The sequence below is a fragment of the Dasypus novemcinctus genome, chromosome 2 (assembly GCF_030445035.2).
Source record: "Dasypus novemcinctus isolate mDasNov1 chromosome 2, mDasNov1.1.hap2, whole genome shotgun sequence".
Classification (NCBI taxonomy): domain Eukaryota; kingdom Metazoa; phylum Chordata; class Mammalia; order Cingulata; family Dasypodidae; genus Dasypus; species Dasypus novemcinctus.
The window spans coordinates 54831222-54903310 of NC_080674.1; the positions used below are offsets into that span (position 1 = coordinate 54831222).

At 39.7% G+C, this 72089-nt stretch overlaps 1 long non-coding RNA gene and 1 other non-coding gene across 2 annotated transcripts; one reads left to right on the forward strand and one right to left on the reverse strand.

Moving 5' to 3' along the window:
* The first annotated feature begins 13433 nt into the window (after positions 1-13433).
* Positions 13434-45317, forward strand: LOC131280674 (uncharacterized). The gene is made up of 4 exons (XR_009188404.2): positions 13434-13667; positions 21810-22017; positions 38815-38958; positions 44418-45317. It is a non-coding gene; the product is annotated as an uncharacterized lncRNA (long non-coding RNA).
* On the reverse strand, positions 22689-22792 carry LOC111761929 (small nucleolar RNA U13). Its single transcript, XR_002795159.1, has one exon. It is a non-coding gene; the product is annotated as a small nucleolar RNA U13 (small nucleolar RNA).
* Positions 45318-72089: the final 26772 nt, after the last annotated feature.

Genomic DNA, 72089 nt, shown 5'->3' on the forward strand with positions numbered 1-72089 from the left:
GCACGTCAATCTGGAGAGACTGTGACAGAACTGGTGCTGGCTCAAGGTAAAACTGTGGATTTCTAATACTGAAGTTGGAAGTTGTGGGAAGGCAAAACCCTTCCCCCAGGGTGGAGGGTTACAGTGTTCCCTGAAAAATGCCAGTCGTGTGGCAGCATTCCCAAACCCCAAGTTCCCTAACATGTGATCCCTAAGTCTGTGTTCCCTGAACCCCTATAACCCACATACCATAGACCCATGTACCCCAAGTCAGCAATATCCCATGCTTCCATTTCCAAATCCAGCACTCCAAGAAATCTGGGATTGCTCTAGCCCTTCTGTCTTGTACTAACTCCGGGAATGAGAGGGTTTTGGTGGGAGTTGCAGAGGGACCTGAGGAGTGCAGGTTCAATTTTATGGTGCCTCTTTTTCTTCTTCTTCTTCTTTTTTTTTTTTTTTTAGCTTGGAGGAGCATACCATTTGACTTGGGGAGAGTGTAAGAAGAAAGGAGAAGCAAATCTGCCAAGAAAGCCCAATTTACCTAAATGCCTTGGGATAGGAAATTTGGTCTGGGAGAAGGTGGAGTCAGAAAATTAACTAGTTTTCCTATAACACACCTAAGAGAGAGGGACAATAGGATGTGCTTTGCAGGCTTCCAATAGCATATTTAGGGTTACTGGCAAGGTGTGGGTGCTCTCTCTCAAGAAACTAAGAGTCATTATTTTCTGTGGTGAGTTGGTTCACCAGGGAAAAATTTTAATCTCCTGTTGCCCTGGGAAAGAGGGAAGTGACAAAGGGAGAAAGGGGGAAGGTCAGACTCCTAAGCAGTTTATTTAACTGCAAAGAGGATTCCTTGCTTGAAGCCTTGTCTGGTCTTTTTTGTTGGTTTGTTTTTCCTTTCTCTTTTGTCTTTCTTTTTTTTTTTTTCTTTTTCTTGCTTGCTTTTTTTTTCTTTCCCCCTCTTTTCTTTCTCTTCTTTTTTTCTTTTTTTAATATTAGGTGCTGCAGGCAGCATTTATTATTTGCTGGGTTTCCTCATCCTCGATTCCTTCTTTTCTGTGTGTACTGATTTTGACTACCAATGCTATCCCTTTTCCTTTACATCTTTCTATCCTCCATCATTTATTATTTCTCTTATTTTCCTCCTCTCTTTGTTTAGCCCCCAAATTTTCTGACTTTTTATTTCTAATACTTCTGTTTTCTATCTTTTATTCACTCTTTATATTATTGTCCTTTCTTTTCTCTTCCCTCTCTCTTGACCACACTGGCCTTTTAATTCATACTATATTCCTCCCCATATTCAGTTTACTATCTCATTATAGGTACTCCAATTTTCTTACTGTTATAATTCTACACAGCTTATGTGAGTTTAATATCCATTCTCCTAAATCTCACATGGTTCTTCTGCTAACATTTACTACCAATACTACTATTGTACTTTTTCTTTTCTTACCCTTTTTGCTTTTTCTGGCCCTAATATTTTCCTTCAAGGGAACTTAGCCAACAACACGGAAATAGAATAAGAAGAACAATGTGACAAAAAGAAGACTTAACACACACACAAAAACAACTAATTAAACCCTGAGACTAGGCAAAGAAGTTAATCAACTGAATAAACCTATCAAGGTAAAAGGATGACCAGACAGCAACAAGAAACTACAAACCAAACCAATAATCAGGAAAACATTGCCCAATCCAATGAACAAACTAAAAACCAGGTAGTTAAGCTGAACATCGAACAAATAATCATAGCTCTCAAAACATATATCATGGGCCAATTTAATTAAGTGAAGGAAGAGATTAAGGATATTAAGAAAACACTTGGAGAGCATACTGAAGAAACTGTAAACATACATGAAAAATAACAGATATGAAGGTGATGAACAGCACAATTCAAGAAATCAAAAATACACTTTCAACAAATAACAGCAGATTTGAAGAGGCTGAGGAAAGAATTAATGATGTGGAAGACAGTACATCTGAAATCAAACAGATAGTAGAATTGATTGATAAAAAGATAGAAAAAATCCAGCAAGGACTTAGGGACCTGAATGACAATGCAAAATGCACAGACATATGCATTATAGGCACCCCAGAAGGAGAAGAGAAGGGAAAGGGGACAGGAAAGGAGACAGAAGGGGTGTTGGAGAAAATAATGGCTAAAAACTTCCCAAACCTTTTGAGGGAGATGGATGTACATATCCAAGAAGGACAACACACCCCAAAAGCATAAATCCCAAGAGGCCTACCCCAAGACATAACTTGTCAAATTATCCAATGCTCAAGACAAAGAGAAAATACTAAAAGCAGCAAGAGAAAAGAAAACCATCATATAAAAAGGAGGTTCCATAAGATTAAGTGCTGATTTCTCATCTGAAAACATGGAGACAAGAAGGCAGTGCTTATGACATAGTCAAGGTACTAAAAAAAAAAAATTCCCAACCAAGAGTATTCTATCCAGCAAAGCTACAATTCATAAATGATGGAGAGTTCAAAATATTCACAGATAAACAGAAACTAAGAGAGTATGCCAACAAGAAACCTACCCTTCAAGAAATACTATAGGAAGTTCTACAGGAGGAAAGAAAAAAACAGGAGAGACAAAGTTGGAAGAGAGTGTAAGAACAATTAAAAAGACAAAAAAGAGAGAAAAAAAAAACAAAATATGACAAACACAAATCCAAAAAAATATGGCTAATATAAGCAATTCATTGAAAGTAGTAACACTGAATGTCAGTGGATTAAACTCACCTGTTAAGAAATACAGGCTGGAAGACTGGATAAGGAAATATGACCCATCTATATGCTGTCTACAAGAAACACATCTTAGACCCAGGGATTCAAGGAGATTGAAAGTGAATGGCTGGAAAACAATCTTACAGGCAAACAATAACTAAAAAAGGGCAAGAATAGCTATATTAATATCAGACAAAATAGACTTTAAATGCAAAACAATTGTGAAAGACAAAGAAGGACACATATATTAGTGAAAGGGATAATCTTTCAAGAAGAAAGAACAATTATAAGCATTTATGCTCCTAAAAAGGACACCTCCAAATATGTGAGGCAAACACTGGAAAAAAGGGAAGAATAGATGCCTCTACAACTATAGTGGGGGACTTTAACATGCCACTATCACCTTTGGACAGAACATTTCAAAAAAGAATCAATAAAGAAACAAAGACTCTGAATAATATATTAGAGAATTTGGACCTAATAGACATATACAGAACATTATACCCCAAAACAGCAGGATATACATTCTTCTCAAGTGCTCATGGATCTTTCTCCAAGCTAGACCACATGCTAGGCCACAAACAAAGTCTCAGTGAATTCAGAAAGATTGAAATCATGCAAAATACTTTCTCTGACCACAGTGGAATGAAGATGGAAATCTACAAGGGCCAGAGACACAGATTTGGCACCAAGATATGGAAGTTAAACAACACACTCTTAGAAAAATAGTGGGTCAAGAAGGAAATCTCAAAAGAAATCAGTAACTACCTTGAAACTATTGAAAATGATAACACAACATATCAAAACTTATGGGATGCAGCTAAAGCTGCACTGAGAGGGAAATTTATAGCCATTAATTCATAAATCAAAAAAGAAGAAAGAGCTAAAATTGAAGAACTAACTACATGCTTGGAGGAACTAGTAAAAAAACAACAAACTAAGCCCAACAGAAGAAGAAAGAAAGAACAAAGGTAAGAGCAGAACTAAATGAAATAAAAATAAGAAAGCACTCAAAAAAAATTAACAAACCCAAGGGCTGGTTCTTTGAGAATATCAATAAAATTGACAAACCCTTAGCTAGACTAACTAAGAAAAAAAGAGAGAAGATACAAATACACAAAATAAGAAATGAGAAAGGAGATATCACCACTGACCCCCCAGAAATAAAGAGTATCATAAGAGGATAGCCAAAACCACACAGAAACGAGGAAATTGATGAAGACCAAGAACAGCAAACAAGAAACAAGCCAGCAGCACCTAATTGAAAAAAAATGTTGGGGGGATAAAGAGGAGAGAAAGACAAGAAAACAAAAAGAAACAGACAAGGCCTCAAGCAAGGAATCAACCAAACATTAAGAAAAACCTAACATCCCTCTTAAGCCCACATAGAGCTTGTCAGACTGCTGGTGTTTATCAATCAATTACCCTGTATCATTCTTGCTGCAGATTTTGAAGTGGGTTTTAGTGAGTAAAATAAGTTAAATTATTTAACGAAAGTAATCTTTTTTTTTTTAGGAAAAATAAGAGACCCAAGGGAAGCTAGTACAAGGATAAAGTCTGTGTTTTCCCTGTCCCAAATAATCAGCTATATGTTTACTATCCCAGTGGACGTTACTCTAAGAGGTTCTGGGAAGTGAACCAGAAACCTTGCACATTCAAGGCTGAAACTCCTCCACTAAGCCAAAGCCTCCTTCTGGATTGATCTATTCCTCAAAAAGAGTCTCCTTCTTGGGGCAGGATTGGCTCTTTGCAATTGAATAAACTCATTACGAAACTTTCCTTCCCCCTTTCTCCCTGTTCCTCACTTCCCTCTCTCCCAGGGCAGCAGGAAACCTGTGAAATCTCCCTTCTGAAATTCAAATGGGACCCTGGTGAACCAACTCATCACAGAAAATAATGACTCAATCTCTTTGAGAGAGCGCTCACACACCTTGCCGGGAACCCTAAACATGCTCTTGGAAGCCTACCAAGCACTTCCCACGGTCCCCCTCCTTTAGGTATGTTGCAAAGGACTAGTTAATTGCTTGACTCCACCTTCTCCCAGACCAATTTTCCCTATCCCAGGAGGTTAGGTAAATCAGGCTGCCTCAGCAGATTCACCTCTTCCCTCTTCCTGGTTTCTCCTCAAGCCAGCTGGTATGTTCCTCAAAACTCAAAAAGGGGGGTCCAGACAATCGAACCCACACTCGTGGGACCCCTCCCTACCCTTCACCAGAACCCTCCCACTCTCGGAGTTTGTCTCCTCCAGCTGTGTGTCCAACTAGGTTGAGGGAACAATGCAGCTTCCTGCCCTGAGGGAGGGGCTTAGCTGTCCCACAGCTCCAGCCTCAAGAACCAGTTACTCACGGTTTTAACTTGAGCTATCACTCTTTTTGTCATGCTCTCTCCAGATTGATGTCCTGAAGCCTCCTGCTTTCTGGGTTCCCAAAATAGCTCACACAGGCAGGATTTTGTCCCCACTCAGCCATTTTTTTTGTAGGAGAGATGATGTGGGTACACTTACTCAGACACCATCTTGCTCCACCTCCTCTGATGATTTCGTATGATTAATCATATTTGATCATGTGCTCATCATTGAATTTGAAAAATAACTTAGGAATGTTCGATGTCTGAAACAATGGAAGCTTTCTCAGGAGAATTCTTTTTTGTTGTTGTTCCTGGAGCCTTTACCAATAAAGGACCTGCTAGTCCAAGTCTCAGGCTTGAGATTCCTTGGACTATCCAGGTGATGGAAAACCTGGACTGCAAATCCATGCAAGGACTGGTTTATTTTTGATTTACTATTTCCTGTGAGGGTACAGACCTTTGGGATCCAATTTAGCCTACATGGAGAGGAAATGGGACTCCCCACTTGGGGTGGGCCCTAGATTTTGACCTCTTCCTATTTGCTTTGTGAGACCACCAAAGCAGCACCTCAGTTTTGCATGATTCTTCAGGTTAAGCAAATGCCTGTGGGGCAAACGTAGCTTCATGTACCCTCTTACCTCCCTGAATTTTTGCCTTCTAGGTTTTTGCAGATTAAAGCCTCACTATCATATTAGTGCTTAGATATTTTAAGGGGAAAAATATTTCACCCAACTTTTCTTCAGTTGTCCCCAGTGGAAGGGAAGAAACGTCTAAGTACTTCTTTTCTGTGGCCAAACCCTGCAGAATTTTTATGGGAATTAAAAGGAGGTCTGCAAGCAGGAGAATTCTGTCCATCAGACATGTGGGATCTAAGCTGCCTCTCAATTTAGAGGAGGAGTGGACATCAGCATCCCAGGGTCTTCAGGATGGAGGAATAAAATATGGATTAGAGTGGACTTACTGATATTCTACTATAGAATAATTGTGACTCTAGCAATGGAAGAAATTACATCATTGATGTGGAGACAGTGGCCACAGGCGTTGCTGAAGGCAGAGAAGGAAAAGGAGGTGTGATATGGGGGCATTTTCGGGACTTGGAGTTGTCCTGAATGATATTGCTGGGACAGATGCTGGACATTATGTATCCTGCCATAATCCACAGAATGAACTGGAAGAGAGTGTAAACTACAATGGAAACTATAATCCGTGCCATATAGCAGTGTTCCAAAATGTACCCATCAAATACAATGAATGTCCTACACTAATGAAAGAAGTTGTTGATGTGGAAGGAGTCGGGGGTGTGGGGAGTGGGGCATATGGGAAACTTTCATATTTTTTAATGCAACATTTTGTGTGATCTATGAATCTTTAAAAAAATATTACTTCTTCTATGAAAAAGAAAAACAAAAAGGAAGTCTGGAGGTATATTTATTCAACGTCTCAAACTTGCAAGCTTATTTTGTTGATTTGACTTGAGGTCAAATAGAGTCATATATTAACTCTGCATGGCTCAAAGAACTTAAAATTTAAAACCCTCACTAAGCATGGGTCTGATTTTCCATCTAGGATATAACCACATAAAGATAAGATTTGAACCAAATTACATAACTTCTCTAATACTATCAGGAAATGATATCTAAATTAAAAAAAAAATAAAGTTACAGAAATACCTGCATCATCAATGACATTTTAATTTTAACTTTCATAATTTCCCTGGGAAGAAATTAGCTTTTTACACCTTCTTTGCAGAAGAGAAAATAAAAAAGGAGAAGCCAAGAATTTTTTTTCAGATGGGAGAGGCAATCATTTTCAGTTATGGGAGAAAAGGCAGGTACTCCTTATAATTATGGAGCCAGCACATAGTAATTACGCGAGAAAAGCCTCTCAAAGATAACAATGCAATCTAAACCACCCAGTTTAGGGTAATTTTTCTTTTTAAGAAGTGCCAAACACAATTTATGTTGAATACCTTTCAAAAGAATAATGAATTTTCATCTCTCCTATTCAAAATTTTTCCAGCCTGCAAGGACACGTTCTCTATTTCAGGAACTAGTTACCCACAAATGGACTACTCATGATATAAATGAAAATGGAATCTCTTAAAGTGTCAGATTTATTTTCATGAGGTCAGTGTAAACTAAAGAAGACTTTATTCTCTCAAATTTTTCTGTCTCCCTTGCAATGCTATGGTGTCTAATGGTGTTTTTTTTTACAAATCAATTTTATTGATACATATTAATTAAATATCAATCCATCCAAAGTGTACAACCAGTGGTATCTGGTGTAATCACATGTTTGTGCATTCAACATTCACTCATTTTTAGAGGACTTTCATTGTTCCAATAAAATAATAAACAAAAAACAAACAAACAAAACTCATCACCGCTCAATCTCTCTAAGCTTCCGCTGCCATACATAGCTGCTCTTCTTTTTCCTTCTTTCTAGTATATTTGTATTTATATTTTGTAAAAACAGACATATATATATGCAATATCACCCATGTCTCTGTTTTACATAAAGTTTTACTATCATAAGCAGTCCTATGTTACACTTTTTATCTTTCCGTCTAGTAATATACATGACCTTAGACTTTCCCTTTCAACCACTGTCATACCTATATAAGAGCTCTGCTAGTTACAAACAATATGATATGCTTTCAACATTTATATTCATTCCCACAGATTTACAAACAACCTTTTTACCAATTTTGCACAGATAAACCCTCACCTGTCACTCGGCATTGTGCAGTACTGTTCATCCTTTTATGTGCATGGCTACCAGGATGGGTGGGATAAGGAAAGGAATACGTGTGGTGGGCTGTGCAGGCACCATAACCAGCTGGTTTAGTGAAGGCTTGGAGCTACTCACTCCCTATCCACAGGGGGCCCCTCTGCCAGGCTGGGCAGTGGGAGTGAAGAAAACTTTCCACCAAGTTTTCATACGAGTTCATATGGCCAAAGGGATTTTACTGACTCAAAAAGCAGGATCCTTAGGTTGCCGACAGAGTCATAACTTTGCTGTAAGCAGCCTCCTGTGGTGACTTAAAATCATCAGCAGGATTTCTATAATCCTCAGAGGAATTTATGGAAGCCCAGAGAGCTCTGAGCAGCACATGAAAACCGAAGGGAAACAAAGACAAGCCTTTCTGAGAAAACTGCAGTTACCTGAATAGTGTTGGTGGCAGAGCATTTTGAGGAGATAAACATGGCCCCTTCCTCACATGTCTTCAAATGTTTTATTTGCAGTTCTCTCTATTTATGTCCTTTCTTTGGCTTCTTTAGCATAGCCCAACATCTCTCCTGCCTCTTGGGTTTATTTTGGAAAAGCTTTGTGGTTTAGATCATACTGATACCCACTCCTCTGGAATTTGCTGTCTTAGCAAATAGAACACTTCAGTAACTACATATGAACTCATGTCCATTTCCCCGTTTTGCATGCTACAAATGCATTATTCACTCGATTTACTTGAGCACCTGTTCCGTGCCAGGCACTGGGCTAGATGCTGGGGATACAGCAGTCTCAAACACACTTCTTGCCCTTCTAGAATGGAAAAGAGTGTTCAAAAATTTAGCTTCATTAAAATAGGCTCCCTTTGTATTCTGCTGCATGACAAATCCCGTGGGTAAAGCCCTGCTTCATAATGTATCAATTTTGTTTTAAATTATTTCTTATGTTTCTTATTTTTCTTTTCTTTTTCCTGTTTTTCTTTGTAATTTTTTTAGGTATAATTGCTGTATAATAAATAGCACATATTTAAAATGTAAAATTCAATGATTTTGACATATGTATACACCTGTGAAACTATTACCACAATCAAGATAGTAAACCTATCCCCAGGAATTTCCTACTGTTCAATTGACCAACTTTTACAGTTGTTTTACATTTTAGATACGTAGTATCCTTGACATCCAAACGTTAAAGACGATGTAATCTTTTTTGATTCCTGAAAAGGATGTGATCTTGTTTTCCCAACAGAAATAAAAACTCTAGATCTCCCTATCTGTCACCATGAGATGCCTCATCCAAGTGAATGCCACCCCCCCCCCCAAGCAAGGCCTCAAGATCATGGTCCTTGCTCCATCTCCTGGTGAATATTTTCTGCCAGATAATCTCTGATCCATCAAGGGGACACCCACAGGCAAAGCTGAGGGAGATATGGTGAATAATTCAATTAAAATGCAGGTAACCTTTTTAAAATCACAGGTTTATAAGCCTTATCCAATAACTTTGGGGAACAAATGTATTTTGGAATTCAGCCTAACAAATTTTCTAGAGGAAAAGGAATAAATATTCAACCAAATTGGGATGAAAGAAACAAAAAGAAAAGAAAAGAAAAGAAAAAAGAAAAGAAAAGGCTATTGTTTTAGTTTCCTTGACTGCTCAAGCAAGTGCCATGCACTGGTTTGGCTTAAATGACGGGGATTTATTGGCTCATGGCTTTGAGGCTCAAAGCCCAACAGCAAGGCATCATCAAGGCCATGCTTTCTCCCAGAAGACTAGTCTTCTGAGGCTGGCTGTCAGTGGTCCTTGGCCATTGGCTCTTCTTTGACATGGCAATGTGCATGGCGACCTCACCTGGCTTCTCCTTTCTCTTCTGGGTTTTATTGACTTTCACTTTCTGGCTGCTCCATCTGTGGCTTTTTCTCTTTCTGTGGCCTTCCTTATACGGCCTTCAGTAACAGGATTAAGACCTATCCTGGGCCACACCTTATCTGCAGTAACATCATCAAAGGTCCTATTTTCAAGGGTGCATACCCACAGGAATAGATTAATTTTAAGAACATATTTTTCTGGGGTGCATATCTCCAAACCACCGCAGCTATGAAGGAATACACACCTAAGTCAGGTTTTGATGCCAAATGAATTTGTCACAAATTTATGGAAATAAATTCGTTCTTAGAGTTTGGGGATTTTTGAATTGTGAGAAAGGGATTTGGAACCCGTATTTTATCAGTTTAATGTCTACTGGGGGGTGACATAGCATCAAATATTCCCATGGAACTTCTGTCACCCACTGGCATCTGCTTAGTCTATCCCTGATGTTTATAGAGATATCTTCTCCTGTTTTCTTCTTTTCTAGTTATACAACCTGAGGGAAATGATGTGATCGTGAGGGCACAAGCTGTTATGTCAGAGAAAACCCTCAGATCACCTGGGTCTTGCTCCTGGCTGCCTCCTCCTGGTTCTCAGCAGTTCAGGGAGGCTGGCTCATACCAGCACCCCTGCCACTCTCTAGCCTCACACTGCCACCTGGCAAGTAAGTGCCACTCTTTGCACTTTCAGAGCAGGAGTAAGAAGTAGATATAAAGCTGGTAGTATTCAACAGCTATTCTTCTTCATGAGCAATCATATAATTTAACAATGTCCTGCTCCATCCTCCCTAGAAATGAAAAATGCCTTGACTCAGAGAAAATGATAAGCATTTTTGGAACCTTGGAGTACCATATTCATTATCCTGAAATTCTGTGTTGATCATTTCCCTGCTCTAAAGCTTTCAGAAGCCCTCCATTGCATGCTGAATAAAGTAGCCCAGATTCAAGATGTTTTTAATCTTCCTCTGGCCTCCTCTCTGATCTCCTGGTGCTGTTCAATATTGTGGCCCTGCCTCTATTTCTCAGACTCCATCTCTCTCTTCTTCCATTCCTTCCACAAATATTGAGCATCTTTTATGTGCCAGGTGATGGATATATAGTGCTAAGCAAAACAGGCACGGTCCTTGCCTTTGCAGAGCTTTCCCCCTAACCTGTGCTGCTCTAGTAGCACTTCAGTGCACCTCTGACCAAATTCCAGCTTCCAGAACCTGCATTTCTTTGCCTGGGGTTTTTCTCTGTTTTACAGAACTTACTTGGTCATCTAAATGGTAGGCTGGAAATTCTGGGAAATTAATGTCCCTCCCCACCCCTGGACATCCTTGGACCAATGACTAGTTTATACAGTTACCCAATCTCCCTCACTCCTTTGGGGTGGGATAACTCTGAGCTGCATGTTATATCCTGGCTCAGAAATCCTCCAGCAGAATTCTATTCCAGTTACTTACAGAGACAAGTTACTTAATAATGAACTCGATGGTTGACTTCCTTGCCTTGTCTCTTTTCTCCATTTCCCTACCAATGTTTCCTAGGGTCAATGTCAAAATAAACTACTTGCACTTGAATCTTACCTCATATTTGGGTCTGGAGGTGGAGGGGAACTAATATTATTCCCTGAGTAGTCTTATACTTTCTCATGTCTGCATAAATGGCAGCATAGTATGATCAAGAAAACACAGATTTGGTTGTCATACAGAACTAGGTTTGAGTCTTGGCTCTCCATACATAAACTGTTATATGATTCTGGGCACTTTGCAAAATGGGAAAGTTGGTCCTTACTAGCAGATGAGGCAATGGCACATACTTGACACTTGAGTATCATTTTATCTTTTCAAGGTCCTTTACCTTTATTTAAGCTGTTCTCACTGGCAGGAATACTCTATCCTATCTTTTTTTTTGCCTTTGGGAGCCCTGCATTTACCCCCTTAGCAGCAAGGTGTTCTCTAATTAAAGCAACCAGGAAGGAGGTCTTTGTGTTAGCAGGAGCAATTACCTAAACAAACCTGAACTCTAATGATTGGTCTCCATCCATCTTCCCTCTCCCGCTCATTGTTTAGTGAGCAGGAGCCACACCTGGGTCCAGGGCAAGGCATTTTATTTGTGGAGCATCTGGTAGAACTTCTCCTAGGTCCATAGTTGGTGAAATTGTGAAGACTAGCTCAGGTGCTGGGGAAGAAATTTCCATGGCACCAATTACTATACCCATGTAACTTTGCTTCTATTCCTGAATATAAATACTCTGGCTTTGAACAGTTAAGGAAAAAATAGAGCATGTGTTTTCTTTCCCAGAATCTTTGACCTAAGGCAATGGGGAGTCAACCTCAGGTTGATTTTTGCCAAAGAACTGCTCCCTCTACTAAGACAAGGTCCTCCTTTGTGTTTTTCCCTCATTCTTCCTTGTGAGACCCTCCTAGAAGGTGAATGTCCTGAATGCTTAATTCATGGCCACTGTGCCACTGTGAGGAGGCTTCGCAGAGGAGCAAGGGATGTGCTGGGCTGCTGCTGTTGTACTGAGGTGGCCAAGGAAGCTTCCATAAGACCCAACAGACCACCTGCTGGTGACCACCCTCCTCAAGCCAACTGCCCACCAGAAAACAGAGGACAGGATGCATTGTGAGATTGCATTGTCTCTTTTTGTTTTATTTTGCTTTTTGGTTAAGTTTAGTGTTTGTATTTATTTTATGGAATTTGGACATGCACATAATATTAGGTAAATAGTTCACAGGATTTATTACCAAAACCGGGATGCCTAGCCCATTCTACCGCTCTCCATGCCTAGCCCATTCTAATGCTGCAGAAGCAACCTTATGTAACAACCTTAACTCTTTCTTCTAACACTTTTTTTACCTCCATATCTCTGAGATATCTCTTGCTTATATTTCTACTTATTCACTCTCCACAATGGCTAAAACTAAATAATCAAGATTTCTCTTATTTTTCACAGCATCAGCCCCTTCACACAAGCCCACTTCATATCCTCTTACTCTCTCAATATAGTAATATCATAATGTGGAATATGTTACATTATTATACATGTAGAATATTTGCATGATTACAGCTATGTAAACACTGTTCACCACTAAGTCATGTAGCACATTCTTACTTATGTCTTACACAACTGTTTTTGTCCTCCTGGAAGTTAGTAATTGCCTTGTTTTCTATGTGTTTATCCTCAAATCAGTTCCAAGTACTCCCCCAATTGTTTAAACAAAAGCCCTTTACTATTTTCAAATATGTCAATTATTCTATCAATTTCAACTTCTCAGAGACATCTTTCCCAGATGGAACATTCTAATGTGTTCCATTCTGGATTGGTTGCGCTCTACCTCTAGTACGCAGTTGTCATCTTAGGAATCCCACTATCACTATCTTGTAAATTCCTCTTACTTTTTTTTTCTTTCCAGGACTTTGCATGTTTGGAGGTATTTTTATTCTACCCTCATATTAAATTGACAGTTTGACTAGGTAAAAACTTTCTCTTACAAATTTGAAGGCCATTCTCTATTGTCCTTTAACTTCCACTGAGTATGTTGAGAAACCTAAAACTATTCTAATAGTTGATCCTTATGTGGGAACTGTTTTGTCTTTCTGGAAACTGGTAAGATTTTTTCCTTTGTTCCCAGTGTTCTGAAAGTTAATGATTATTTACCATGGTGTGTTTCTGCTTTCATCCACTGTGTTTGCATTCAGTCAAAAATGTCTTATATAAACTGAGAACACACAGGGAGAAAGACAGTTGCTGTCTTTGACATGTGAGAGAGGACTCAAGGATTGCTAGTAGTTGAAGCTGAAGCATGAAGCCCCCCAAGAGGCTGGACCCACAGAGCAGCTCAAGACTGCGGAGATGAACCATGTGCCCTATCGCCCACAGCTGATCCAGGAGAAAGCAGAAACCAACAGACCCGCCATCTTGCCTCACCATGTGGCAGGAGTCCAGGGTCTGCCAGCAGCCAACGCTTGGTGAGAAGGCCTCCCTGATGATGCCTTGATTTGGAACATTTTCGCAGCTTCAGAACTGTAAGTTTTTACCCCAAATAAATTCCCTTTTTAAAAGTCAACCCATTTCTGGTATTTTTGCTTTGGCAGCCTCTGGCAAACAAAGACCATATCTATATCTTTTAATTCACTTAACCTTACAACAACCCTCTGAGATAGATATTATTTGTATTAATGTTTTTATTGCTGCTGTAACAAATTACCACAAACTTAGTACCTGAAAACACCACAAATTTATTATTTCATAATTCTGCAGGCCAGAAGTCCAAAGCAAGTCTCACTGGACTAAAGCAAGATGTTGGCAGGGCTGTGCTCCTTTCTGGAAGTTCTAGGGGAGAATCCATTTCTTGTTCATTTGGGTTGTTGGCAGATTCAATTCCTTGCCTTTTTCTCTCCCAGCTTCTAGAGGTCACTGCATTCCTTGGCTCATGGATCTTTTTCTCCATCTTCAATGTTAATAACTTTGGGTCCAGTCTGTCTCCAGGCATTTCTCTGACTGTTCTTTTGTTATAGTATCTTTTTCCTTGACCACCCCTGGGGAAGGTTCCCGGTTTTTAAGGACTCGTGATTAGGATGGGCCTACTCAGATAATCCGAGATAATCTCCCCACAGTCACACAAAGTTCCTTTTACAGAGTAAGATAACATATTCACAGATTCTGAGAATTAGGTCATGGAGCCATTATTCTATCTACCACACTATTATAATATCTGTTTTACAAATGATAAAACTGAGGCACAGAGAAGTTAAGCACCTTGCTCAAGGTCACACAGCTAATAATGTCAGAGCTGGGTTTTGAACCCAAGCATTTAGAATCAGAGCCTATGCTACACCAAGGCTTAGATGGCTGGGAGGAGGACAAAAGAGGTTAAAAAATGTCAGAGGAAAACATCATCTTTTGGCAGAGGCCTTTAGTGTGGGAACAGCATTCCTGTTGAAGTCTTATCTCTACTATTTTTAAGCCTTAGATAATGAGAAGGGAAGGAACTTCCATTTTTGTTGTTGTTAAGTGGTTTAAATCAGATAGGACCTATTCAAGATGACAAGTGTAGAGGATTCAGGAAAACCGATCAACTGTGGGTCTGTTTGATATTGATAAAAACAGTGAATTGGGGACAAAGGGATATATCTTTTGTAGCTTACCTGAATCATCAGATTGATGAACCTTTGTTTCAGAGCTGGAAAAAACATCAGGAAGGTCGTTTCAGATGTGATGAAAGAAAATTATACTGGGAGTCGAGACATCTAGGTTCTCAACCTCCCACTAACTAGCTGAGCGAGCAGCTCCCTTCCACCTCTCTGGAGCCAAGTTTTCTATTTGTAAATGAATATGTTTAAACATTAAAAATTTTTATTATAAACATTTTCAAATACACATAACAATGAAAGAATAATATGATAAACTTTCATAATGCTCACAACCTATATTTAACAGGCATTAACACTTTTCCCATGTGTTTTTCTATGTAAGTATATATGTATGTAAAACATTTTTTTAAATTTAAAATTAAGTTACAAACATTATGATGCATCACTCCTATACACTTTAGCATTCATCTCCTATGAATTTGAGGACATTCTCTAACATGACCATAATGCTATTATTATACCTAAGGAAATGAACAATTCCCTAACATTATCTAATATCCAGTTTATATTCAAATTTCTCCCACCATCCCCCAAATGCCTTTATAGCTATTTTTATTTTTTTTCAAAACAGGGTTCAACCAAAGTCCCACGTATTGTTTTTGGTTGTTAGGTCCCCTCACAGCTGTAATATCCGTCATTGTTGTCGTCATTGTCGTCCTTGCTTAGGCATTCTTGTCGCTCACAGTGCCTCGCTCTGATAATGATTCTAAATGGGGATGGTTAGGGCTGCCTCTCGGGTGTCCAGGGAGCCATTGGAGGGTATCTGAAGAAGAGAAATGGGACCTGGCTTGGGTTTGGGGCAACCCATCCAAATGGTTCTCATGACCCAGGCCAGTCTCAGGCGCTGCAAAGGAACTTAGACAAATTTAAGGAAGGCACTCCAAAGCATGCCCTGAGGTGTGTGTGTTTGTGGGGAGGGGGTTGCGCAGGGGATGGGACAGTGGGAGTAATATCACAATGGTGCAATGGTGAGGCAGGGTAAGTATATGAGTACAGTTAGCATATCCAGGGTTGCTTTCTCAAATGCCACCCCAACTCTAGGTACCAGGCATCCCATTTGCCCTTTCTCTCCTCTCTGCCCCACTCATTCATTTAATAAATATTTCTTGAGTGTTGAATATGTGCCAAATACGATTCTAGGCAGAGTTCTAGACAAAAACATCTGTCTTCATTTAACTCATATTCTAGTGCAGGAGATAGATAATAAAATATGTATTCTGAAAATTTATATCTATATACATAATGTATGTTTTCTATGTGAAAAGTGCTTTTTAGTTTCCTCAGCTGCACCAAGCAAATACCGTAAAATGGGTTGGCTTAAACAATAGGAATTGATTAGCTTACGGTTTTGAGGCCCTGGAAATGTCCAAATCACAGCATTATCAAGGTGATGCTTTCTTCCTGAAGACAGATGGCAGCGATTCTTGGCTTCTCTGCCACATGGCGAGGAAAATGGTGTCACCTGGTCTCTCCCTTCTCTTCCAGGTTTCATTGATTTCCGCTTCTTTTTTCCATGGCTTTCTCTCTGCCTGAATTTCAATCTCTTATAAAGGACTCCAATAAGAAAATTAAGACCTGTTCTGATTGAGGTGGGTCACACCTTAAGTGAAGTGACTTCATCCAAAGGTCCTACTTACAATAGGAATGGACTCTATTTAAGAATATGTTTTTCTAGGGTACATATAGGGTCAAACCTCCCCAAGTACTTTGGAGAAAAAATGAAGTGGGGTGCAGGGAAAGGGTAGGCAGTGTCAGGGTGGGAGTGAGATGATACAATTTTAGATAATGTATTAGTTATCCATTGTTGAATAAGCAATTATCCCTAACCTTAGTGGCTTAAAACAGCAAACATTGTCTCACAATTTTCATAGTTCAGGAATCCACGTACAACTTAATTGTATTCGCTTGGCTCCGGGTGTCACAAAGCAGCACTCAAGACTTGCTGCAGACATCTCAGGGCTCCGTTGGGGGAGGATTTACTTACAAGATCCCTCATGTGATGGCAAAGATTCAACTTCTTGCCATTTGTTGGACTGAAGGCAAGCTTTCCATCTAAGTTTGGGAACATGACAAAGATGCCCACTGTCCCCACTGCTACTCAATATGTCATATCTTATTTTATATGCTTCTCTTTTTCCTTATTGCAACCTCCTTTTCTGTATAGTTGATCTCTTGTGCTGTATCTGACTGATCCTCTCCTCATTTCTCTTTCTGTATATTTTTAAAATACTTTCTTTTCAGTTATTCTGGGATTTATATTATATGACCTCCATCTATAATCTACTAAACTGACAAGATACCAGCCTAGCTTCAATAGCATACATGTTCTCCACTCCCATAGCCCTCTGTTTCCCTTCTTTATGTTGCTTTTTTCCTACTTTACCACTTTATATTTTGCATGTTTGTTATCAGGAAAAGTGCATTTTTCTTGTCCAATTGTATTCTGACTCTTACAGGAATTAAAGAGTAGAGTTGACTATTGAAGATCCAAATCTATTGGGTTTTGCATTTACCCTTTTAGCTACCCTTACTGATAATCATCATTTCTTCACACTTCTCGAAGCCACTCTCTCCTATCTTTTCTTTCCAACCTGCAGAACTCTCTTCAGTAATTCTTTTACAACAGGTCTCTTGTTGACAAACCAGATTCTGTTTGTGAATACTTTAAACTCACCTTCATTTTTTTTTTTTTTTTTTTTTTTTTGAGGTATAAGGACCAGGAACTGAATCCTGGACCTCATATGTGGAGCCAGTGCTCAACCACTGAACCACATCAGTTCCCTTGAGGTGGTTTTTTGTTTCTTTGTTTGTTGTTTGTTTTTTAGGAGGCACTGGGCACCAAACCCAGGACATCCCATATGGGAGTTGGGTGCTCAGCTGCTTGAGTCACATCTTCTCCCTTCTCCTTCATTTTTAAAGGACAGTTTTGCCAGATAAAGAATTTTTGGCTGGATGCTTTTTTTTTTTTTTTTAATCATTCAGTACCTTAAATATACAACTGCCTTCTTGTCTCTATAGTTTCTGAGGAGAAATCAGCACTTAGTCTTATGGAGGATCCCTTGTAAGTGATGAATCACTTTTCTCTTGCTGCTTTCATAATATTCTCTTTATCCTTGGCATTTGACATTCTGATTAATATGTGCTGTGGTTAGGTTAATGTGTCAACTCAGCCAGGTAATGTACCCAGTTGTTTGGTCAAGCAAGCACTGGGCTAATTATAATACAAGGACATTTATGGACTTCAAAGATTTATTTATTTATTTCTACCCCCCGCTCCCCTGTTGTCTGCTCTCTGTGTCCATTCGCTGTGTGTTCTTCTGTGTCTGCTTGTATTCTCATTAGGTGGCCCTTGGAACCAATCTTGGGACCTTCTGGAGTGGGAGACAGGTTATCATTCTCTTGCTACATCTCAGCTTCCTGTTCTGCTATGTCTTTTATTGCCTCTCCTCTGTGTCTCTTTTTGTTGTATCATCTTGCTCCACCAGCTGTCTGTGTCAGCCAGCACTGCTGCTTGGGCCAGCTTGACTTCATCAGGAAACCCTGGGCATTGACGTAGATGGGAGCTCAACTGCTTGAGCCACATCCTTTTCCCCATTTATGGACTTTAATCATTAGTGAGTTGATTGCATAGATGACTGATTATATCTACAATCAATCAAAGAGATTGCTGTCAGCAATGAGTGATGTTTTATCCAATCAGTTAAAAGGGGAAATGATTTAGGTATTCAGGGAGAATTTTCCAGTTCGACTTCAGACTGCCAATGTCTCCTGGGAACTCATCAAGGACCTTCACTGGAGCTCCTGGTTTGTAGCTTGCCTGCAGAATTTGGACTTGTACATCCCCACGGTCATGTGAATTGTATGAAATTTCATAGTATTTACAGATATCTTCTGTCAATTCTGTTTCCCTAGAGAACTCTGACTCATATAGTATGTGATTCAAAGTAGGTCTATTAGGATTTATTCTGTTTGGAATATGTTGTGCTTCTTGGACTTGTATACTTAAAGTTTTTCATAGAATGTTAGGAATTTTTTGGCCATTCTTTCTGCCCCCTTTTCCCTTCTTCTTCTGGGACACTCTTGATGCATAGTGTTGTGCACTTTGTGCTTCCAGTTACATCCCTGAGACACTGCTCATTTTTTTCCTATTCTTTTCTCTGTCTATTCTTCTGACTGTCTGATGTCGATTTCCTGTCTTCTAGTTCACTGAGTCTTTCTTTTGCCCATTCAAATCTGCTGTTGTATGCCTCTAGTATATTGTTTTTTTAAAGGTGGTACTGGGGATTGAACCCAGGACCTTGTACATGGGAAGCAGGTGCTCAATCACTTGAGCTACATCTAGTCTCCTTTAGTGCATTATTATTATTTTTTTGTTATTTTTCTAGTGTATTTTTAAGTTTTACTATGGTTCCTCTCATCCCTATAATTTCTATGTTTCTTTTTATACTTTTAAATTCTTTATGCTCATACATTTTTTCCTTGATATTCTTTATCTCTTTATGCATATTTTCATTCATCTCCTTGAAATGATTCAGGAGATTTGTCTCAACTTCTTTGGTTAGTTGTTCCAAATTCTCCTTTGAAGAATTCCAAAGTCTCCTTTGAAGTTTGAATTCCTTTGATTGAACCATATCTACCTGTTTTTTAGTGTGACTTGTAATTTTTTGCTGATGTCTAGGCATCTGATTATCTTAATGAGTTAACTCTGAACGTTAGTTTCTCCCTTTTGTCTAGGGTTTTATTGTTGATTGACTCTGTGTTAGGCTCTTATTTGACACTTGGTCCAATTTATTGTAAACGTTTAGAATAGCCTGTGTTTAACTGATTGGATTTCCTCAGCTCTTCTTCATCTGATTTTGCCCTGTTGTAAAAATTTTAAGATTGTACTTTCTGTGTAATTGTTACATTTCCAGGAGGAAGCTTCCTTTCCTCTGATACTTCTCCAGGAATCTTGACCTGTTGTTTGTTTTTGTGCAGAGTTTTCTCTCCAGTTCCTTTGATTTATTTAAATTCTGTCCCTCATTCAGTGCCCTGTTTTCTTTATGCTTTTAAGTTCTGAGACCATCTTTTCTTACAGCAGTTCAGTTTAAACCTTACCCCCACACACTTTTTTTTTCTCTGTTAGACTTTTCTGCCTCTGGAATCTTCCCTGTTATGGTCATCTCACCCCAGGGAGCCAGATGGTGTCAATCCAGAAAGGTGGGCTACCCCAGAAAAGTACATTTTGCATTAGGTGGTCCAGTCACTAGAAATTGAATTGAGTGAGTGTAACACTTTCCAACTATTGTTTAACTGCAGTCTCTCCTTTTTTTTCCCTCCTGGGGGGTCCTTTTGTATGTTGCATTCCTCAGTGCCTTATGTTCTGCCCTGGACCTCTGTGGCCCTGGGTCCCTGTGCCTGTATATGTGTGGGGTTCTATCCCTGCTGTCTCTAGTGGAAAATGGGAGGGATCTGGGCTGCTGCCTCTGAGTAACTCCCCAAGCTGTGCAGGACCAAGTGAAGAGGAGGAAAGTGGACTGGTGAGTCTGGGACAGAAGTTTCCTACTGGATATTTTCCTTTTTCTTCAATTCAGTATTTGTTGAGTCCTTCTCCAGTCTCTACCATCCTCCAGAGTTCTAAGCGAGTGAGATTTGTCCTTTCATTCACTGACTCTCTGGGGAGGTTTTTCTCAGGGGATGTTGTATATCACTATGTTGATGATGTCACCCCTAAAGTTTTGTTTTTTAAGGGTGTGGCCTGTGATTTTTATTATACCACAAAACTTTCCTATAGATTCAGAAATTATTAGAAACAAAGATATTCTCTATCTATCAAAGGTTGTTAACCTGGAGTTTATGGATAAAATTCAGGTTCCATGAACTTGGATGGGAAAAATTTACATTTTTATCTTCACTAAGCTTTAATTGAAATTTACCACACCCTTCCATAATGCATGTAGTTGTCGCAGCCAGCCCCCAGGATGGCTCCAATTGATGCCACCTCTTGGTGTTCACGGCCTGGTGCAGCCCCTCCCACATTTTACCAGGGGTAGTCTTTGTGACCAATAGAATGAAGGAGAAGTGGTGGTAAACCACTTCTGAGATGAGGTTATAGAATCTTGTGGCTTCTCTTGTGGGCTCTTGCTCTCGTTTGATCCCTTCCTCTGAGGGAAACCAGCTGCCATGTCTGGAGGACATATGACAAGGAACTAAGGCCTCAGTGAGGAACTGAAGCCAGTCAACAACCACGGGAGTGGGCCTGGGAGTGGATCCCTCAACCTCAGTGACTGCAGCCCCAGCTTGACTGCAAACTCCTGGGAGACTCTGCTCCCAAATTCCCGAGCTTCAGAAACTGAGTGTAATTATGTTTGTTATTTTCAAGCTACAAAGTTTTGTTATGCAGCGGTAGATAAAACAGCAAACACAACCACATTAGCAGATCCTGTGATTTTTGTCACCAATAGAGATCCATGGTATGTTTATATCATATAGTAGTTTACTATAGGTAGAGTCCATATATCTTTTACATTCATAACTACTTTGAAATTATGATAGATAATAAAGGGCAAGTACTACTTTATTGAAATTTAAAAGTTTTAATAATTTTATTCCAATAAATTGGTGTTCTTTATAATAATATGCATGGGGATTTTTGTGGGTTTTGTGGGCGGGGGGGGGGGGGGTTGCATTTAAAAGCATTATTCTGAGTCCATAGGCTTCACCAGACTGCAAAATTGCACAAAAAGTAATTGAGAACCCCTGATTTACAAGTCAGTCTCTCCCTCTTGATGCTTTGGGGAACCAAAAACACCTTCCATAGCCACAAGTTGGTTCTACATAGACCAAAATAGCAGGATCCTACAGAACTGGGGCCAGCTGTCTGCCATACAGACTCCTGATGCCTGAGGTTGGCTGGGTCATCCTCCTCCTGAGAGCAGTAGTCCATGAGATGGGGAAGAGCTTCTGTGTGAAGCCAGCCCCAGGGAAGTCCTATGTCATGCTTTTCATCATATACCTCCCTGCCCTTCCATCCAGTGGCAAAACTCATCTTTTAATTGGCTGCGTACCCTGAAGCATGCAGAAGGAAGAGGAATGCAGCTGATGTGCTGACGGCTTATGTGAGAGTTGGCACAAAGTACCCACTGTGGAGAAACTGGGGCAGGGGCTCCACCAGAAGATCACCCAGAGGAAAAAGCCAAGTGTGGAAATCCTGACTCGCATTTCCTTGTCCTGGACAATGAAGGTCAGTGCATCTCCCCTCGATCCTCAGGAATCATTTGTCTGGAGGTGACTGGTAAATTTCTCTCCCCTTTCCTCCTCCTCCCCTTCTCTCCCCAGTTGTCTGTTCTCTGTGTCTATTTGCTGTGTGTTCTTTGTCCGCTTCTGTTGTTGTCAGCGGCACGGGAATCTGTGTCTCTTTTTATTGTGTCATCTTGTTGTGTCATCTCTCCGTGTGTGCCACACCATTCTTGGGCAGACTGTACTTTCTTTCGAGTGGGCCGGCTCTTCTTACGGGGCACACTCCTTGCAGGTGGGGCTCCTCTATGCGGGGGACAACCCTGCGTGGCTCGGTACTCCTTGTGCGCATCAGCACTGTGCATGGGCCAGCTCCACACTGGTCAAGGAGGCCCGTTGTTTGAACTGCGGACATCCCATGTGGTAGACTGACACCCTAACCACTGGGCCAAGTCCGCTTTCCCCATGAGGTTTCTATGATAGCACTTTATGTTACTGATCCTAGGATTCCCAGGTAATCGAGCAGGAAGAAAGCTCGAGAATGTTGGCCACTCTCCAGCTTCTATTCCAAGCACCAAACCCGAGATAGGAGAAGTGTCTTCTCAAGACCCCGAGATGCATTTGCCTAGAGCCAGGTCAACCCTCGTGTCCTGACAGACTTTGTTGGTTTGTTCTTCACATTAGATGGGTAATGTGCCAATGTCGTAACAAGGTTTGAGGGAGGCACATCTCACATAAACGCATGAACACCCATTCATCAAACTCATGACTCACAAAAGGATCCTGACAGACTTTAGTGTGCTATTGACTATTGTATTTCAAAGGTCTAGCAGAGCACTCGACATGTAAAAATGCATTTGAGGAATGAGTTAGTGAGCACAACCCAATCTAGGTGTTCTTTTAATCTAGTCAAACCTCTACACATTGTTATTCAAGGAAATGAAAAAACAACAGACCTTTAAATTTTCCAGAAACAAACTGGAAAGTCACCTCATCTCTCCTTCCTTATTTCTTCATTCCAAATTTTAAGAAACACCCATATTTTGGCAAGCTGTTAGGTCACAGGGGTGGGTTTTTTGGTGAATTTGTTTGCAGTAGAGTCATTATTACTTTAGCTTTATTTTTATTTGTTTTAAATGTTACATTAAAAAAATATGAGGTCCCCATACACCCCCACCCCCTTCACCCCACTCCTCCCACATCAATAACCTCTTTCATCATCGTGGCACATTCATTGCATTTGGTGAATACATTTTGGAGCACTGCTGCACCACATGGATAGTGATTTATATTGTAATTTATACTCTCCCCTAGTCCACCCAGTGGGCCATGCATGGCAGGACATACAATGTCCAGCATCTGTCCCTGTGGTACCATCTAGGACAACTCCAAATCCTGAAAATTAGCTTTAAAGTGAAGCTGTACTCCAGACCCTGATGATGTTCCACCCAGCCTGGAGTGAGCAGGAGGTAAGACAGAAGTGAAGTCATGGGAGCTCCCTGCTACCCCGCAGGTAGGAGAGGAGGAAGGGCTGTGCTTCTGCTCTGGGGCCAGGGTTAAACCTGGGACTGTCTGCAAACCTTGGCTATTTGGCTCACCCTGTCTCCTCTGCCGAGAACAGTGACTTACATACAGTAAGTGCTCATAAATGTTCATTGGCTTATTGAGTGTCAGACAGATGAATGAAAGCAGTGGCCAGCATTGCCTCCTCTGTCTTCCTTTTCCCAAAGGATAGACCACTGAGAGCTAAGGTTCTAATCGATCCAAGCTGGAGCTAGATTTCAAATGTATCTTTCTGGACCCCAGTAATGAGGAGCCCAAGTAGGGTTTTATACTGCACACATGCATATATATGTAATTTGCCAATATACATCTCTCTAGTCAGCCAACAGAAACTGTTGGATGTCCATCCAGGGCAGACAGCCAGACCCAAAGCTGTGGCATCATGATCCCAAAGCTAAAGGAGTCTATCTCCTCTGTCTCAATTATAGACAGAAGGAACTAGTTCTTAGTCTTAAGGAGACAGATATGGCTCTCAAAAGTCATCACTGGTTTAAGGTCCAACAAGGTATGCCTAGGTTAAAATTGTGTCTTTTCATCTAGAAATATTCTCATGAAAATCAAACAAGAAAAAAAAAATCAAACAGAAAAAAACAAGCATAACTACTTAGCTTGTTTCATTTTTTCCAGTTTTTTTTCCAAATACTTGCATGCATGCTAAGCTGATGAGTTCATGAATTGGTTACAGTATGTGTTTTCAATTTCTATAAAGGTCTTGGAAGGTTATACCAGATAAAGCAATCCTTCCTTCCTATGACATATTTGAGAAGGAACAAAAAGCAAGAGCCATATGCTCCTAAATAGTTTAAGTTAATGTAATTTTATCAATTCAGATTTAAAAAATACTAGTTGACATTCTACCATATAGAAGGCATTGAGGAGTGCCTTCAAGACTCTGAAATGAGTGTGATGAATCGTCCATAGAGTCTGGACTTCAGATATCTGTTATTTATTGGTTCAGGTAAAGTTGAGAGGCTAAGTTCAATAAATGACTAAAAAAAAGTATTTTGGAGTGATAAACAAGAATTTTGGTGGGATAAGAGGGTTGAAGAGAAAAGAAAAGGGAAGGATGAGGAAACAGTGAGTGCAGGAACATGGAATTAATAAGAGTGAGGACAGGATTGGATTGAAATGAATGCAGGGGCAAAGAAAGAGAATGAGCCAGTATCTACCACTCAGATTTCTTTTTCACTGTCCTCCCAGTTCTCCTTCACTCTCTCCCTCCCTCTCAATATATTCCAAAGATATAAGAAGTTGTGGAATCAATTGCACAGGACTGAGCAAGGATGAGGAGATGGTTAATATTGTTGAAAACAGTTTTACTAAGAGAAGGGAGAAAGGAAGGTTGAGGGATCTTGTGGCCTTAATTCTGTTCCCTTAAAAAATCTGTATCTTTACTTTCCCTAAGTTCTTTTTCATGTTTGTGCCTTCTGAAAGATAATAATGGATGTTAAAATGGAACAAGGCAAGGGAATGTATCTTAGTTTTGCATTTTTGTCTTTTGACCAGGCAACTAAAGACAGTCACAAATCAAGCTCTGCACAGAAGAACGGAAATGTGGAAGATATTGTTGTAATCCTTGACCTCTTAACCTCTTCTTTAAATGACTCTCTGACTTTCTGAAGTTGGCAATTTTTCTTCAGTATTATCCTTTCTGTTTTCTCCCTAGCCATTCCATTATCTATTTTACTGCTGAGTATTTTTTCCTCCTTATCCACCCATTAGCTTATTTTAGCTACTTTTTCTTTCCTGTCTATTGCCTTTTTACAGGTTTCCCACATACATCCTCATTGGCACTTTTCCAGTCATTTCCCTTCTTAATTCTTATTTCGTGCAGAGTTCATGAAAATGTTTATGTATTATATACATAAAACCCATCCCCTTGGGCAAGCTTCACAGGAAGCATCTCACAAAGTCCCATTCATCAAATCCAGAACTATGGCCGCAAAATGTTAGATTAAGTATTGCCCTTCTGATAGATTCTATTTAAGGCAGTTTGAGCGATGCCCTGGGAAAGGAACCTAGCTCCCTCCTCTGCTTGCTTGTTAAGTGAAATAAGGTATGTGGTAAGGCTTTGAAAACTTTAAGCATGTGTTGTGATGTTGCCACTGCTGTTACTCAAGTTAGTTTGCTCGAGCAGCCATTGAACAAGAATCAATTGAGGAGCTATTATGTGTCAGGCATTGAGGATAAAATGTGAATGACCGCATGGTGTAGGATGTAACTAGTGAGGACTACCACTCCCCACAAAGGAAAGAGAAAACAAAAGAAAATGGCATAGTTTCTAGCTGCATATATCTTACAATCTAGAGCAAAATATGAGTGCTAATAAAATAGTTACATAAATAGGGATAAAATTACTACTGAGCCCAGTGCTGTAATGGAAAGGTTCATCATAGCATATGTAGGGAACAGGCATCTGATTATCTGATTCTGTCTTAGGAGGAGTCAGGGATCACCCAGATGAGTGGCTGAGAACTCAAGGATGAGTAGAAGCTAACTATGGATGGCGGCTGAGACCCCAGGCAGAGTACATGGCATTTGCGAGGCAAATTTAGAAATATATAACCCCTGTTAAAGTTATATCTTATCCAACATCCTGAGACATTGACTTGTAAAAATAGTATGAGTGGAAGATAGAGAACCATGATCTCATCTACCATTAAGACTTTTATCAGCTGTTATGTTCATGTAGGTTTCTGTTCAATAGTAGCCACCATTATTCCTAAATTATAAGGAAAACAACTCTCTTTAGAAGGAAACCCTATAGATTCTGACTTCTTCACAAGTTTTTACAGTATATGCTCTGGAAATGAACACAGAACATGATAGACAAGAAACAACTAGTTAGTTCCAGCAGGCTCCCAAATCACCTAGGACCACATTAATCTGAAGACAACCTGAGTAATCACGTGACTTGTTTACTTTCTTCCTGTTTAAAAGAATATTAAACTGAGCATAATTATTCAGGCCAGACAATCTACAGCAGACATCTTAAAGAAAGTCAGGAAAGCTAAAGCATGTAAAGATATTAGTGTCTTTTATTCATTCTGACATTACAACAAAAGATCTCTATTTTAAAAATTGAAGTAGATGATGTGTATGAATTCTTCACAAAAATCCAGTGAAGTAGCCACAATTATTGTTTCCTTTTTCAGATGAAGAAACTGAGGCTTAGAGAGGTTAAGTGGTTAAGCCAAGGTCCACAGGTAGGAAGCAAGTAGTAAATGGAGCCAGGATTTGAAGACAAGTTCTTTGACTCTTGGATCTATTTTCATTGCACTACACAGAGACTGTTAATCTTGGTGACTAAATGCTATTCCTTCTGATTTCCAACATCTGGTGTTTTATCTTTTTTTCTTTTTGAGACCATTGTTGGCATTTTAATTGACCAGAGTTCGAACACATGGATGGTGACACTCTGGAAAATTGTGTTGCATAGTAATTGGCTTATTCATAATTTAAATCATGCTATAAAATTTAATCTCATTCCTACTCCATTGTTTTAAGTCATCTGGTTTTTGATGACCAGAGTTTCAAACTAATGAAAAAAATTGAACTAGACGTTTTTCTTTTCGATGCTAACTTACCTACAGGCATTGCCTGGAGGCATTTGCCATAAACTTCAACCACATCACCAGGCTCACTTATGTGCAGAGCCAGCACTAACCAAGGCTTCTTATCTTTGTCTATGAGAGAAGAGGGGAATAGGCAACACGAGGACAATTTCATCTCACTGAGCTCCACAGGAAATGGTCAGCCAAGCCAGGAGCAATAAATAAGGTAGAAAATTCATTTATGCATTAACCAATCTTTGTGAGTACTCTTCCTTTTTTTCACAACAATTTGTAACAGTTCTTACAAATTTAAGTTATCTAAAATGACATACCCTATTTTAGAGGATTGATATGAGCTCTAAATAAGATACTATAGTTGAAAAGACTTACCTAAATAAATGAATGGTAATATAGCACAAATATCGCAAACATATTTGACTTCATGTAGCTAGCATTCTGCTATATTCAAGAACTACAAAGTTAAGTAAGACATGATCCTTGCCTTTAAGGAGGCCACTAACAAATCTGAAAACAATTCTAAATACCTAATTAGAGTACAACACTAAATGTTACAATAAAACTGTATATAAGATACTGTTGTAATACTAGTGTGTATAGAATGATACAATGTTAATATGGGATTCAGAAACTAGTCATTTGGTTTGAAAACCTGGCCAACCATTTGCTCAGAACTTTCATTTGGCACCTAAATTTCTTGCCTAGATTTTCCTTGTGTAGAATTTTGAAGCTGTATGATTTGATGCATTAATGTTTAGGATTGTTATGCCCTGTGGTAAATTGACCCCTTTTTCATTGCCCCTCTTTATTCCAGGTAATAATATTGGCTACTTTGACATAACTAGTCCAACATTCTATTGATTAGTATAAGCATGCTGGATTTTTCCTATCTGTTCACTTTTAACCTATTTGTACCTTTATTGAAAATGGGTTTTCAGAGGCAGCATGTAGTTGGGTCTTGATTTTTAATCAAGAAATCTCTAACTTTTCATTGGAGTGTTTAGACAATTTGTAATTAATGTAATTACTGATATGGTTGAGTTTAAATCTTCCAGCTTTCTACTTGTTTTATCTTTGACATATCTATTCACTGTTCCCTCTTCCCTCTTTTTCTAAATTCTTTTGGGTTGAGTTTTTAAAATAATTTTATTTGATTTCCTCTGTTGGTTTATTAAATATATTGTATTGCTGTGTTATATTAGTGCTTACTTTAGGGCTTTTAGTGTACATTTTTAATTTATCATGGTCTATCTTCGAGTGATATTATACTACTTTACATATAATAAGAACTTTCCAATATTATACTTCCATTTCTCTCTTTCCAGTATTTCTGTTATGGTTGTCATGTATTTTACATTTATATATGTTAGAAATCCAATACATTGTTATTATATAAAGCAAACATAAAAGTCCATAATACATTGTTATTTTTACTTCAAAAAGTGCATTATCTTTTAAAGAGATTTAAGTAATAGGAAAAAGGTTTTCTACTTGCTCTTGTAGTGACCATTTCTGGTTCCCTTCCTTCTTTTCTGTTGACCTAGGTTTCCATCAGTTATCATAAGGACCTTCACATTTCTTATACCACAATTATGCTGGTGATGAAGGCTTTCAGCTTTTGTGTATCTGAAAAAGTCTTTATTTTGCCTTCATTTTAAAAAATTGTTTTGATGACTATTCCGCACCACTCCCCTCCCCCACTAAGATGGCTTCCTCATCTGTCTTCTCATTGTCTCTGTTCTTTGTGTCTGCTTGTTGTCGGCTCATCTTCTTTAGTAGGCACTGGGAACTGATTCCAGGACCTCCCATGTGGAAGGTGAGTGCCCAACTGCTTGAGTCACATCCACTCCCCATGCCTTCATTTTTGAAAGATAATTTCACTGGTTTAAAAATTCTAGGTTGATAGTTTTGTTTTTCTATCAGTACTTTAAAGATGTTGCTTCATGTCATCTAGTTTGCATTGGTTTTGAAGAAATCTGATGTTATCTTTCACTTTGTTTCTATATATGTAACATTTTCTTTTTCACTGACTGCTTTTTAAATTTCTCTTTATCAGTGGTTTTAAGCAATTTGATTATGGTGTGTTGGTAAAGTTTTCTTCATGTTTCATGTGCTTGAAGTTTGCTGATATTCTTTGTCATGTGGCTTATAGTTTTCATTAAATTTGGAAAAAGATATTGACTATGATTTCTGCAAATAGTTTTTCAACCTCTTCCCAAAACCTCCCTGCCCTACTTTTTTGTGCATTTCAATTGTAGATGTATTTGACTTCTTGAATTTCTCCCACAGTTCACTGATTCTGTTTTTTTTTTTCAGTCTTTTTCTCTCTGTGTATTTCATTTTGCTATGACTTCAAGTCTATTAATCTTTGCTTCTGCAACATCTAAATTGCTATTAGTCCCACCCAGTGAATTTTCCATCCCAGACATTATAGTTTTCATGTCTAGATTTTCAATTTATGTCTTTTTTATATCTTCCATGTCTCTACTTAGCATATTTAATTTTTCTTCTAGCTTCTTGAAAACATGGACTATATTAACTGTTTAATGTCTAGTGATTCTATAATCTATATTGTTTCTGGATCATTCTTGATAGGTCGATTTCCTTCTCATCATGATCATATTTTCCTGCTTTTTCTGCCCAATTCATTTAAAAACAAAAACAAAAAGTACTTCTTTACTAACTTTTTAAAGATTTGTTTTTATTTATTTCTCCTCCCCTCGTTGTTTGTGCTCACTGTCTGCTTGTCTTCTTTTTTAGTAGGCACCAGAACTGAATCCAGGTCTCCCATGTGGAAGGGAGGTGCCCAATTGCCTGAGCATCTCTGCTCCCCAAGTCATTTTTTATTGGATGCTAGACATTGTGGTTTTACCTTATTTGAGTGATGGATATTGTTGCTTCCTACAAACATTCTTGAGCTTTGATCTAGATGTGTGTAAGATACTTGGAAATAATTTGATCCTTTCAGGTCCTGCTTTTAAGTATTGTTGTGCCAGATCAGAGCTGTATTTAACTGCGGGGTCGATTTTTCCCCACTAGTGAAGCAGCATCCTTCTTAGTACGCCAACTGATTTCTACCTGGAATTTCTACTTGGGCTGTCAAGAAGAGGTGTTATACCTAACCCTGTGTGAGGTCCAAGTACTGTTCTTTCAGGTGATATTTTTCCTACCTTTGGGTATTTTCCTTACATGTGTGCACTGATTGATACTCAATTTAATAATTAACAGGGCTACTCTTTTGTTCTTTGGAGTTATGTCTTTATGAAGTTTTTTCCATTCCAGTAGTCTGACCTGCAAACTCTAGCACCCTTGGCTTCCCTGGATTCTGAACTCTTAGTCTCTTCAACTAAGGGAGACAGTTTGACTCTGCCTGGGTTCTTTTTAGCTTTGTCCAAGTCAGAAAACTTTCTTCAGACATTATAGAAAGTTTCTTGGGCAATTTTCAGATTCCCTCATTTGTTTCCCATCTCTCAGGGATCGTTATTCTTCATTGCCTGATGTCCAATGTCTTAATGCCATTATTTCATTTATTTTATTCAAGTGTTTGTTTCATGTAAATGTAGTTCCTGTTGCTCCATTTTGTTCAGAAACATAAGTCCTTGTAGAATAGTTTACAATTATCTCAATAAAAATAGTCATTGTGCTAAGCTTTCTTATGGAATTAGATGATAGAGAACTTGAATTCAAGCACTGATCAAGGACCACAGAATAGCAAAGGCAAAGGAAGTGTACTCTCTTTTTCACTCTCTATGCTTGTCCTACTGAGCAGCTGAGGTTTACCAACTAGTCTAAATAAAGCACTGTATTACAGTTTCTAAGAGCTCTGAATTAAGGTGTTATATAGTGTTAATGAAGATTTTCATTCTAGTCCTGGAAAATACCCAGGGATATGTGGTATCCCTCTATGCCCTAAGAAAGGCAAGTAGGAAGAAGTCCCAGACGAGAATACATTCCAGAGCTATTGTCTCCACCTTTCTGTAGACAAGACGAAGCCTCACTGACCAGTCAAATGGGACTAAGAGGGTACTAAAACTCTATTCTACCTTCATTTTCCTATCTTTAGGGACAATCTCTACCAACTTTCTTAACCACAAAAGCTTTCCAGTTTCTGGTTCTTGTTTAACTAACACTATGCAAAGTAGAGGTTCAGTGTGGAAAGTGTTTTAAGCATATTTGGTAGAAATTCAAAGTATTGTTTCAGAATGACATTAATCATAAAGTAATGGATCAGACAGAACATTAAGAAATCAATAATGTGCTTTTACAAATACTCCTCAATCACAGACACAATTCCAAGAACCCCTTCTGTTGTGTATGTTGACCCTTGAGATGGTCTCTAAAGTTTCTCCCAGTTTCAACATTCTATTTTTCCCAGATGTTTGCTAATCTAAACAACTTATGAGGAGTATAAAGAGGTAAAATTTAAGAGACTTTAAGTGGTGTAAAGAACATTGGACTTAAGAATCAGAAAATCTGTTTGATTCAAGAATCTTTACATCTGACTGTGTAACCTTGGGGAAAAATCACTTAATCTTTCTAGATTTCATTACCACCCCTATTTTCAGGTGGATAAATGATCAGTCCAGACTCAGTCATTTGTAAGAATAAATTAAATAAACATGTGATTGGTTTTGAAGCTTAAACCACAGGAGCAATTTCCCCAGGTCATAAAAAAGTGCTAGAATAACAGCAGAAATACCATATTTAAAGGATTCTAACCACCAGAAGCATCCAAACAACAAATGCTTTAAATGAATTGTTTTAATGATTGTCCATGTTTTAAAAATCCCATCTGGGTAATAATTAAGGGATAATTTGCCACATCATGTGAACTATGGTATGATGTTCAATGATGTCACTCTGGTAAAATATGTACCAACATAGCCAACAATCATGGTGACATCATGGAGATATCAGTGGTAATGCTTGTGATATGACAATTCCTCATCATTTATATTTTGGATTGGCTCAGAAGAATTGAATTGTTTCTGTTCAACTCTGTATCATGTGGTAAAACATCTTTTGTGATCATTATTCAGTTTCTGAACATTCTTGGTGAATGAGCTTTAGGGAACCCTGTTTTCTGACAGAAGTATCATATTCTTTATTAAGCCATCTTCGGCCCTCACTTTTATCTATGACTAGCAGAGAGTTCAAAGAAGAAACTTCTTAATTTTAAACCAGAAACAGATCATGAAATCTACTTTGCATGTACTTTTTTCCATTTCCATCTGCCTGACCTGAGTAACTTGGTTGGAAATAAAGGACATGTGAGGAACCTCATAGAGTCATAATGACTGGTCTAAAGGGAGAAGAAGTGAAAACCAGAGATATGCAAACCCTATTACCAATTTGGATAAGGAGGCTCACCTGCTGTAAGTTGTGTGCTATTCACATAATGCTTCACATTTTGTCCCACTCTTACAGCAAGTAATAAAGAAAAATCTTTTCAAAACTGGAGACAGAATTGGGAATGCTGGAAGCTTACCATGGACTGGTCCAGCTACATATGGAAATGAGGAAACACTAAGAGTCAATTGAACTTTTCCGTTACTGTAACTTAGGAAAATTGAAGGCCAGTGACCACATTTAATGAAAATTCAAAGGTTACAATTAAGTAAGGCATCTGTCTGCTGTTTATGAAAAAAGATTTTGTAGGAATAATTTGAGAATAGTTATAATTGGAGATACACATAAAAAGACACATTGTATTCTATATTTTAATAAAATTAGTATTATAGTATCTGCAATATTTAAACATTTTGAAATCATTTTTGTTGTGTACAAATGAGTGATATTGCCTTACTTTTTTTTTAAGTTTTAAATGTTAGATGATGACATTTTACATACAGACAAGTACAGAAAGTATTAACAGATACTCCCAGATCAATAGATACTAACATTTTATTTTCTTTGCTTCAGAATCGATTCTCTCTATATATACATTTATAGATATATATCTATCTCTTTACCTGAAGTTAGTATTTTATTTTCATGTATGCTTGTTTAAACTTTTATTATATTATATATAATTATAATTACATATATTGTTTTGTGTGCTTTAAATATTTAAGCAAATATTAGACATCACACAGTACATTTCCCTTTGTAACTTGCTTTTCTTATCAACATATTTTGAGACTTACCCATATTGATATATGTAAATCTAGTTTGTTCATTTTAACTGTCTATGGTATTTCCTAGTATGAGTAAATCACAGTTTGTTTATTCATGCCTATTGAGAACAGTTTGTTTGAAGTAGCAAAAGATAGAAACAATATGTGCTGCAAGAAGAATTTTCAGGCATGTAAGTTTCTCTAGGATAGAGACGTAGAGATAGAGTTGCTTGAATGATTTTAAAAAATGCTCATTTTCAGCATTAGTAGGCATTGAAAAAGTATTCTTCAAAGTAGTCCTATCACTGTTTACTCGTACCATCAGTAAATGAGTTCTTGTTTCCCACATCCGCATCAACATGGTCTTATGTGACATTGTTTTGGTAATTCGTTTTTAAACCACTGCTTTTGAGTGCATTTAAAGATTTTTTAAAATTTTATTTTGAAAGAAGCTTTAGATTACATAAATGTTACATCGAAATTATAGAGGGATTCCCATATATCCTACCCTCCCCCACTTTTCCCCATTAACAACATCTTTCATTAAGGTGGTACATTTGTCACAATTGATGAACACATTTTGAAGCACTGCTATTAACCACGGTCTATAGTTTACATTATAGTTTACACTTTGCATTGCACAATTTTATAGGTTTTGACAGAATGTATAATGGCTTGTATCTGTCATTGCTGTCATGCAGGACAATTTCAATGTCCCAAAAATGCCCCATATTGCACTAATTCTTCCCTCTCCCTCTGCTCAGAACCTCTGGTGCCACTGCCTTTATATCAATGTTACAAGTTATTCCATTACTAGAATAATAATCTACTTAAGTCCATAGTTTGTTCATTCCTCAATTTTGAGAATTTTGGGATGGTGATGCTCTGTTTCTGATTGAGAAGGGGCTTAGATCCCATGGGACAGATGAATGGAACTGTCTTGCTTACAGTTGTAGATATTTCCTGTTTTGGGGGGATAGGCATTGTCCATTATCATCCTTTTGTTAGTTGTCCTGGGGGAGTCCAGTGAACTGGAAAGTAGGTGTTGGCTGCAACTCTGCTGAGATTCAGGCCCTAACGGACACATGAACAGACCAAATATTCAAGTCTCTGGGACATATATTTAATGAGGATAGTGCTAATTACAGGTTCAATTAAAAGGACGGAAAAGCCTTGTTCAGGGAAATTATAAATGAGTTGTATTAGTCAAGGTTCTCCAGGGAAACAGAATCAACAAGAGATATCTGTCAATAGTACGCAATTCTGAGTCTTTCACACGACCATGGGGATGCACAAGTCCGGGTTCCACAGGCAGGCTGTACCCAGGGGCTCCAAAGAAAGTCCAGTGAAGGTTCTTGAAGAGTTCTGGGAGATGTTGGCTGGCCAAAGATGAGCTGGGAAATTCTCACTCAATGCCGGAATCACTTCCCCTTTTAAGGCATTCAACTGATTTGATAAAGCATCACCCATTGCTGATGGCAATCTCCCTAATTGATGTAATTATAACCAGTTATCTATGATTTACCACTGCAGTAAAGTCAATGGTGACTGAAGTCCATAAATGCCCTTGTTACAGTTAGCCCAGTGCTTGCTCGACCAAACAACTGGGCACAATTACCTGACCAAGTTGACACAATAGCCTAACATCCCTTGAGTCTAGCTCTGTTTCATTGGGGAGCATATATTCCAAGGTAAAGCTCACTGATAGATTGCTGAATTCCTGAGATTGCCTGCCCTGCTTATAGTGTCCAGATGTCTCCAGAACCCTCAGAAGACCCCTTACTTGAGGCATTGTTTACTGTGGAGTCAATGAGATCCTTCTGAGATGTGCGTAAGTGTACCCTCTAGAATGACCTCCTGACTCAATGAAATCTCTTAGCCGTAAAAATTCATTTATATTTAATATTTTCCCCTTTCTGTCAAGGTCTTTTTCCAAATGCATCACTAGCTGGTGCTTGGTAACAATCCCTAGGTACCAAGGAGACTCATCCCTATAAGTTGTGTCACATGCCATTAATTTCTTTTAATTCATGAATAAAGACATTTTTCTTTATACTTGGGCAACCCTGTTTCATTGCTTGAAGAGCAAACCTTTTTGTAAATAATTCAGTTTCTACACACAAGCTTTTGTACAAAAAGCACACTCTCTAGACCAGAAAGAAGAGGCAAAATATGCAAACCAAAAAATTCTTCTAGAGGTTTGTAAGAAAATATAGAAAATGACCTAATAACCACCTAATGAATGAAAGGTTTCCTTATCCAGTACTTCTCTTTCTGTTCTGTAGTTGCACTTATTTGGGGATAAACATAAAGTTGTATTTTATTTTAAAAATTTACAACGGAGAACATGAAAAAGAGCCCTGTATAGTCGATCCATATAGCTAGAAAGGAAAGGCAGTAAGGAGTAGGAAGAGTTGTCCAAAAAGGGAAGGATAAATCTCTAAAGAATATTAGAAAAAAATGACCTTCTGGGGAGTGGGTCTACCTCAGTGTTTGAGTGCTTGCTTCACATGTATGAGGTTCAAGGTTCAATTCCCACTACCTTTTTAAAAGATAAAAAAAGGAGCTTTTATTTGAATTATTTTATGTCTTTAAAACTAAAGACAAAAAAATGACTTAGTTCTTCCCCTTCTTTAAGACTGTTTCTCTGCCTGTAGTATAGAGCCTGTCAATCACTTCCCCCAATCACCTCGGATCTCCATTGTTAGTCTTTGCAGCTATGATGAAAAGCTGTGCAGCTCAGCTATCTAATTGCCATACCGTGGCTGGTCCAGTGCCCATTGCTTGCTCCACCGACTGAAGAATGTCTCCCTAAATTGTCCATGGTGGAAATGAAGCTGTTGCTTGGCCCACTTTGACTAACTGCCATTCTTGAATCCCAATTGCCCACAGCCCTCATGGCATATTCAATGCCTCTACTGCTCTTAACATTCACTGTGTTTTCTCTAAGACCAATTTATAATTTGGTTTTGAATACAATAATGTCAGATTTTTTAAAAGATGAAATGAGAGAGTCCTGTTTACCAGAGTTGCCTTTCATATTATGAAAATAAACACGGAAGGAGGTGAGAGTGGAATGACATAAAAATTGGTTCCTTTAACTTTGATTTTGAGAGTTTAGTAACTAAACAATTCCATTTTATCTATTTTTTTTTTAATGGAAGAACTTTTTCTGGCTAGGTCAGCCTAGGTAAATATGGTAAATTTACTATTTTTTCTTACAATAGTTTTCTTTTCCTGAGTCTTCTAATGGCACCAATAACCTAATTTTCCTTTCTTCAGGAATCATGAAATTCACATTCCCTGTCAGTAGATACCTCCACAAAAATTCCTTGTGGTAGGCTGAATTACATAACCCAGAAAAATGTGTCCTTTATCTTAATCCATTCCTATGAGTGGGAATCCACTGCAACTGGGAACTTTTGAAGATGCTATTTCTGTTGTGGCCAGATGAAACAAGATGTGTCTTAATCCAGATTACTGCCTTTTGCTTTATAAGCAGTATAAAACACTGCCTTCTCTGGGCTGCCATGACAAGGCTCTCCTGAAGTTTTCTCCTACTTCTCTGATTTTTTCTCTCTTCATACCATTTGGTGTTCCTCCTTTTTACTCATTTCTTAACTGGAGAATGGAGATGTTCCTCAGGGTTCTATCTAGAGCCCTCTTAACTTGTCCTGTCCTAAACTCTCCCTGGGGAATCTAATCCATTCCTGTTAGCTGTAAACATGACCTGTAATCTGTATCTCTAATTCACACCACTCTCCTGAGTTTCAGGATCAGACCTCATTTGTTTGGTTCAAGAAGAAACCCACTCGAGCTAGTGTAAAGGCAAGGATTCATTCTGGGAAATCAGGGGTGCCTCACAGGACCAACTAAGAAGAATTACAGACAAATGTCCCAGAGACTGAACTGAACTGAGAATGGGAAAACTGCCAGAGAGTAATGACTTACTCAATGCCCGTTCCCCATCCCCACTTAGTCCCTCGTTTTTTGGAGCAGATTCCCAGAGAGAAGCTCCCTGAGCTTGCCCCTAGAATGAAGCGCACATGCTATTACAGGGTTTAAAGACTGCACAGGATCTGGTCTCTGCCTCCTCTCCACCCTCACCTCTCCCTGCCCTTTGGTCACATCCTGTGCTCTATCTATACTTAAGTCCTCTCAGGTCCTCACAGACACCAGCTGCCTGGCCTTTGAGACCTGCGCATGACTTCTTTCCTCTGCCTAGAGCAATCCACCTCCCTCTCCACTTGGCTAGCTCCAGCTCTTACCATTCTTCTCACCTCCACTTGAGCCACAACCACTTCTCACATTTAGCATTTGTCAATAATTCTCTAACACACTCAAATTTGCAAACCATGTTCAAATGTCCCTGGTAATCGCATATATATTTTTTTCATAGTGGGTTTTGTTCACATTAGGATTCAAACAAAGTTTCTACACATTGCACTTTGTTGATACATCTCTTTTAATCGGTAAGTGTAATTTTTAGATTTTCTCCTCTCTTTTTCTCTATCCCCTCTACAACCTTAATTTATTTATTGACAAAACTACGCCATTTGTCCTACAGAGTTTCCAAAGTTTTGAATTTTGTTGATTGTGCCATTCCATATATTCCTCTGTCACAACTGATAGATCCAGAGCAGGGCCATTCAATAGAATTTTCTGAGATGCTAGAAATGTCTATATCTGTGCTGTCCAATATAGTAGCCACTAGCTACATGTGGCTATTAGGTTTTTGAAGCTTGGCTAGTGGAAATAAGTAACTACATTTTTTATTTTAATTTATTTAAATGAATTTTAATTTAAATAGCCATTTTTTAGTTAGGTAGTGGCTACTGTATTGGATAGCACAGACTTAGAGACTTAAATTAAGTTCGAATTTTGGAAACAATGCCTCCTGCATATGAGGTGAACTTCTATTAAGAGGTAGCTATTATCTGGTTTTCTCTTTTTATGATGCTACCAGTCATTGAGTAGCATTACCTAGATCCATTATTAAATTAAGAATTTGAAAAACGGTGATATTCTATCACTCTTTCTTCATTTATTATTTGCAGGATAAATTCTTAATTCTTTCCCCCTTATTTTCCAGTTCTCAGAATAATGAGTTGGTTCCTTTGCATCCTGCAAAGATGGCAAATGTGTTTTTTTTTTTCATTATGAAACCAGTGATTTAAACATACTTGAGGTGATTCAATTCTTTGCAAATATTCTTATTGATGCCCAAGTAATTCCCTCTCTGGTCAGTGAAAGCCCTTCAAGTTGGCTCCTGAGTCCTTTTGTCATGGTTCTAGAGGTCTTTTAAACACTTTCCTGCTTTCTTGTACCTTTTCTGCCTTAGACTCAAATTCAGTCATTTCTCCAAAGAGCCTTTGTTCATACTAGAAGGGACAAGCTGGGCACTATGTTGTGTTTTTTTAATTAACAGCAAAAAACTTAAAAACAGCCTAAATATCCAAAAATAGACACTTGTAAAAGTGTCCTGGGTCAGTTTCTCCAGAAGCAGATCCTGAGATGAGTATTGAGGAAAGTGGTTCATAAATTCTTTTCCAGGAGCAGCCAGCATTGGAGTGAATGAAACAACAGAGAAAAGGAAAAAAGCGAAGCAATGGTGTGATTGCTGGTGAAGTCCCTGCCTCACCATTCTCCGAAGGAAGCTCTGGAGTCAAATTTTCAGTCAAGTTTAACTCCCCAATGGTAAGGGCTCAATGGCTCCAGTGCCCAAGGGAAGATCGCAGGTGTGGGGCCTTTGGGAAGGAAGCATGTGAAAACTGGAAGACCGGAGCTCCTAGCCTATAACGGGGTCCTGGGAATCTGGGTGGATGCTGACAACATCTGTTACAGAAATGATATGACAGTCATTTCTTTATAATGGTTACAAGGCCTATATGATGATAAACATGATATAGATATATAGATAGATACATACATACATATATTTGTATCCTGATTTTCTACTACATTACATCAAAATTATCAGAAAAAAATTTCATAGAAGCAAAAATAAAAAAAACCCTTAGAATTAAAAACAAAGAATAGAAGGGAATATGCCAGTATGTTACAAAAGTCCTTATTCATTCTACAAATATTTAGAGAGCACTTACAAGCTGCAAAGTTATGTTTGGTTAATAGATTTTTTTTCTCTACTCTCCAAATTTTCTTTCCTGGGGATATATTATTTTTTTACAACAAATAAAAGAAAGTTTCTCAGGAAGACACATTTTTTTTGGTGGGAATAAAAACCTGGCTAAATAGAAGAAAGGAAATAACGTACTTAATTAATTTGCTATGCTATGTTAAGAACTATGTTAAGGGAAATGGAGAATGGAGTGGGGAATTATCGTTTTTAAATGTAAAAAGTTAGAGCAATTTGGTTTTTCTCGTGTCTTACGTAACTATATACTATCCTCAAATTCTCTTGTTTTGAAACTGTCTTAACTGTTAACTAGGTGAGGCAGAACTCCTAATTGTTTCCTGACATGTATTTTCCTCTTTTTCCATTAAAAATTGAATCCCAATTTTCTGCTGGGCTCCTACCTTCTTTAAGTAACGTTTTATAGCTGGATATGAAGAGGGGACTAACTTGTGGCTAGATAAAGCAGAAGTGAAGAGTGCAATTCCCTCTCTCTTTCAAGTATTCTTAAAAGGAGGGGTGAGCTCTTCTTTGTCGTGTTCTCATTTGTACTGGCTGGAAAGCAGACACAGGGCTGGAACTTACGTAGCTATCTTGGGCTGTGAGATAGAAACACATGTTGAGGATGGCAGAGCAAGAAAATAGAATAAGCATGGTCCCCTGACAGAACAAAGTTTGGGAAATTTTTCTATAAAATGCCAGATCGTAAATATTTTCAGCTTTGCAGGTCATAAGGTCTATGTCACAGCCGGTCAACTTTGCTATTTTAGTGTGAAAATATCCATAAACAATACGTAAACAAATGAGTGAGGCCATGTGCCAATAAAACTTTATTTATGCATACTGAGTTTTGAATTTCTTATAATTACCATGTTTTGCAAAATAACATTCTTTTATTTCCAACCATTAAAAAATGTAAAAATTTTTAGCATGTGGGCACAGCAGGATTTGGTGAGGAACATGGTTTACTCACACCATACAGTCCTAAACTGCTGATCTTTACACTTTGTAAGAGAGAGACACTTCTATGTTGATTCTGCAAGATGGAGTTGGCTGTGACTCAGCAGAACCAACTTGTGACTTACAGTAAGTAGATGCAGCAGCCCTTGCATCCCATCGGAGTCCACTACCAGTTCTGTGGGCCCTCTCCAGCTTCTGTGGTTTGCTTCTAAGGGCTCAAACTTGCAGCTCTCTTAGAGGATTGCCCCAGGGGGCTACTGGAGCCTCAAGGAGTAGAGCATTGACAGCTGGTAGTCACTGTGGAAGCCCAGCTCCCTTGCTTTGAGTCTGGGAAAACTCTGAGGCAGATTTTGTACTCCAAAACCTCTCCTGCAGGATCAGGAGGAAGCGTCCCTCATCAGCATGTTACCCAGCATGGCACTCTTGCTTGGCTTGCTCCGCTTCCTTGTCCTGTTTCCCCCACTTTTTATGGGACTTCCCCTGGAATGATAAGTGAGGAATAAATAATTTGTACAGGAGCCCATGTCAGAGACTCCATGGGACTCCAACCTAAGCCTGTAGTAATCATCATTGCTCAAGGAGCTTCTTCAGGCTCTAATGGAAATGAGAAGAAAGAGCAGCCGCCTGCTTCTCACATAAGTCCTCACACCAAGGCAACGTGATAATAATAGGGTGGTATATGGAATCTTGGGTTTTAAGCATGATTGTTCTGTAAACTCACAACTCCTCTAATAAAGTTACAATAAAGATAAAGTCCTGTGCTCTAAGCAGAGTGCCTTTACAGTGCAGCATAATGATTGAGAGCACAGGCTCTGGAGTCAGGCTGCTTGAATTAAAATCCAGTTTAGCCTTTCTGAGCCTCAAGATTCCTCAGCAAAACGGATCTGATAAGAACATACCTATGCCACAGGGGTGTTTTGAGGTTCATGTGGAATAGTACAGGTCAAGCACTAAGCATACTGTCCAGCACATAATAAACACTCTGTAAAAGTTAATTATTAGTAGCATCATTAATATTAATATGTTGTACAAGGCACTTGGACACAACCACCCCTACTTGCCAATTCCAACACAGTCTTTTTTTGGTGAATACTAGAGGAACAAGTATCTGCAGTTCTGTGGGAAGCTAAAGAAATGACACTTAAGGTTTTTTCTAATTTCATAAGTAATAATTGAATGACAGTACATCCAACTCCAGTATAAATATAAAGCATGGGAAACGTCATAGTCTAAATAAATCAGGCAAGCATCTGTGCTCTGAAACCAGCACATCTGGGCCGTAATCCAGAATCAGCGACTTACTGACTGCATGGAGACATTATTATTGATTTGCCCAATGCGGTTGCCAATACTTTTCTCCTAAGGTGATAGTGAAGGTTTAATGGAGCTGTAGAAGTAGTAGTCAGCTACTGCTTACTGAGAACAGCCTGATTTCTTAGAAGAGGAGTAGTGGAGATTCTAAACAGCTCTCAGATACATTTGCCCCGACAATGGATACAGCCATGGTGCCAATTCACAGGAGACATTTCAGGGATAATCACCTGGTTCTCTCCTTGGCCACTGGATTCAACCTTCTTAGGTCAGTTTGTAAGAAGCCAACCCTCACCACAACAGAGAAACGCCAGGGAAAGTGAGCTGTGCCTTCGCTGCTGTTGAACACGGGGACAGCTTGCATTCCCTGTGCACCCTTTGCTATCTCCATTTTAGCTAAGTCCTACTTTTAGACTTCGGTGTCATCAAATCAATGCTCTGTAGGTAACCACTGAATGTCAGGTTTTTAACCAGCGTGTTTTGGCTTCTCTTCTGGGAGCTCTCCTGGTGGAGGCCGTTCTTGCCAAAGCACAGAGCTCCTGTGAGGAGCAGGCTGGCTGTCAGAACTCAAAGAAATCCCTTCTGTACAGGCCACGGCTTGGGGAAGGAGGAGAAAGAGAAAAGGGAAAACCACAGGCTCTGAGGAACTCATTAAATACTTGCAGTCTGCCTGACTCTCTTGCTTCATCTGACCAAATGAGAACCCCCCTGATTTAAGTATTTAATAACTGATCAATAGTAGGATTGTATTTCCATGAACTAGAGAGTTCTTATTTAGTGGCCCAGATTTTTTTTTAATTCAATTTTTTTCTTCCGCCAGTCAGCAATTGCTATCAGATGCTGGATTTCTGTGGTCACATACTTAGCTTCCTGTTTATAAACGCACTGTTTTCAGTGAGTCAGCAGTTTCTTTTCTGCACAGAGGTATAACTGGCCTGTGCCAGGGCTGGGGAGGTCGAACAAGTTTTGTGAATGGCCCAGTGTATTCCCAGCCTCAGAGTTTCTGTGAACAATACTTGCACTGGATTCCACAGTGGACAAGTTAAAAAGTATTCAGCCCAGGGAGTTGCGTGGTCTCTCTTCTGACTTTGAGCTAAACTGTGAAGCACTCCAAGGTCCATTTTTGACATCTTATTCGCTTCCTTTGACACCATTCTTTCCACACCTAACCCACCCATCACCCAAGTGGCCTCCTACCTACTAACTGGGATGACACTTCAAAGGCCTAATAGTAGAGACTCATAAATTGCTGAATGAATGAGTAGCCAGATATAATCATTTTGAGACGATAATTAAGTTTTCTTTAGCACATGATTTCCTATTGTTCCACTGAGTCAATAAGAGTAGATGTAGCTTAAAACAAAAGAGACAATTGAGTTTCTAAGTGAATGTTTTAAACTTGTAGCAAACGTGAGGGTTGAAAGGATGCTTAAAAATAATTTTTTTTTTTTTTAATCTAGAAAGGGTACCCAAAGCAAGGCCCATATTCTGGTTATTGTTGTTGTGCAACAAACCATGGCAAATTTAAGGGCATAAAACAACCACCATTTTATTATGCTCATGGATTCCACATGTCAGGAACTTGGAAAGGGCACCATGGGGACTGCTTATCTCTACTCCATGATGTCCTGGGCCTGAGCTGGGAAGACTCGGAGGCAGGGAGTGACTCCATGACAGGGCGTTGGAAACATCTGAAGGCTTGTTTCCTTACACCTGGCACTTGAGTTGGGAAGACTTGAACAGTAGAGAACCTAGACATGGACGATTTGTGTGGCGTGGGCTTCCTCACAGCATGGCAGCTTCAGGATAAGCAAATTTCTTTCAAGGCCCCATGTAATTTTAAGCACTTGCATTTTGGTAAACAAGGCAGAAGCTGCATCGCTTTCTATGACCTAGTTTTGGAAGTTATCCAGTGTCACTTCCCCTATATTCTTTTAGGTAAAGCAGGTCACTAGCTCACCCAGACTCAAAGGGATGAGAGTAAGACTCCACCTCTTGGAGGGGAGTGGAAAGATCACATTGTTGAAGAACACCTGAAATTCGATTGTTGTAGCCAAGAAAACACAATCTGTCATTACCCAGAATCTGAAGAAAAAGCAAAAAAGCTGTGGATAAACAATAGACTGAAAGAGACTAGACAAAGAGCTGCCTTTCTTGGAAAGAAACAATTAGGGGTGGAGGATTAAAGAGCTACTTGTGTGGATCCCTGAGAAAGGTGGTGAGAGCCTTACTCTCTTCCTGAGTAAAACCATAGCAGTGAGGGTGAGGGAAAGAAACCCGGGGGAGGTAGAGGAGGATGCCTGCGCAGAGGTGCCTGACCTAGCTACCCAGACATAGTTCAGAAGATGCTGGTCCTAGAAAGAAACTCCTTGACCACTGCAGTTACTGTATTAGTCAGCCAAAGGGGTGCTGATGCAAAAGACCAGAAATTGGTTGGTTCTATAAAGGGTATTTATTTGGGGTAGAAGCTTACAGATATCAGGCCATGAAGCATAAGTTACTTCCCTCACCAAAGTCTGTTGCCATGTGTTGGAGCAAGATGGCTGCCTACATCTGCCAGGGTTCAGGCTTCCTGGGTTCCTCTTTTCCTGAGGCTCATTTCTCTCTGGGCTCAGCATCTTTGCTTTCTCCACAGGACCAGCTGTAGACTACCAGGAGAACAATTGTCTCTCTCCCTGAGGCCTCTGCCTATGTTTAATGGAGACTTCTCTCCTTCCTCACGTATCTGCTTCTCTGTGTGTTTACTTCCCAGGATCCAAGAACAAAACTCCAACTAACTCCTGTGCCTTGTCATTTTCTCTGTGAATCCCCACCTACCAAGGGGATGGGGACTTGACATCCTACTGATGTGATCCAATCAAAGCCTTAATCATTATTTAATCAAGTAAAAGTGAAACCTCTGAATCCAATATAATCTAACATGCTCAGAGGAAAAGACCAGTTTACAAACAAAATCCAACATCTCTTTTTGGAATTCATAAACAATATCAAACTGCTACAGTTACACACCCTAGTCTGGGCCTGTTCTTGATCTTGTCCACACGTCTGTGAGTGTGAACTCATTGTAGACAGGATGCCTTGGAGATGCTGTTTTGGTTGAGTTGTGGCACAACTGAATGAGATGAGATGGGCTTTGACCGGATTGCTGCATCCTCTGTAAGCAGAAGATACTCAGGCAGAGAGAAAGCCATGTGGAGGAGCCAGGAGGCAGAAGTCAGCAGAACCTGGAAGAGAAAGGAGAGGACATCATTATGTGACACAAGACAGGGACACAGGCCAAGGAAACTAAAGCATGGCAGCAGCCAGCACCAGAACGTTACAGACTTTGGGGAGAAAGTATCACATTGCTGATTCCTCAGTTTTGGACTTCTCCTAACCTCAAAACTGAGAGTCAATAAATTCCTATGCTTTAAGTCAAACCAGTTTGTGGGGTATTTGTTATGACCACCAGGCAAAACTAAGACAGTCACCACAGTGCCAGAGGGGTAGAATGAGAGAGTCTGAATGAGGTATCTAGGGAGATGGGCCTGAGGGCAGCCACAGAAAACTCCTTACATCCCAGCATCTTTGGAGAGAGCACCCAAGAGTTCTCTTGGGAAGTGTCTCCTGGGGTCAGGAGAAAGGCTGTAGTGTGCATAGGTCGCGGATTTAACCTTGATGGACTTGAGCAATGGAAGCTAGTTCATTGACAATTTTATTTTCAGTGCCTTAAACTGTGATTTTTGCAGCTACAACACTATTCCAAGGTTGCTTTGTTATTCTTTTAATTAAGATTTGATTTATTAAAGTTACAAATTTGAAAACCTAGTTCAACCTTAAGTTTTTAAGTGTAGCTTGTAAATAAACTCTACTAGTCTTGCAAATATTATTTGAACATCTTTTTGTGGGGATCTTTAATGAATATTTGGTCTCATTTACAAACATAAACACCAACTATTTTAAATGACATTTATGCTTTTAAAATATTTTATTTCTATTTTAAGGGCTTCAATTTTCTAACTTCCCAAGTACTTAATTTATTAGATTTAAAAGAATTACTTAAACTTGAACATGGTGAACCTAGGTTATCTCCATTGTTCTAGTGCTATATAACATACTAAATGTTTTTATTTAAAAAAATGGCAAGTTAAAATCAATGATTCAATTACACATTTCAAACTGGAGTTATAAGGTCAGCCTTTTATTTGAGAGAACCAGTTGTCTTAAACATGGCAAGTACATAGAAGAAGTACATAGAATAAGAAATATTTTCACATCTTAATATAAAAATATTAATAAAAAATATTTTTAAAAATGTCCTTAAACATTTTTATATGTAATTCTAAATCTTTTTTGGGGGGTGGGGGGAAAAGGTGGGGACTCACCAGGCTGCTCACTCCCATCTGTGCTCTGAAGCAGGCTGTCAGGACAGGGCCAGGGGCAGGGGTGGCCTTGCAGTCCCACAGCAATAGAGCATGTTCATGGCAGAACCACCCAGGGTAGATGGCTGTGCCTCTGCATGCTTTATTTTTGTATGTGTGTGTGCTATTTTTCAATATTATTTATGTTTGTATTTTAACAAACACTCTCCCTAACCCCTCTAAATAAAAGTGGGCCGTTTTGCAGATTACCAGACTTCTCTATAAGCAGAAGGGATTCAGACATAGTGAGAGAAAGCCACCGCAGTTGTAAAGCTTCCTCTGGTTTCCACTATAGAAGCTATTTCCTCACCCCACTCAATATTCAGGGTGCCTGCCAAGCTTGCTTGTGGTGGCGTTAGACCATGTCAGGGCCTGGATGACGTGGGCCAGGCCGGGAGACCCTGGTGGGGTATATTTCACCCTACTTGTGCTTGCTTCTTAATGGACAGCTTAACATTAAGACGAAGACCCTTTGCTACCAACTTCAAATTATACATTCTTAATTCTTCTATCTGCCCAAAAAGATTGAGACTCACACTCAGGTATATTGTTTGATTAGGATCCTGTGAAAAAGACATTTCATGTATTTTAGAACCAAAGAGGACCTTGCATTCTTTCCTATTCATAAGTTCCCGGCCCTAAGGATAATAAAATGCTCTCTGGCTGAATTTTGTGCAGCCCTCATGACTCACAAGGTCATGCAACTGACACACAAGCGAGATGAGGTCTCTCCATCTGTGCTGTTCCCTATTGAGGACTTGACCTGAGGCCTTTGCTGGCTTGTCTGGAAGCCTTTACGTGAATCACTACAAAGTGCCCCTTCTCTGCTGAAGCAGCCCCAAGCTAGGGCTCTTACTTGGAGAGATGAGCAGAAGAAGTTCAGCTCTCCCTTTCCTCCACATCCAGGCACTTTGTGAAGGGCAAACTGCACAGTTGTCCGTGGAAGCCCTGCCCATCCCTCTAAATTCAGAGCAGAACATGCGACCTCCACCCCCACCCCAGAACTTGGGCACCCCTGCATAGAAGGGAAAGAGAAAAGGGAGAGGGACAATCCTGAATTAAATGTGTACCCAAACAAGACCCAGAAAATGCAGAAGTGCCGATTACTCAGACAGAACAAGATGTCTGGACTCAAATGCGAGATTCAATGATAGAGAAAGAACCTCTTGGCACACCCACCACAAATGAAGGCATCCAGGCTACAGTGTTCAACTTGTCTGGACCTCCATTGCCACATCTGTGAAATGGGATGTTCTCCTGACCAGTGCTTCCCAAATGTTATTGGGCATGGAAATCACCTTGGAATCTTGTTAAAATGCAGATTTCTTTCAGTGGGGCTAGAGCAGGATCTGAGAGTCCACATTCCTAACTAGCTTTAATTAATAAGCTCCCACTTGTTGCTAAATCTCCAGCTCTTAGACCCACTTTGGTTCCTAAGGAAGGGAGACAATTCTAAGCTTTATTCTGTTACAAAATATTTGGTGTGAACAATCACCTAATTGTCTTATGCTGAGGTTCTGCCCTGCAAGGTTAGAAATAGTTTTTTTTATTTAAGCTCTAAGAGTCATGAAACAGAAAAGTTTATCTGTCTTAGAAGAATGATCTGCCAGTCCATTCACTTCACTTCCCTTTGGCCTCCAATTCTCCCCAAACCCAAGCATTTTTTTCTTATTTCATGACATCTTTGGCAAAGAGAAAAAAAATTACAGTGCTACCAGGAAGAAAACTGAATGCATGAGAGAACTTTGGACAATAAAAGCCTCTCAGGGAAATTATAGCTATACTTCAGCAGCATATGATGGAGAGGGTAAAAATATGCTTTTGAGAAACTTTACACTTGGTCTCAGCCAAAAGTCCAGAAGCAATGTTTTTGATAAACTTTAAATGAGTGTGTATGGGAGTGGGTGAGGGGAACTGAAGATTTAGAGAAAACTGAGTAGTTGATGAAACATCTTAGTGAAACATGACATTAAACACTGAGACCACATATCCTGTTGACCAGTTTAGAAAATATGCTTTGACCCAAAATATTTGAAATAGAGATTGTCTCAAAAAATCATTACAAAAGGTCACTGCAATGTTTGTTTTGTAGAAGTTGTCCCTGTACTTCCCCTGGGAGGAAGGAAGGAAGAGATATACTGCACATACACGTACTGTGCACTACACACACATACATGTCCACTAAAGACTATGCACACACACATACTATGTACTGTACAAACTCTCACACACACATAAACATGTATGCTAAGAACAACACACACAATTACAGCTCTTTCTTTAACTAGCAAGGCATTAAAAAGATTGAACAAGGAATGTCCTTCTGAAGAAGTGTCACTTCCTTCCTCACAAAATTCTTTCCCTCCCATCCAGCCCTAAGTGACCCTGTGTGCTACTATATGCTCTAGGCTTTCTTAGGTCAACCTTACTTTGGTTGATGCCCCCTGAAAAACTAAGAGGCGGGGGCATGGCAAGCAGCAGACCCTGCCGGCAGAGATGGAGCTTTACTTCTCCTCCCCAAAGGGTTTTTGTGGACCACTGGACCAGGGCTTGGTATCAGGACTCCCTGGCTGGGGATGCCTTGTGGGGATGACCCCTCTACCCCCAAGAGAAGAGCTGCCTGCTAAGCATCAAGACGGAGCAGAAGGTAAGTCACCTGCTCTTCTGGCAGAATGATCGCTCATGGAGAGATCACAAGCAGATCCACCTAGTTTTATCAGCGCCTCAACAACAAAAACAAATCGGGCCTAAACGGCTAAATGACCAGGGGTGCATACAAATGATTCTAGACCCGTATTGCAAAATGCAGCAGACTCTAGTCTTTTAATGTGGTTCTTTAATGGTTTTCTTGAATTCTTCCTACAGAAAAGGGGGGAGTTTTCCTTGCAGTTTCTGACTTTCCATTTACAGGTTTGCAATCTGGTCTGGCCTCAAGAATATCCTTGTGGCACCAGCAAGGGAATCCAATATCTATCTTGGGTTCTAAAATACCCTTCTACCCATGGGAGTTATGGTCATGGCCGATGGGGTTAACTACCAGGGCAGATGGCCCCTCTTTGGAAATGGTGTTTATGTGTGATGAATCTGGACTCAGATGGGATCTCCCTTCATAAGACTTTCATGCTAATGTGCTGGAGGTGCAGTTAATGTTGGGGTTTAAGATATATTTAGGGGATTTGAATCTCTGGACTGACAATGTGATAGCCAGATCCTGAGCCTCAACAGACTCCAGCACCTACAATCTGATTTATTGGACTTACCACACTCAGCTAAGATGGAGTTGAAGAAGGACAACCACCACACCATGGAGCCTAGAGTGATTACAACTGAAAATGGGAGGATTGCATCCAGCATCCAGGTGGAATCTGACCCTCCTCTTGACATAGAGGTGCAATGGACACAACCAATCCAATGTCCACATAGAAGAGGTGGCATTGGATTGGGAAAAGTGGACATAATGGACAAAGGGTATGGGGAAAGGCAGGAAGAGATGAGAGGTGGAGGCGTCTTCGGGACATGGAGCTGCCCTGGATGGTGCTTCAGAGGTAATCACCGGACATTGTAAATCCTCACAGGGCCCACTTGATGGAATAGAGGAGAGTATGGGCCATGATGTGAACCAATGTATATGAGGTGCAGAGGTGCCCAAAGATGTACTTACCAAATCCAATGGATGTGTCATGATGATGGGAACGAGTGTTGTTGGGGGGGGGGGGGGAGAGGGGGGGGGGGTGGGGTTGAATGGGACCTCACATATATATTTTTAATGTAATATTATTACAAAGTCAATAAAAAATAAAATTTAAAAAAAAAAAAAAATACCCTTCTCTGATATCAAAGGAAGCCTCTCTCCCTCACGCCTTCCTTTCCCCCTTCTTTGTGTTTGGCGCAGGCTCCCAGCCCCCACCCCCTTCCCCACCACATACCTCTGGGAATCAAGAGCACATTTGACAGAAGCATAAATCTCAAAAAACCCCAAGAGCTACAGTGGGTCAGTAAAACTGAACTCAGTGAGGACACACAGAACCCAGGGAGAGCAGAGAGGGCTGAGGGCAGTGGGGGAAGCAAACAGAGAAACAGCCTGCTCACACACTTGGTGAGAAAGAAGCTCCAGAGGCTCAGAGACAACCATCTCCCCAAATGGCGACAACTGTGCTGTAGTAAAATATCAGGAACTATCAGGACCTCAGTCTCCCATTTCCTGAGCAGAACTATGTGCGTGTTTGCTGCAGGAGTTGGGTGGGAAGTAGGTGGGTTGTTCTGAGCTGCAGAATCTAAGCTGTGCCCATCCTGGCATTCAGACGTGCCTGACATGGCTGGAGGACTCAGACAAGCTGGCAGAAGATATGGTATTTGGAATCCTTTTTTTCCCTCTTTCCTTTTGCATGAGGAACAGGGACTTTCTGAGACAAGGACTCTCCTGGGAAAACTCATATTATTAGGTTTAATACATCAGGGTCAGGGTAGGGAAGGAGCTATTTTGAGCATAGAAGTATTGGCATCCTAAAATAGCCCACCCTACCCACGAAATTAACACCCTGTGGACTCAGGCCATGTCCTCTGGGGAAGAGCCTTTGGACTGCCTATATGGTAGCGTGGGCAATACTAGCCAATATTGGTACTGTCTTCACCCCTACAGGTAGCACAGATGAGGCCAGGGTCCTGGGAGCACGGCATTAGCAGCTGTGAAGTGTTTAATCTGGAATATGTTTACATAGATCTTGGCACATGGAAAGTTCCCAATTAAATATTGTCTTTTATTATCATTTCTTTTTCCAGTCCTCACAATGACCCTATAAGGTGGGTACTGTTATTATCCTCATTTTACAGATGGCTGCAAGAGGTTAGGCAACCTCCCGCAGTGACTGAGCTGGAGTGTGGCAGAGCTGGATGCTAAGCCCTGTGTTCTTACCCGCCAGGCAGAGCTCCATGGAACTAACAGAGTTGCCTCGAAAGTGAACTTTGTTCCTCAGCAGCATCCAATACGGGTGACTCTATAGTGCAGAAGTAACTTGGCAAAAGTAGAAGCACTAGCCAGAGGCATTAGTACAAATCAGTTGGCATTTGTGTGTCATTTGGCTAGGTTCTGTTTCTCTGGGGAACCCCAATGGCTATATTTAGCAATGCCTAACACTGGCACTAGACAAAGGATGAGCTCCAAGCACAATGCCAGGCCCTCCCTGGAAGTTTTCAGAACTAGTTAGAGAGGAAACTAGTGGAACCTGGACATCATGTATCCTCTATTAGTTAGGATTAGATTTAGCTTAAGTGTTTAAAAAAAGAAAAAGCTCCCAAATAGCAATGTCTTGACCAATCTTAGGAACTTGGTCCAAAGCTAATAGAGCAGCTTTGCGATCATCAGGGACCCAGGCTTTTTTCTATATTTTTGCTCCATCATCCTTGGTTCCACCACGTGGCATAAAATGCATATTGGTTACATCAAACTGTTTGGAATTTAGTTACATGATCAAACTTAGCTTCAAGCAAGGCAGTGAAATGCAGTCTTTATTTTGGGTGGTTAAGGGTTTAACTAAAAATCCAGCGAAAATGGAAAAAAGAAAATAGATAATGGGGAAAATAGCTATTCTTACATACTACTTGAACCAGGATTCTGATTTCCCTGTATTCAAAGCTAACACTTCTGCTCTAAGAAAGTGACTTTGAACTACGCAATCAGAAGCAGAGTTCAACAGCTGGAGACAAACAATGGGATGAGTCTTGAAAAGGTAACCTTGGAGAATTATGCTGGACCAAAGAAATTCATTTTTATTGCTTAAGAGTTCCTGTTATTTTTTTCATATTTCCTCTGAATAAAAGTGTAAAATTAATTCTAGAGTTAAATAAAACATGAAATGGTAGTCTATATTTTACTATGAATAAAAATGAGTTTCATACCCTTAACCTTAATTTTGCTTTGTAACTTCTGATTTTCCAAGGGAACAAAGAGAAATGGGTTGTGTCATTTTGCAGGACTTCTTTATTTGTAAAAGAAATGAATCATAGTTATTAAACCAAAAAGTTCTTGCAAAACATAGTATTTAAAAGAAAGTAATGAATACACAAATATTCAAAGATGGGTATGAAAATATTTCTATAAGGAAGGTAAAACTAGGGGAAAAAAACTTGAATGTTTTGAGATTTGCATCAACTTTCAATAACCTTTCTTTCCCCCTGATTTCTTTCCTTCCCAAATAGTAGCCCCTCATCTCTAGCTATTGTCCTGGAATATTTTGCCTTTTACTGTTTTTTTCCCTAAAGCAATACACCCTGGATATGCTACTATTTTCCAGATGTCAAACTTGAAACTATCTTCACTCACCAAACCTTTATAGCCACTGTTCCACCCCACTTTTCCCATCAGTGAGAAAGGCCTTTCTTCCTAAGTACCTTCAGTTGTATTCATTCCATTTCTGTGCTACCACCCAATAGAATCCACTTCAGAGGAACAAATGCTGTAATTTCCAAAATGGCTCCCTGCTTCTAGTATTAGTTTATTGTACCCGTCTAAGCCCCCTTCACTCCCTCCATCTTGTCTCAGTTGGAAAAGAAAACAGCTGTAGGATTGAAACCAGAAACTTTTCCTAGACAGGGACAGTGGAACACCAAGGGCTCAAGGGATTTAGAGCAACAAGGCTAGGCTCTAGGCTAGATAGTTTAGGTGAGGCCAGGAAGGCTCTGAGAGCTTGCAAGAAAATAGAAGAGATCAAAGGACTAGTGATGGGGAAGAGGCTGAAGATCAAGTAGAAGATCAAGTAGAGGAGACAGCTGGAAGTATAAGAAGATCAGTCCAAGGGTTAGATAGTAGATGAATATTTTAGAGGTGAAGGAGTTCTGAGTGATGACCAGACAGGGTGTGTGGGAGAATTGGGTGGGTTAAGTGGAGAGGAGGTGACAGCTGCTCTATTTGAGGCAGTCCCAGAACTGAAAGGCCACGTACAGGATGTGGTGTTCACATGGTCACTGACATCACTGAGGATTAAGGAAGAAATTGGTGCTGAAGAGATGATGAGCTAAGTGCTGAAGATGTCAATGAAATAGGGAGTGAAGCAGGACATTAGTAGATGACAGCAATAGAAAGCCTACCTAGATCTCAGCAGAGGAGAGGAAACATGGTTCAAAAATGCCAACTCTTTCTCTAAGCCCAAAGGTAGAGTTATGGGAGAATGAACAACTTTCTGTACTATTCAAGTCACAGCAGAAAACAGATGACACAATTTGGGCATTTACAAAGGAATAGGCAGAGTACAGGGAAGGCACAAGTGATAGCTCAATACCCCCAGGTTAGTTACAAAGGGCAGCTCCGACCATCCTGCTCTGATGGCCTCTGACTCCCTCTGTTGGTAGAGGCAGATTGCTGCCCTAGGGTTATGGAGGTGGCTGAACATGTGACACCCAACACTGCTTCCTACTGTCAGCAGTTTATGGTTCACATATACTCATAGCCTGGGAGAAGAGGACACCGCATGCCATATACAGGGCCACGTGTGGGTTGCCTTCTCAAAATAGGGGCTGTGGAAGGTAGGCTTTATGGCATCAAAAGGATGGGGTGGCCCCTGATCCCATGGGGGAATGTGATTGACTTGCTGGAATATTTCCATAGCTGGCAGGGACCGGCAGAAACTGCACCTGGTCTATTTGATAAGGAGGGTTGTTTGGCTGAGAGACCTTACTTGCAGAAGTGGGAAAGGGAACTTTCAGTTGGGCTATTTGAGACCTTTATGATCTTACCAGATGTCAAGGCAGACTGAAAAATTAAATTTAGGTTTTCACCTCACATCCTTGGCCTTAAGGGAAAAGGGGAAAGAGCCATACCAAACTCCTAAATAAAAAACTGTGTGAAGATGGTTCAAGGATATTAGATTAAAAAACAACTCATAACAGTGCCTTAACCTTGTGCTGGAAAAAATTTTAGCCATTATTATTAGTATATAGCTCTACTGCTAATAATCCTAGCCATAACAATCCTGTTAGGAAAGTATTGTCACCACCATTTGTCATATGACAAAAACAGAGCTCTGAGAATGGGCATCACCTGCCCATGTCAGCGCAGGTCTCCAGACAGTGGGCAGGGCTGCCTCTGCTGTATCACAGCTTGAGTTCATTGTGCACGCTGCCATGTGCAGTGTGAAACTTACTGCCACATTTGTAGGCTTGCACATTTTCTCAGTCAGATGTCCACAGGCCAACATCCCAATTATTAATAATTCCATTTTTTTCTACCTGGAGCTTTTCCAAAGCCCAGAATGATTTTTACAGACAGAAAGACTTGACTTTTTAGCCCCAGAAGGCTGATGTAATTTGCTTAATTTTGATCCTAGTAGGGATTTAAATCTGCAATGCTTGCCAGACTTTTATTGGTTTTAGTTTTAGTCTTTGTTCTATTGGAAAAGAGTAAATATGCCTGCCTACCTCCAATCATCACAGAGTTGAAATAACCCTCATCTTTGGATCATCATAACCATAGTCAGAGTCTTTCCACCAAGCTTATCCTTCCTGGGGTGAAAGAAAACACACAGTCCTTGCTAGGATCAGACTTTCTGGCCATTTGAGACTTTCTCATCTACTGTGATCAAAGACCTCTCGATATACAATGCATAAAATTCTTCCCCTGCCATAGTTGTAACCCTTCTGTGATCCAAAATGTCTTAAAAAATGAAGCCAAGAATATCACCAAATACAATTATTAGGAAAATGAAATAATAATGATAGGTTTAAACGTAAGAAATAAAACACAGTAATTTAGACAAACTAAAATAAAGTTTAAAAAATGTGATATTAAAAATAATGAAAAATAGTTTTGAAAATTTTTGACATTGTTGCCTTTATCACTGTACTATCTGTCTTCCTGTATGTACAGTGGCATTTTCTTCCGTTTCTTCCTCAGTGTCTTGCTTATTTTTCATTTTGTCTTCAAAGACATTTTAGGTCACAGTAAAGTCACATACAAAATATAGGGGACTCCCATAAACCCAATATCCTCTTCCCTTTCCCCCTTCCTGTATTAATAATCTTTTACACATGGATGGTACATTTGCCACAACTGGTGTACAAATATTGAAACAGAGATACCAACCATGGTCAGTGGTTCACATTATGGTTTACACTTTAACCATATAGTTTTATAAATTTTTTGATTTTTAACATGACCTGTATCCATCATTGCAAGATCATGCAGAACACTTCCATTGCCCTCCCAATACCACCTCTTCCGTCTACTGTATTCTTCCCTTCCCCTCCCCTCATGGCCCACTACTGCCACCAGGTTTCACTCCTTGAAGGACAAAATTCATAGATACTTGCAACAACCCTGAAGGCTTGACTCACTACTCGTCCTTCCCTATTAGGAACACCCCCATGCTCTCAAGAGACACCCTCCCCTCCGATTGAGAACATATTGGGCCTCCTCAGGATGGGAGTCCAACTCCTTCCTGCTCATTATTGGGTCTCCACCCACTGATACAATACACTATGACAAAATAATCACTCACACAATCTCTAGAAGTGCCCAAGTGCACCCTGTCCCAAATGCTGCCCCATCCAATGCCCTAAACCAGTAACCCTTCTTGTTATATTGCCAAGAGAGCTTTCTCAACATTGTAGATTCAACAAGTTCCCCACCAATCCCCAGTGTTCACCTGCTCCCTCCTGCAGCCCTCTCCCCAGTTCCATAGACTGTCCAACCTACCCTCCCCACCCAGGCCCCCTGTCAAGCTTACACCACCCAACCCAATGTATCACTGCATCCCTGTCATATCCCTTCACTGCACAAATACTCACTTCCACCTTATCTTAGATTTTGCCCATATGGACGTTGGTTCACAATCTTCTTCTCCCTTTCTATTTCCTGTAAAGCTATCTTTCATACTCTAGCTCTTTGGATTGGCTCTATTTGCTTAACTCATATCAGAGAGGTAACGTAGTATTTGTCCTTCAATGTCTGGCTTGCTTCACTCAACATAAGTCCTCAAGATTCATCCATGTTATCTCATGTGTTAGTGCTGTATTTCTTCTTACAGCTGAGTAATATTCCATTGTATGTATATACCACATTTTGTTTATCCATTCACCTGTGGGAAAAAGAGTTTAAATTGTATTCAAACTTTGTATGACCTGTTCCTTATTGTGGATGTTGCAGTTGTTCCTTGCTGTAGATGTTGCAGTATTTCCCTATTATTGTAGATGATGTTGCCGTTCTGATAGCAAACAGCTGCTTGGTAGTTTCCAATAAATACAATGTGGAAACTAGGATCAAAGCTCTCAGTTCCAAAAGCTGTGAGTCCCTAGTCCAATCTTTATTTCCTTTCTTGTGTCTTTCTCTCAGTCCCTTATTTCTGTAAGTTCTGCATCACCTTCCCTTCAAACCAACCTATCACTGTGCTGATCTCAGCATTCATCATTTATTGGGCATTTAGGTTGATTCCAAATTTGGCAATAGTGAATAATGCCACTATGAACATTGGTGTGCATATATCTATTCATATCTTTGCTTTCAATTTTTCTGGTTATATACCCAGAAGTGGAATTACTGAGTCATATGGCAGATCTCTAGTTAGTTTTTTGAGGAACAACCAGTCTGTCCTCCACAATGGCTGGATCATTCTACATTCCCACCAGCAGTGGATGAGGGTTCCCATTCCTCCACATCCTCTCCAACAGTTATATCCTTTTTTTTTTTTAATAGCCACCAGTCTAATGGGTGTAAGATGGTATCTTATTGTAGTTTTGATTTGCATTTCCCTAATAGCTAGTGATGTTGAGCATCTTTTCATGTGCTTTTTAGCCATTTGTATTCATGCTTTGGGAAAGTGTCTGTTCAAATCACTTGCCTATTTTTAAAATGGGTTGTTTGTCTTTATTTTCAAGATACAGGATTTCTTCATATATACTGAATATTAGGCTCCTATCAGATATATGGTTACCAAATATTTTCTCCCATTGGGTAGGCTATCTTTTCACTTTCTTGACAAACTCCTTTAAGGTGCAAAAGGTTTTTAATTTTGAGGAGGTCTCATTTATCTATTTTTTCTTTTGCTGCTTATACTTTGGGTGTGAAGTTCTTGAACTCATTTCTTATTACAAAGTCCTGTAGATGCTTCCCTGCATTATCTTCCAAGGTCTTTATGCTCTTGGCTCTTATATTTAGATCTTTGATCCATCTTGAGTAGATTTTTGTATAAGGTGTGGGTCATTGGTGTGGGGTGTCATTGATGGGGGATACATGGGAGGAAGTTTGCCTGGGCATACATATAAGGTATATAAATGGGTTCAAATGTTCATAGAGCATTGCCACAGTGGGTAGAGAGTCACACAACAACTGAAAGAATATTGAGTTCCCATCCTGGGGAGCTCTCCCATCCTGGGGAGCTCTAATGAAACAGCAATAATCACCCAAATAAAGGGGCAATGACTAGTGCCTATTGATGGACCCTTGGTATTTACAACTATCCTTATGAGCCTTTGTTCTTGAATTTGCAATATAGTCTAGTATTGTAGGGTGCCTAAGAGTTACCTTCTGAAAGTCTCTGTGTTGTTCAAATGTGGGCTCTCTATGGGCCAAACTCAGCATATAAATGCATTACCTTCCCCCCAGCATGGGACATGTCTCCTGGAAATGAACCTCCCTGGCACCAAGGGATTACTACCAAATACCAGTGAGAAATGCAGCTGGCAAAAGACCTTGAATAAAAGGGGGAAAAGGTAAAGACAAATGAGTTTATATGGCTAATATACTTCAAAGTGAGTCAGAAGGGGGTGGTCTTCCCAGAGGTAACTCTTTCGTATGTGTCAGCAGGATCTCATAGGCTGCCAGAATAGGTACTATCCCAAATAGTGGGGTTTCTGAGGGCTTTGGAGACACAGAGGTCCTACAGTCATTGCAGGTAGCTCCAAAGATTGGTGCCTCACCAGTGGATCTTACTTTGGAGTTTGTGCTCCGGAATATGACAGAATTGGATTCAGATATTACTTCTTTACACATGCCTCTTCTGTCCCTTTTATTTGAACCTATAGTTGGTGCTGAAGTAGATAGGTATATGTCCAAGACACTTGAATCTCTGGGCTGTCCATGTGCCAGCTGGCCCTGAGCCTCAGCAGAGTTGTAATGCCTACTCTCCAGTTCATTGGACTCGCCCAGGACAACTAACAAGGAGGTGAGGATGGACAACTACCACACCAAGGAACTGAGAGAGTCTAAAACTACAAGGAAGAAAATCCCATCCATCAGCTGTATGGGATTGAGGCCCCCTCTCAATTAGAGGTGGAGAGGATGTCACCATCCCAGAATCCTCAGCATTGGGAAATAAAATATGAACTAGAATGGACTTACTGGTATTCTACTATAGACTTATTGTGATTCTAACAATGGAAGAAATTATATCACTGATGTGGAGACAGCGGCCACTGGAGGTGCTAAAGTCAGGGAGAGGGACAAAGAGGTATAATGTGGGGGCATTTTCCAGACTTGGAAATGTCCTGAGTGACATTGCAATGACAAATACAGGCCCTTATATATCTTGCTGTTACCTACAAAATTGAGTGGGAAAGAGTTTAAACTACAATGTAAACTATAATCCATGCTTAGTGGCAATGTTCCTAAATGTGTTTATCAATTGCAATGAATGTACCACACTAATGAAAGAAGTTGTTAACGTGGGGAAAAGTGGGAGGTGTGGGGAGTGGGACATATAGGATCCCTTATATTTTTTATGTAACATTTTATGTAATATAAGCATCTTTTAAAAATAAATAAAAAATAATTTTAAAAAATGCATAAAATTCTTGCTTGCAGGCAACTTAAGCCAAGCATGGATTTTGTAAGGTTTAATTCTCAGCTAGCCAAAAGAAAACTGATCTGCAGTGTGGACTCACACCAGAATTCTCTTAGTAATTCTCTATTGGTAAACATGGAAAGCCTGCTGGACTGCATGGAAATTAGTCTGTTATTTTTTGACCTCTGTGGTCTTGGTCAAGAAATTTACCCCTTCTGGGTTTCATTTTCTTCTAGTCATTCTTTCAACCACTCATTCAAGAAATCCTTTTTTTTTTTCAATTGAGTAAAGATCACATGACATAAAATTAACCCTTTCAAAATGTAAAATTCAGTGGAATTTAGAATGTTCACAATGCTTTGTAACCATCACCTCCATCTAGTTCAAAAACACTTCCATTATCCCAGAAGGAAACCCTGTACCCAGTAAGCTGTCATTCCCCATTCCCTCCTTCCACTAGCCTCTGGTAACCACCTTTTGTTTTCTCTCTCTACAGAATTGCCTATTCTGAATATTTCATACAAAAGGAATCACACAATACATGACCTTTGTGTCGGGTTTCTTTCATTTAAAATTAATCTTTTCAAGGTTCATCCATGTTGTAGCATGAATCAGTATTTCATTCTTTTTTATGGCTGAGGAATGCTTCATTGCATGGATATGCCTCAATTTGTTTAGCCATTTATCTGTTGATGAACATTTGGTTTGTTTCTGCCTTTGGGTATTGTGAATAATGCTGCTGTGAATATTTGTGTACAAATATTTGGTGGAGTACCTGCTTTAAAATCTTTTGAGTATATACCTAGGAGTGGAACTACTGGGTCATATGGTAATTCTGTGTTTAACTTTTTGTGGAACAAGAAACCTTTTCTGGCATCTACTTGGGCAATAACAATACAAAGCATAATAAGACCCAAGCCTTGCCCTGGAGATTGGATGAAAAAAAAAGATGTTGAACTGGATGATGACAGAGGTCACCTCCGTATCTGTTAACAAATGGAAGATTCCACACATGAAATAAGTTGGCAAGGTTTTCTCTTTCTACCATAAGGCACACCCAACCTCTACACCGACTCCTTTGGATCTCCTGTGGTGGCTCTAGGAGTGATGGGGGAAAACAGCAGTGATCAGTTAGTGGATATTTTAAAATGCTCCCAATAGTCTTTTAGAGCTTCATGGCCTGCCCTTTACTCTGCCCATCCTCCAACCTCTCCTTTCCTTGTTTCCTTAATACCTAGTACATCAAGGATCAAAACACAGCTGTTTGAATAAATAGGAAAGTTCCCAGTTCATTATTCTTTGTATGGCACATGCCTCTGGATTGAGATACTTAAAATCAGATCAGTTTTCATTAAAGTGTTAAGATATTTCTAGAAGGATGCAATTTGCTGGCAGGATATCTGAAACGGGTGCAGAATTAAAGAGTGCCACATGCAACAGCTTATACTTCAAATTTTGTTCTGCAAAAGCCAAACATACAGCCCTATGAGTCTAAAAATACTTCTTAGCCATTAGCCAAAAATGCACTTATTCTTGGATTCATAAAAATGCAGGCCATGTGAAATATGTGCATGTGTGCTTAAGAGTCATGCACTCTCATAAAAAAAAATTGACCCAAGAAAGAGAAGAAAAAAGTTAAAATAAACTTTAAAATTCCTTTATTGAAAGGAAAGGGGGACGGTGAAAATGGAAAGATTTTGGAGTGTGACCAGGAAGCAGAACCGGGAAGGCTTTGTCTTCAGGGAAAATGATGCTTTTGAGGCCCAGGACTGACCCACACTCTACCCTGAGAAGACCCTAAGCCACTGTGGACTAGACTTCTCACATCTGACCACTTTGGGGGGATTAGTAGAACCAGAAGGCAAGTACCCATCGCAAACCAAATCTTGGTATTGAGGTGTGTGCAGTGCTTCTCAAGCCACCGGGGGTGAAGGGCCAGTTTTCTTTTTCACCCTCCAACCCACTGTGAACCAATACTTCCATAAAATAAAATAAAAATGAATTATTATAAAATTAAATAAAAATGACATATATAATGAGCCCCCATTTTTTATTATTATTAGGTTCAACAGACATAAGATTACATTTCAAAGATATCAGCACAAACAAGGGGAAATCAAAAGGAATTACAATACATTTCTAAACAGTCACTCCTAATATCTGTACTTAGCATGACTGGTAACAACCAGTTCACAGACTGGCACCAGCCCATGGGCCATATTTTTAATGGCATTGGTACAGAAAGTGTAGATTTGAAAGGTTTGTACCCCAGCTCAGCTATGGGCTAATGGTGTGCCCTTGAGAATTACTTAACTTTCTGAGCAATTGTCATTTATCCACAAGATGGAGATGATACCTTGAGTAAAGGATGAGAACAGACAAGGGTCAAGTGCATGGCATGTAGGTGCTCAATAAATGCTACCAAGAACTATCATTTCCACTACCATCTCTTTTGGTTTCCTATGGCTGCTGTAACAAATTACCACAATTTAGTAGCTTAAAACAAAGCAGATTTATTAGCTTACAGTTCTGGAGGTCAGAAATCCAAAATGGGTCTCACTGAGCAAAAATCAAGATGTCAAAAAAGCTCCATTCTTTCTGGGTACTCTGGGAAAGAATCCTCTCCTTTGTCTTTTGCAGCTGCTAGAGGCTGCCTGCATTCCTTGGCTCATGGTCCCTTCCTCCCTCTTAAAAGCTAGTAGTATGATATCTTCAATCTCTCTTGATCTCTCATCTTTTCTGCCTCCCTTCTTCTCTTTAAAGGGCCTTGTAATACCATTGGGCTCACCTGGATAATGCAGAATAAGCTCCTTATGTTGAGGTCAATTGATTAGCAACCTTAATTCCTTCTGCAACCTTGACTTCCCCCTTGCCATGTAAAACAACATATTCACAGGTGCAGTGGATTAGGACATGGGCTTCTTGGGGGGTGATGGGGACAGTATTCTGCCTACCATGTCATAAAATATTGTCCATTCAACAAACATTGAGTACTTATTCTAGGCAAGTAACAGTGCTGGGCTCAAGGAATCTAACTAGATAGAAGGCAGACATGGATCTTGAGTTCATGGAGTTTACATTGAGAAAAGAAAACCAACATTAAATTATTAATAAGAATTAAGTGGATTCTGCGTGATGGAGCTGGACTCAGATGGGATCTCTTTGCACAAAACGTTCATGCTACTTTACTGGAATTGTAGTTGGTGTTGGGGTTTAAGATATATTTAGGGGATTTGAATCTCTGGACTGACGATATGATAGCCAGGCCCTGAGCCCCAACAGACTTCAGCTCCTACAATCTGATTTATTGGACTCACCTCACTCAGCTAAGATGGAGTTGAAGAAGGACAATCACCACACCATGGAGCCTAGAGGGCCTACAACTGAAAGCAAGAGGATTGCATCCAGTATCCATGTGGAATCTGAGCCTCCTCTTGACATAGAGGTGCAACGGACACAACCAATCCAAGGTCCACAGAGAAAAGGTGGCATTGGAGTGGGAAAAGTGGACATGGTGGCTGATGGGTATGGGGAATGGCAGGAAGAGATGAGAGGTGGAGGCGCCTTTGGGACTTAGAGTTGCCCTGGATGGTGCTTCAGGGGCAATCACCGGACATTGTAAATCTTCCCAGGGCCCACTGGATGGAATGTGGGAGAGTATGGGCCATGATGTGGACCATTGACCATGGGGTGCAGAGATGCCCAGAGATGTACTTACCAGGTGTAATGGATGTGTCATGATGATGGGAGTGAGGGTTGCTGGGCGGGGAGTGGTGGGGTGGGGGTGGTAGGGTTGAATGGGACCTCATATTTTTTTAATGTAATATTTTTACAAAATCAATTAAAAAAAAGAATTAAATGGAGAAGTGTAGTATATTATGAGTACATTTATTAGAAACTTGGATGTCAGCTGAGGAGGAGGGTCATTTAATATATATCTATAGACACTATGTGTGTTCAAAAATTAAGCAACACATAATTTAATGAAACATATTGTACAAATTGCTTCAGAATATCTATATCAGAAAAAAAACTTGGGAAGCTTATTGAAATCCTAAAATCTCAGGGTATGAGGCCCAAGAATTTATATTTTAACATGATAGCCTCCATTACCCCAAAACACAATATATGCAATGGTTCCTATATTAAAATCTGAGTGCCATCATTTCACTGCAGATTTCCAATCTTGCCTGATCAAAAGACTGGCTGATGCCAATAGCCTGCCCTCTCTTGGGCTTACTGCATCAGATTCTCCAAGTGGAGGGACCTAGAAATCCACATTTTAAACGAACTCCCATCCCCACTTCCCCCTCCAAAAATAAAAACAAACACACACAGTGGTTCTTATGTTGAGACAAGTTTGGGAAACACAAGTGTAGTGGAAAAGAGTGACAAGTGGCCTGCAAATCAGGGAGTTAAGCTTCTCCCTGCTTTTCTGCTTTAGCAAACTCTCTGGACTTTGGAATCCACCTTTGTAATATTCGAGCAGTGGTTCTCAACTGGGAATGATTTTGGCCCCTTCCCCCCACCCAGGGGACATTTGGCAATGTCTAGAGACAGTTTTTATTGTCATAACTTGGGGGAAGGGCACCCCCAACTGGCATCTACTATACAAAGGCCAGAGAAGCTGCTGAACATCCTACAATGCATAGGACAGCCTCCCATAATAAAGAATTATCCAGTCCAAAATATTCATAGTGTAAATGTTGAGAAACCCTGAAGAAAAGGAATTTGTTAGGAAGTGTTCCCAGGAAAATACATAGGGGAGGGAAAAAGAAGAAAGGAGAAAGGTAAAATGCCAAGGAAGGGAGAGGTATCAGGCCAATTCCTTGGGGTAACTTTGTTCCATCTCACGGAGAAGTTCTGTTGATAGTGTAGGGCTATACTACAGAGTTGTCCCGATCAGGGGCAAGGACACTGGCTTATCTGTATCCCTGTGTAGGTCAGTCATCAATCAGGCTTGCCGCCCTGTTCCAGTTCCCTCTGTGTAAGCTAAGCAAGCTCCTGAAGCAGCTGGCGGGCAGACCTCAGCCAAAGACCCCCAGGTGCAGGCCATTGAGAGTAAATGTACCGAAGGAGCCTGTGAGCAGGAAAACAGTAAAGGCATCCCTGGGGTAGCGCCTCGGCGGGATCTGCTAGACTAGAGAAGTAGTTTTCAAACCTCTTTTTCCTACAAATTTTTAGTGGAAAGAAAACCCTGCTGGGGAGTTCAATATAAAATGCTGATAAAGACAGAGTTGTGACATTGCTGACATTGCCTACCTCCACCTGTGTGTTCCTGGAAATGACATACTCAAATTACCATAGCAGCGAAAAGAAATGTCTCTGCAGGGGAATTAGATGAGGAACACGTGATGATCACACTAGCATCAAATGGGACCAAGGATTTCAACTGCAGAAGTTAAACGAAAGGAGTCTCAGAGAAAGGATAAAGTTCATCTTCCTCTAATGAATGAGCAGTTCAAAGTTGCTCAAAACCCAATAAAAAAGTACCAGTGCTTCCCTTGCTGACCATTTTGCCTCTAGTTCATAAGATACATCCACATTTGCAGAAGTGGTGCAGCAATTTCATTTGAGTACTGATGGCCAGAAAAGAGAGGTTTATCTGAGGCTCCAGCCACATGCTTACCCTGAGCATGACACACCACAGGAGGCCAAGTTACAGTCATGCTCAAAGAAATGCAAGACGGTGACCAAGACAGCAAAGGAGCAAAGAAGTTGTAAGAGAAGGGAGAGGAAGTAACTAATACAGTTGAAATGATAAATTCAGCTCAGGAGGCGATATTGGCATCATGGAATAGAACTGCTGCAAGAGCAGCTCAGCCTAAGACTGCGAATTCCTGTCCCATTCCCACTTCTGTTGAGACCTTCTGGCTGCAAGCCTCTGGTGTCGGATGGTGTGTGGTCCATGGCAGAGTTCTCCCTACAGACACAAAGGGTGGGGTTCACTGTAGTACCTGCACTTCCCAGAGGATGATCTCTCCCTTCCTGTTACCAGCCTGCCCTTTCCCACCCCCAGACCTAGAAGATAATATGTTGTGCCCTGAATGTGTGATGAGGAATAAGAAGTTAATGAAAAGATTAATTGCAAGGGGAAAGAGAAGCAACCTGCTCTGAACGTACCAGCCTAATGCTTTTTGGATGGGCTATGTTTTAATAAACAACAAATGGCAGAGATCCCATAGCTAAGGTGACTTGCATCCCAATGATTGCTGTGCTGTGTCTTAACCATCCTCAGAGCTGCTGAGAAATACTGATTTCTTGAGTATAATATAAAAGGGACTTTCTGGATTCTGAACTTGTGGTTTCCCAAAAAGTGACTGCTACTGTTGCTTTTCATGAGTTGGGTTTAAGAGGTAGTTTACCCATCTACTCCAATTAAAATGTTCCATGTACAGGTTCTATATAAATTCTTATTAGAGGAGAGTTCCATTCCAGAAAAAGTATCAGGAAATATTTTAACATTAGGTATATAACCACATAGAATATGTTTTTGCTCCTTGTAAAAAATGTATGCATATATAATATATTTATAATACTCAAAAGTTACTTAAGGGTGTAGAGTGAAACATTTCTCATAATATTGCCTTGTTCAATCAAACTGTGTGTGTGGATTTGTATAATGAAATTTCTACAAGTGCATCTGCTGTAGAATAAATTCCTACAGGCGGAATTACTGAGTTAAAAACAAAACAGAGTTGCTTTGACTAAAGAAGGTGGATGTGGAGCACTGCCCCCCCTCAAACAACACTCCTTCCTTCCCTCCTACCTGCACTCCTCCCCCAACTCCATAACTTTAGAGCTTCTTGGAAAAACATGATCAGGACAAAAATCCCTAAAATCGCTAATCTTCAGTACCAGTGGTTCTATACTAAGTTGTTACTCATCCTTAAATGGTTTTACTGAAGTGTTTTGTATGTTATGATTAAGAGGCTTGAACACTGTCTTCTAGGAGTTACCACCCTTAGTGGGCCACAGGAGCTCCAAAGAGTTACTTTACTCATACCCAACCCAGTAGTCAAGACAGAGGCCTGAGGATCACTTATGTAAACTAAGAGGAGCCAAGCATCATTCTTAACTCTCATAAATACTGTATATAAAGAGATGTGAGTTAACGCACAGTTGTTGTCTCATATCATCTTCAAGCCACCCATGGAGTTGGGCAGGGCAGGGATGTTATTCCCATTTGACAGATGAGAAAACCAAAGCTCAGGGCATGACTTGTCCAAGGCCACATAGAAACAGGTCTTCCACCATTCCAAGGTCAAACCAGCCTACCTGGTCTCTCCTAGTTAGTCAGGAAAGGTCTTGTAAAGAACTCAATTGGAGCCCAGGAGAAGGGAAAGATGATACACTACTTTCTGGCTAAATCGAATCTTCCTTTGGAGGAAAAGTAGTTTTTAAGTTTATAACTTGGTCAAAGAAATTTAGTTTAAATTGAAAGCACATGAACTTTTATATAGTGTGCCAAAGCACTATCCTAGGCCCTCTCCTAATTTGTTTAATCCTCACATCACCCAAATGAGTAAATCAAATTATTATTCACATTAAGGATGAGGAAACAGAGGTATAGATAGAAGCTTGTTGACTAGAAGAAAAGTCCTTTAATCACTTCTGCTGGGGAACCCAGCTAATAATAATAGCAATAACAGAAGGAGACCTCCCATTTATTGCACACTTTACTGCAGTTTGCCCTCAGTCTTCACAATAACCCAGAGAGGTAAGTATTTTTGTCCCCATTTAATAATTGAATAAACAGAGTCTCAGAGTTCAAGTAACAAGGCCATGATCCCATAGTTAATAGGTGGTAGATCTCAGGCAAGTCCATCCAGATTCTTGGTTCTTATTTCAGACCCTCCCATGCAATGGGCCTGACTTTGGGTTATAGGTTAGACCCTCTGGGAAATGGGTGGTAGCTCCAAACCTCAAATAACTCTAGGATAGAAATGCAGTTCTTTCATAAAATAAAAAATCTTAAGGGACTAATATTATGGCCAGGCATTTCTAAGTGTACATGAGTCATCAGAATTTTCTAGACCTTTTTTTTTAATGATTTAGGATCATTCTATTCAGGCAATGAGTGAATGGGCCAAACAACTTTATGTATCTAATTAGCAACTGAGTAAATAAAATCACTTGTGTTATAATTAAGTGAATTATAAATGCAATGCATTACTTGGTACATTTTAATGTACTTATGGTGGAAATGTTAACATGCCAGCTGCCATAGATTTAGTATTTAAAATAATTCTAAATAGAACTGTGTCTAGTACATAGTAAGTAGTCAAAAAATGCAAAGTACTTTTTTTGTAGTATTTTATTTTATTTTTGAATATAATAAACTTTATTTTTAAAGAGGCTTTAGATTACAGAAAAGTTACATTGAAAGTAAAAGGGATTTCCATATACCCCACAACCTCCCCCTCCCACATCTTCCCCTATTAATAACATCTTACAATTGTGTAGTATGTTTTTACAATTGATGAATATATATTGAAGAATTGCTACTAACTGAGGTCCATAGTTTGCATTGTAGTTTATACTTAATTCCAATGCCCCTCCTCTCAGAACTTCTGGTAGCCACTGTCTTTATAACAATGTTACATGTCTTTCCATTACTGCAATATTAATAAGTTTACTTTTTTCATGGTTGTCTTCCCCACCTATGTTTGTTCATTCTTCAACCTTGAGGATTTTCAAATGGTGATAGCTGCTCTGCCTCAGATTAAGAGGGGGCTTAGATCTTATGGGGTAGATAGAAGGAACTGTTTTGCTTGCAGTCATAGATACTCTCTGTTTTGGGGGATGGGGGCTGTCCATCATCATCATTTTGTTAGTTGTCCTGAGTGAGTTCAGTGATTGGAGAATAGATGTTGGCCTCAACTCTTCTGAAATTCAGTGTACAACCAGATATGAACAAATTGAAGATTTTATCTCTGAGACATATATTTAATGGCTATAGTGCTAAATATAGACTCATATAAAAGGGGTAAAAGAATTATGTGTAAGGAAACTATAAATAAGTTTAACTCTATTATATTGGGGAAATAGGTTGTCATATATTTCAAGGTAAGGCTTACTGGCAAGGTGCTGATTTCAAGGGATTATCAGCTTTGCTTACAGTATCTGGATGGCTCTAGAACCATCAAGAACAAACCTCTTTGAGGCTTTGTTCACAGCGGCAGTTAGCAAGATTTGCCTGAGACATGCAGAATTGTAACCTCTGGAATGACCTCCCAACTCATTTTGAAATCTCTTGGCCATAAAAATTCTTTTGTATTTGACCTTTTGGTTAAGCTATTTTTTCTAAATGTTTCATTACACAGTACTTGGTATTAATCCCTATGGGCCAGGGAGGCTTATCTCTGGGAGTCATGTCCCACCTTGGGGGTGGGGAAAGGTAGTTAGTGCTGAGTTTGTCTTAAAGAGAGACCACATTTGAGTAACAAGGATGTTTTCAGGAGGTAACTCTTAGGCAATATATATTACTAGGATAATTTTCAATTTTACAAGAATAAAGTTCATAGTTACATGCATTAATATTGAGGACTTGACATATTGGTCTGTCTTCTTTTATTTGGCACTGCTAATGTACTTGAGAGATTCTTGCTCCTCTGTTTGAGAACATAGCAGGACTCCCCAGGAAGTCATATCAGTGAAGTCATGCAATATTATCCCTACATTGTCTTCTTTGAGTGCCTTTAACAATGTTGTGTAGTTTTCTGTGTACAAGTCCTTTACATCCTTAGTTAAGTTTATTCCTAGATATTTTATTCTTTTAGTTGATATAATTGGAATTTTTTCTTGATTGCCTCTTGAGAGTGTTCATTATTAGTGTACAGAAATGCTACGGATTTTGTGTTGTTCTTATATCCTGTCATTTTACTGAACTCATCAACTCTAGAATCTTTGTTGTGATTTTTTTCAGGGCATTCTACATACAGGATCATGTCATCTGCAAATAGTGTAAGTTTTACTTCTTCCTTTCCAATTTGGACTCCTTTTATTTCTAGAAAATGCTAAGTACTTTTACATGATGTTTTAGTTTGCTAAGGGCTGTCAATGAAAAATGCCAGAAATGGATTGGCTTTTATAATAGGAATTTATTAGGGTAGAAGCTTATAGTTCCAAGGATATGAAAATGTCTAAATTGAGGTATCATCAAGAAATGTTGTCTCACCAAGTTTTAGTTATGGGTGATCGAGCACATGGCAGGGCATAACGGCAACAGCTCATCTCTTTCCTCTCCTCTGGACCTGTCTCTTTCAGCTTTAAGCGGTTCTGTTCATTCCAGCTTCCAGCCTCTCTCTTAGCCTCTCAGGGTTTCTCTCTGTCTTTCTGTGGCTTTAGGCAATCCTGGAGTCCTCTCTCACATGGCAGGGTAAAATGACAGCATTTTCTCTCTTCTCTCCATTTGTATTCATATAGGACTCCAGTAGAGGATTAAGACCCACCCTGGGTGCTGCAATCTAATCAAAGGCCCTTACTGAAGCATTGTGATTAAAAGGTACCTTAACTAAAATCTAACCAAAAGGTCTCACATGCAAGAGGCTGACACGCACAGGAATGGTTTAGCTTAAGAACGTAATTTTTCACAAACCTGGACACATGAATTAACTCATTTTGTCAGAACTCTCTCCCAAATAAAGAGTAGACATGGTCATTTTTTCTTTCATCTTCTTTTTGAGCACCTACTCTTATGATAACTTTAAAGATAGAATTTTGAAATTTGTAAAAAGTACTTTATTTACCAATCAGGAAGAATGTATTGACTAATAGTACCAGGTAAGGGTGGGAGGTAAAGAAGTTTTTGCTTTATTCAAAATTTTTATTAATGACCTGGATAATGATTTTTTTTCTATATTTTTATTTAATTAGTTAAATAGGGGAAATGGATCCAAGTAACTTAGGAAAAACTTACTTCAAGCAATGGTTCAGAAGTTGTTTAGTCAAAAACAAACAAGTTAACTCAACAATATGGTCAAATGACAACTTGGTAAAGAATGAATTTTACTGACTCCAAACATCTTTCTCTAACTGAAATAGATCTACTTAGTGGAAAATTGTAGCATCTTTAGTGAGAGGAGTTCCCAAGAATCCTCTGGGCAGAAGCCATCTACCAGAGGGGCCATGGTATCAGTAGGTACATGACCCTCCATTGTAGGGCATCTCAGGTTGTCAGATAGGCACTGTGTTCCAGAGTAAGAAGTGGTGTGGCATAGCAGCAATAAGCATAAGAGGACAATAAAACAAATGGAAGCAGAGGAGGGACTCACTGGACCTGAAAACATCTGGCTCCTAGAAAGTCCCCAGGAAATTTTGGCATGTACCCACTCCCTATTTCCTTGTCCAAGAAGCTGGAGGAATTGAGACTGATGGCATCCCAGATGTTTTCCCAGTGGTCACTTCTGGCCAATGTATATTTGATCCATGCCTTTGGCCTACCCAAGAATGTCCGCCAATGTGAATCCAAGACTGTTTAAAAATTTTGCCAAGACTGAGTAGCGTCCTTTATGAATAAAAATCAACTTTTTAACCTTTAATAGCAGTGGAATTACTACTTCAAAATGTAGCCTAAATATTGGGAACAGTGATCAAAAATTGCATGTGTTTCTTCAAAGACACATTTTAAAATGTGTACTATTTTCTTTATATATATGCTGAGTTGAATGGCTGAGCACACAGTAGACACCACTAAGTGATTATCTATGAGCAATAGTCTACCAAATGTCTCTACTTTTCCAAGGAAATTGAGGCCAAGGATGTGTTTTTTCCTCAAGAGCCTCCAAAGGGAAGGATCCTTGTCTGAAGTAGATTCTTTCTCAAGTTGGATTAAAGTGCTCTGATTTATAGTATGGATTTAAGATTATATTATAAACACTGTGATTGCACTACCCAGATACCCCTTCAGGAATAAAGGACTTACTCCTGCAACCACTGAAGTGTTGCAAGCAGAAGTCCTCAGTGCTGGTCCCCTACAAGGGATCCCTGTAGCTGACAGAGATGCCTTGCCCAAGGTCATATCCTCCTTCCATCAGGCAGTCCTTATAAGGAACTGATCTACTTGGAGGTATATAGTCCATCCCCTTGCTACAATTCAGAATAATTCTGAAGCATAATCACAGTTTCAGAACCCTTGGCATGACTACTGATCCCTTGGTTGAGAGAATATCACAGCCCAGCTTCTCCATCTACCCAATCCTGCTTCCTTCCCTTCCACAAATGTTAATTCCAAGAGCACTCCCTAATAAATTTTTTGTGTGCTAATATGCCTTTCAGAGTCTGTGTTCCAGGGAAACCAAACTGTGGCAATTGGTACTGGGAGTGGTCTAAGAAAGCATCACTGAGATGGGATTTGGAAACTTATTTCCTACCACCCACCTGGCAAAGAGGCCCCTCCATTGCTGGTGAACAGCAGATAGCCCTTGGCACTGGGTACCACCAATGCAGTTGTTAAAATTTTCAACCAGTGGTGAAATGGGATCCTATATTGGTGGAAAGGAATTCATTATGTATGATTGTATGCTATATATCAGGTGTTTGAGAAATAAGGGTTAAATAATAACCAGAAGGACAATGGAACTGGATGGCTATTGGTATGCTCAATTGATGATCTGTAAAAAGGTAATAAAAATGTGAGATTGAGTGATTGACAATTAAAAGCTGAGAGTAAATGCCAGAGATCCTCGTTTAGGTAGCTTCTAAAGAATTATCATCTTCTGCAGTTGGAGGGCTGAGAAAGCTGAGCATCAGTCCTGGGAATTAATTGGCACAGTAGTCAAGTTCCAAGGAAGGTTAAATTTCCAACCAAGGCAGTGTAATATGCCATGATAAGGGACCTTGTTGGGGAAGAAAGGAACTTGAACACATGGGATGGGAAGATCTGGGTTAACACCCCACCCCCAATCTTGACTCCCCAGACTTCTCTTAACTTTTTAAGCCTGAAAAGAGGCCCATTCTTCCTTACTAAGGGATAGCAAGCCTGCCTTGTTTGAAAAAGATGCTGCAGTATTTCTCCTGCCTTTGGCCCCTGAATCTTCCCCTACTCATTTCCTGGCTGCTAAGCCAATAAACAGGTTTAAGTCATAATACAACTGAACTCTCAGATTTACACAGTATAGATTTTTACCAATTTGGTAGGAGAAATAAGTATGTAATGGAATAAGATATAATATAAAATAGAGAAGGAAAAAAGTCACCTTTAAATAAATGTTTAATGCTGAAAAGATGATAGAGACTAAAAAAACTAATAAACTA